At 38.0% G+C, this 72089-nt stretch overlaps 1 protein-coding gene across 1 annotated transcript; it reads right to left on the bottom strand.

Annotated features, from left to right (window-relative positions):
- Positions 1-22157: 22157 nt before the first annotated feature.
- Positions 22158-64795, bottom strand: LOC306911615 (general transcription factor II-I repeat domain-containing protein 2-like; the record flags this gene model as incomplete). The annotated part of the gene is made up of 2 exons (XM_079487079.1): positions 22158-23845; positions 64504-64795. The coding sequence occupies 2 exons, from the start codon at positions 64793-64795 to the stop codon at positions 22158-22160; spliced, it is 1980 nt and encodes a 659-aa protein (XP_079343205.1).
- Between the last annotated feature and the right edge of the window lie 7294 nt (positions 64796-72089).

Raw genomic sequence — 72089 nt, 5'->3', positions numbered from 1 at the left:
CAAGCTTTCTGAGCTGAGAACTGCATTTTGTGACAAAGTGAATCAGTGGATGATGAGAATGTCACTTTTGACAAAGAACACTGATCATTACTAAAATGCTCTAATTGAGCTGTTAGAATGTCAGAAACAAGCTTTCTGAGCTGAAAACTGCATTTTGTGACAAAAAGCATCAGTGGATGATGAGAATGTCAGTTTTGACAAAGAACACTGATCATTACTAAAATGCTCCAATTGAGCTGTTAGAATGTCAGAAACAAGCTTTCTGAGCTGAGAACTGCATTTTGTGACAAAGTGAATCAGTGGATGATGAGAATGTCAGTATTGACAAAGAACACTGATCATTACTAAAATGCTCCAATTGAGCTGTTAGAATGTCAGAAACAAGCTTTCTGAGCTGAAAACTGCATTTTTTTGACAAAGTGCATCAGTGGATGATGAGAATGTCAGTTTTGACAAAGAACAGTGTTCATTACTAAAATGCTCTAATTGAGCTCTTAGAATGTCAGAAACAAGCTTTCTGAGCTGAGAACTGCATTTTGTGACAAAGTGAATCAGTGGATGATGAGAATGTCACTTTTGACAAAGAACACTGATCATTACTAAAATGCTCTAATTGAGCTGTTAGAATGTCAGAAACAAGCTTTCTGAGCTGAAAATTGCATTTTGTGACAAAAAGCATCAGTGGATGATGAGAATGTCAGTTTTGACAAAGAACACTGATCATTACTAAAATGCTCCAATTGAGCTGTTAGAATGTCAGAAACAAGCTTTCTGAGCTGAGAACTGCATTTTGTGACATAGTTCATCAGTGGATGATGAGAATGTCAGTTTTGAAAAAGAACACAGTTCATTACTGAAATGCTCCAATTGAGCTGTTAGAATGTCAGAAACAAGCTTTCTGAGCTGAGAAATGCATTTTGTGACAAAGTGAATCAGTGGATGATGAGAATGTCAGTTTTGACAAAGAACACTGATCATCACTAAAATGCTCCAATTGAGCTGTTAGAATGTCAGAAACAAGCTTTCTGAGCTGAAAACTGCATTTTGTGACAAAAAGCATCAGTGGATGATGAGAATGTCAGTTTTGACGAAGAACACTGTTCATTACTGAAATGCTCCAATTGAGCTGTTAGAATGTCAGAAACAAGCTTTCTGAGCTGAAAACTGCATTTTGTGACAAAAAGCATCAGTGGATGATGAGAATGTCAGTTTTGACAAAGAACACTGATCATTACTAAAATGCTGTAATTGAGCTGTTAGAATGTCAGAAACAAGCTTTCTGAGCTGAGAAATGCATTTTGTGACAAAGTGAATCAGTGGATGATGAGAATGTCAGTTTTGACAAAGAACACTGATCATCACTAAAATGCTCCAATTGAGCTGTTAGAATGTCAGAAACAAGCTTTCTGAGCTGAGAACTGCATTTTGTGACAAAGTGAATCAGTGGATGATGAGAATGTCAGTTTTGACAAAGAACACTGATCATTACTAAAATGCTGTAATTGAGCTGTTAGAATGTCAGAAACAAGCTTTCTGAGCTGAGAAATGCATTTTGTGACAAAGTGAATCAGTGGATGATGAGAATGTCAGTTTTGACAAAGAACATTGATCATCACTAAAATGCTCCAATTGAGTTGTTAGAATGTCAGAAACAAGCTTTCTGAGCTGAGAACTGCATTTTGTGACAAAGTGAATCAGTGGATGATGAGAATGTCAGTTTTGACAAAGAACACTGATCATTACTAAAATGCTCCAATTGAGCTGTTAGAATGTCAGAAACAAGCTTTCTGAGCTGAAAACTGCATTTTTTTGACAAAGTGCATCAGTGGATGATGAGAATGTCAGTTTTGACAAAGAACACTGTTCATTACTAAAATGCTCTAATTGAGCTGTTAGAATGTCAGAAACAAGCTTTCTGAGCTGAGAACTGCATTTTGTGACAAAGTGAATCAGTGGATGATGAGAATGTCACTTATGACAAAGAACACTGATCATTACTAAAATGCTCCAATTGAGCTGTTAGAATGTCAGAAACAAGCTTTCTGAGCTGAAAACTGCATTTTTGTGACAAAGTGCATCAGTGGATGATGAGAATGTCAGTTTTGACAAAGAACACTGATCATTACTAAAATGCTCCAATTGAGTTGTTAGAATGTCAGAAACAAGCTTTCTGAGCTGAGAACTGCATTTTGTGACATAGTTCATCAGTGGATGATGAGAATGTCAGTTTTGACAAAGAACACTGTTCATTACTGAAATGCTCCAATTGAGCTGTTAGAATGTCAGAAACAAGCTTTCTGAGCTGAGAACTGCATTTTGTGACATAGTTCATCAGTGGATGACGAGAATGTCAGTTTTGACAAAGAACACTGTTCATTACTGAAATGCTCCAATTGAGCTGTAAGAATGTCAGAAACAAGCTTTCTGAGCTGAGAACTGCATTTTGTGACAAAGTGCATCAGTGGATGATGAGAATGTCAGTTTTGACAAAGAACACTGTTCATTACTAAAATGCTCTAATTGAGCTGTTAGAATGTCAGAAACAAGCTTTCTGAGCTGAGAACTGCATTTTGTGACAAAGTGAATCAGTGGATGATGAGAATGTCACTTTTGACAAAGAACACTGATCATTACTAAAATGCTCTAATTGAGCTGTTAGAATGTCAGAAACAAGCTTTCTGAGCTGAAAACTGCATTTTGTGACAAAAAGCATCAGTGGATGATGAGAATATCATTTTTGACAAAGAACACTGATCATTACTAAAATGGTCCAATTGAGCTGTTAGAATGTCAGAAACAAGCTTTCTGAGCTGAGAACTGCATTTTGTGACATAGTTCATCAGTGGATGATGAGAATGTCAGTTTTGACAAAGAACACTGTTCATTACTGAAATGCTCCAATTGAGCTGTTAGAATGTCAGAAACAAGCTTTCTGAGCTGAGAAATGCATTTTGTGACAAAGTGAATCAGTGGATGATGAGAATGTCACTTTTGACAAAGAACACTGATCATCATTAAAATGCTCCAATTGAGCTGTTAGAATGTCAGAAACAAAGCTTTCTGATCTGAAAACTGCATTTTGTGACAAAAAGCATCAGTGGATGATGAGAATGTCAGTTTTGACAAAGAACACTGATCATTAATAAAATGCTCCAATTAAGCTGTTAGAATGTCAGAAACAAGCTTTCTGAGCTGAGAACTGCATTTTGTGACATAGTTCATCAGTGGATGATGATAATGTCAGTTTTGACAAAGAACACTGTTCATTACTGAAATGCTCCAATTGAGCTGTTAGAATGTCAGAAACAATCTTTCTGAGCTGAGAAATGCATTTTGTGACAAAGTGAATCAGTGGATGATGAGAATGTCAGTTTTGACAAAGAACACTGATAATCACTAAAATGCTCCAATTGAGCTGTTAGAATGTCAGAAACAAGCTTTCTGAGCTGAGAACTGCATTTTGTGACAAAGTGAATCAGTGGATGATGAGAATGTCAGTATTGACAAAGAACACTGATCATTACTAAAATGCTCTAATTGAGCTCTTAGAATGTCAGAAACAAGCTTTCTGAGCTGAGAACTGCATTTTGTGACAAAGTGAATCAGTGGATGATGAGAATGTCACTTTTGACAAAGAACACTGATCATTACTAAAATGCTCTAATTGAGCTGTTAGAATGTCAGAAACAAGCTTTCTGAGCTGAAAACTGCATTTTGTGACAAAAAGCATCAGTGGATGATGAGAATGTCAGTTTTGACAAAGAACACTGATCATTACTAAAATGCTCCAATTGAGCTGTTAGAATGTCAGAAACAAGCTTTCTGAGCTGAGAACTGCATTTTGTGACAAAGTGAATCAGTGGATGATGAGAATGTCAGTATTGACAAAGAACACTGATCATTACTAAAATGCTCCAATTGAGCTGTTAGAATGTCAGAAACAAGCTTTCTGAGCTGAAAACTGCATTTTTTTGACAAAGTGCATCAGTGGATGATGAGAATGTCAGTTTTGACAAAGAACACTGTTCATTACTAAAATGCTCTAATTGAGCTCTTAGAATGTCAGAAACAAGCTTTCTGAGCTGAGAACTGCATTTTGTGACAAAGTGAATCAGTGGATGATGAGAATGTCAGTTTTGACAAAGAACACTGATCATTACTGAAATGCTCCAATTGAGCTGTTAGAATGTCAGAAACAATCTTTCTGAGCTGAGAAATGCATTTTGTGACAAAGTGAATCAGTGGATGATGAGAATGTCAGTTTTGACAAAGAACACTGATAATCACTAAAATGCTCCAATTGAGCTGTTAGAATGTCAGAAACAAGCTTTCTGAGCTGAGAACTGCATTTTGTGACAAAGTGAATCAGTGGATGATGAGAATGTCAGTATTGACAAAGAACACTGATCATTACTAAAATGCTCCAATTGAGCTGTTAGAATGTCAGAAACAAGCTTTCTGAGCTGAAAACTGCATTTTTTTGACAAAGTGCATCAGTGGATGATGAGAATGTCAGTTTTGACAAAGAACACTGTTCATTACTAAAATGCTCTAATTGAGCTCTTAGAATGTCAGAAACAAGCTTTCTGAGCTGAGAACTGCATTTTGTGACAAAGTTAATCAGTGGATGATGAGAATGTCACTTTTGACAAAGAACACTGATCATTACTAAAATGCTCTAATTGAGCTGTTAGAATGTCAGAAACAAGCTTTCTGAGCTGAAAACTGCATTTTGTGACAAAAAGCATCAGTGGATGATGAGAATGTCAGTTTTGACAAAGAACACTGATCATTACTAAAATGCTCCAATTGAGCTGTTAGAATGTCAGAAACAAGCTTTCTGAGCTGAGAACTGCATTTTGTGACAAAGTGAATCAGTGGATGATGAGAATGTCAGTATTGACAAAGAACACTGATCATTACTAAAATGCTCCAATTGAGCTGTTAGAATGTCAGAAACAAGCTTTCTGAGCTGAAAACTGCATTTTTTTGACAAAGTGCATCAGTGGATGATGAGAATGTCAGTTTTGACAAAGAACACTGTTCATTACTAAAATGCTCTAATTGAGCTCTTAGAATGTCAGAAACAAGCTTTCTGAGCTGAGAACTGCATTTTGTGACAAAGTGAATCAGTGGATGATGAGAATGTCACTTTTGACAAAGAACACTGATCATTACTAAAATGCTCTAATTGAGCTGTTAGAATGTCAGAAACAAGCTTTCTGAGCTGAAAACTGCATTTTGTGACAAAAAGCATCAGTGGATGATGAGAATGTCAGTTTTGACAAAGAACACTGATCATTACTAAAATGCTCCAATTGAGCTGTTAGAATGTCAGAAACAAGCTTTCTGAGCTGAGAACTGCATTTTGTGACATAGTTCATCAGTGGATGATGAGAATGTCAGTTTTGAAAAAGAACACAGTTCATTACTGAAATGCTCCAATTGAGCTGTTAGAATGTCAGAAACAAGCTTTCTGAGCTGAGAAATGCATTTTGTGACAAAGTGAATCAGTGGATGATGAGAATGTCAGTTTTGACAAAGAACACTGATCATCACTAAAATGCTCCAATTGAGCTGTTAGAATGTCAGAAACAAGCTTTCTGAGCTGAAAACTGCATTTTGTGACAAAAAGCATCAGTGGATGATGAGAATGTCAGTTTTGACGAAGAACACTGTTCATTACTGAAATGCTCCAATTGAGCTGTTAGAATGTCAGAAACAAGCTTTCTGAGCTGAAAACTGCATTTTGTGACAAAAAGCATCAGTGGATGATGAGAATGTCAGTTTTGACAAAGAACACTGATCATTACTAAAATGCTGTAATTGAGCTGTTAGAATGTCAGAAACAAGCTTTCTGAGCTGAGAAATGCATTTTGTGACAAAGTGAATCAGTGGATGATGAGAATGTCAGTTTTGACAAAGAACACTGATCATCACTAAAATGCTCCAATTGAGCTGTTAGAATGTCAGAAACAAGCTTTCTGAGCTGAGAACTGCATTTTGTGACAAAGTGAATCAGTGGATGATGAGAATGTCAGTTTTGACAAAGAACACTGATCATTACTAAAATGCTGTAATTGAGCTGTTAGAATGTCAGAAACAAGCTTTCTGAGCTGAGAAATGCATTTTGTGACAAAGTGAATCAGTGGATGATGAGAATGTCAGTTTTGACAAAGAACACTGATCATCACTAAAATGCTCCAATTGAGTTGTTAGAATGTCAGAAACAAGCTTTCTGAGCTGAGAACTGCATTTTGTGACAAAGTGAATCAGTGGATGATGAGAATGTCAGTTTTGACAAAGAACACTGATCATTACTAAAATGCTCCAATTGAGCTGTTAGAATGTCAGAAACAAGCTTTCTGAGCTGAGAACTGCATTTTGTGACATAGTTCATCAGTGGATGATGAGAATGTCAGTTTTGAAAAAGAACACAGTTCATTACTGAAATGCTCCAATTGAGCTGTTAGAATGTCAGAAACAAGCTTTCTGAGCTGAGAAATGCATTTTGTGACAAAGTGAATCAGTGGATGATGAGAATGTCAGTTTTGACAAAGAACACTGATCATCACTAAAATGCTCCAATTGAGCTGTTAGAATGTCAGAAACAAGCTTTCTGAGCTGAAAACTGCATTTTGTGACAAAAAGCATCAGTGGATGATGAGAATGTCAGTTTTGACGAAGAACACTGTTCATTACTGAAATGCTCCAATTGAGCTGTTAGAATGTCAGAAACAAGCTTTCTGAGCTGAAAACTGCATTTTGTGACAAAAAGCATCAGTGGATGATGAGAATGTCAGTTTTGACAAAGAACACTGATCATTACTAAAATGCTGTAATTGAGCTGTTAGAATGTCAGAAACAAGCTTTCTGAGCTGAGAAATGCATTTTGTGACAAAGTGAATCAGTGGATGATGAGAATGTCAGTTTTGACAAAGAACACTGATCATCACTAAAATGCTCCAATTGAGCTGTTAGAATGTCAGAAACAAGCTTTCTGAGCTGAGAACTGCATTTTGTGACAAAGTGAATCAGTGGATGATGAGAATGTCAGTTTTGACAAAGAACACTGATCATTACTAAAATGCTGTAATTGAGCTGTTAGAATGTCAGAAACAAGCTTTCTGAGCTGAGAAATGCATTTTGTGACAAAGTGAATCAGTGGATGATGAGAATGTCAGTTTTGACAAAGAACACTGATCATCACTAAAATGCTCCAATTGAGTTGTTAGAATGTCAGAAACAAGCTTTCTGAGCTGAGAACTGCATTTTGTGACAAAGTGAATCAGTGGATGATGAGAATGTCAGTTTTGACAAAGAACACTGATCATTACTAAAATGCTCCAATTGAGCTGTTAGAATGTCAGAAACAAGCTTTCTGAGCTGAAAACTGCATTTTTTTGACAAAGTGAATCAGTGGATGATGAGAATGTCACTTTTGACAAAGAACACTGATCATTACTAAAATGCTCCAATTGAGCTGTTAGAATGTCAGAAACAAGCTTTCTGAGCTGAAAACTGCATTTTTTTGACAAAGTGCATCAGTGGATGATGAGAATGTCAGTTTTGACAAAGAACACTGTTCATTAATAAAATGCTCTAATTGAGCTGTTAGAATGTCAGAAACAAGCTTTCTGAGCTGAGAACTGCATTTTGTGACAAAGTGAATCAGTGGATGATGAGAATGTCACTTTTGACAAAGAACACTGATCATTACTAAAATGCTCTAATTGAGCTGTTAGAATGTCAGAAACAAGCTTTCTGAGCTGAAAACTGCATTTTGTGACAAAGTGAATCAGTGGATGATGAGAATGTCAGTTTTGAAAAAGAACAGTGATCATTACTAAAATGCTCCAATTGAGCTGTTAGAATGTCAGAAACAAGCTTTCTGAGCTGAGAACTGCATTTTGTGACAAAGTGCATCAGTGGATGATGAGAATGTCAGTTTTGACAAAGAACACTGTTCATTACTGAAATGCTCCAATTGAGCTGTAAGAATGTCAGAAACAAGCTTTCTGAGATGAGAACTGCATTTTGTGACAAAGTGCATCAGTGGATGATGAGAATGTCAGTTTTGACAAAGAACACTGTTCATTACTAAAATGCTCTAATTGAGCTGTTAGAATGTCAGAAACAAGCTTTCTGAGCTGAGAACTGCATTTTGTGACAAAGTGAATCAGTGGATGATGAGAATGTCACTTTTGACAAAGAACACTGTTCATTACTAAAATGCTCTAATTGAGCTGTTAGAATGTCAGAAACAAGCTTTCTGAGCTGAAAACTGCATTTTGTGACAAAGTGAATCAGTGGATGATGAGAATGTCAGTTTTGACAAAGAACACTGATCATTACTAAAATGCTCTAATTGAGCTGTTAGAATGTCAGAAACAAGCTTTCTGAGCTGAGAACTGCATTTTGTGACAAAGTGAATCAGTGGATGATGAGAATGTCACTTATGACAAAGAACACTGATCATTACTAAAATGCTCCAATTGAGCTGTTAGAATGTCAGAAACAAGCTTTCTGAGCTGAAAACTGCATTTTTTTGACAAAGTGCATCAGTGGATGATGAGAATGTCAGTTTTGACAAAGAACACTGATCATTACTAAAATGCTCCAATTGAGCTGTTAGAATGTCAGAAACAAGCTTTCTGAGCTGAGAACTGCATTTTGTGACATAGTTCATCAGTGGATGACGAGAATGTCAGTTTTGACAAAGAACACTGTTCATTACTGAAATGCTCCAATTGAGCTGTAAGAATGTCAGAAACAAGCTTTCTGAGCTGAGAACTGCATTTTGTGACAAAGTGCATCAGTGGATGATGAGAATGTCAGTTTTGACAAAGAACACTGTTCATTACTAAAATGCTCTAATTGAGCTGTTAGAATGTCAGAAACAAGCTTTCTGAGCTGAGAACTGCATTTTGTGACAAAGTGAATCAGTGGATGATGAGAATGTCACTTTTGACAAAGAACACTGATCATTACTAAAATGCTCTAATTGAGCTGTTAGAATGTCAGAAACAAGCTTTCTGAGCTGAAAACTGCATTTTGTGACAAAAAGCATCAGTGGATGATGAGAATGTCAGTTTTGACAAAGAACACTGTTCATTACTAAAATGCTCTAATTGAGCTCTTAGAATGTCAGAAACAAGCTTTCTGAGCTGAGAACTGCATTTTGTGACAAAGTGAATCAGTGGATGATGAGAATGTCAGTATTGACAAAGAACACTGTTCATTACTAAAATGCTCCAATTGAGCTCTTAGAATGTCAGAAACAAGCTTTCTGAGCTGAAAACTGCATTTTTTTGACAAAGTGCATCAGTGGATGATGAGAATGTCAGTATTGACAAAGAACACTGTTCATTACTAAAATGCTCCAATTGAGCTGTTAGAATGTCAGAAACAAGCTTTCTGAGCTGAAAACTGCATTTTTTTGACAAAGTGCATCAGTGGATGATGAGAATGTCAGTTTTGACAAAGAACACTGTTCATTAATAAAATGCTCTAATTGAAATGTTAGAATGTCAGAAACAAGCTTTCTGAGCTGAGAACTGCATTTTGTGACAAAGTGAGTCAGTGGATGATGAGAATGTCACTTTTGACAAAGAACACTGATCATTACTAAAATGCTCTAATTGAGCTGTTAGAATGTCAGAAACAAGCTTTCTGAGCTGAAAACTGCATTTTTTGACAAAAAGCATCAGTGGATGATGAGAATGTCAGTTTTGACAAAGAACACGGATCATCACTAAAATGCTCCAATTGAGCTGTTAGAATGTCAGAAACAAGCTTTCTGAGCTGAGAACTGCATTTTGTGACATAGTTCATCAGTGGATGATGAGAATGTCAGTTTTGACAAAGAACACTGTTCATTACTGAAATGCTCCAATTGAGCTGTTAGAATGTCAGAAACAAGCTTTCTGAGCTGAGAACTGCATTTTGTGACATAGTTCATCAGTGGATGATGAGAATGTCAGTTTTGACAAAGAACACTGTTCATTACTGAAATGCTCCAATTGAGCTGTAAGAATGTCAGAAACAAGCTTTCTGAGCTGAGAACTGCATTTTGTGACAAAGTGCATCAGTGGATGATGAGAATGTCAGTTTTGACAAAGAACACTGTTCATTACTAAAATGCTCTAATTGAGCTGTTAGAATGTCAGAAACAAGCTTTCTGAGCTGAGAACTGCATTTTGTGACAAAGTGAATCAGTGGATGATGAGAATGTCACTTTTGACAAAGAACACTGATCATTACTAAAATGCTCTAATTGAGCTGTTAGAATGTCAGAAACAAGCTTTCTGAGCTGAAAACTGCATTTTGTGACAAAAAGCATCAGTGGATGATGAGAATATCATTTTTGACAAAGAACACTGATCATTACTAAAATGGTCCAATTGAGCTGTTAGAATGTCAGAAACAAGCTTTCTGAGCTGAGAACTGCATTTTTTGACAAAGTGCATCAGTGGATGATGAGAATGTCAGTTTTGACAAAGAACACTGTTCATTACTGAAATGCTCCAATTGAGCTGTTAGAATGTCAGAAACAAGCTTTCTGAGCTGAGAAATGCATTTTGTGACAAAGTGAATCAGTGGATGATGAGAATGTCACTTTTGACAAAGAACACTGATCATCATTAAAATGCTCCAATTGAGCTGTTAGAATGTCAGAAACAAGCTTTCTGATCTGAAAACTGCATTTTGTGACAAAAAGCATCAGTGGATGATGAGAATGTCAGTTTTGACAAAGAACACTGATCATTAATAAAATGCTCCAATTAAGCTGTTAGAATGTCAGAAACAAGCTTTCTGAGCTGAGAACTGCATTTTGTGACATAGTTCATCAGTGGATGATGAGAATGTCAGTTTTGACAAAGAACACTGTTCATTACTGAAATGCTCCAATTCAGCTGTTAGAATGTCAGAAACAATCTTTCTGAGCTGAGAAATGCATTTTGTGACAAAGTGAATCAGTGGATGATGAGAATGTCAGTTTTGACAAAGAACACTGATAATCACTAAAATGCTCCAATTGAGCTGTTAGAATGTCAGAAACAAGCTTTCTGAGCTGAGAACTGCATTTTGTGACAAAGTGAATCAGTGGATGATGAGAATGTCAGTATTGACAAAGAACACTGATCATTACTAAAATGCTCCAATTGAGCTGTTAGAATGTCAGAAACAAGCTTTCTGAGCTGAAAACTGCATTTTTTTGACAAAGTGCATCAGTGGATGATGAGAATGTCAGTTTTGACAAAGAACACTGTTCATTACTAAAATGCTCTAATTGAGCTCTTAGAATGTCAGAAACAAGCTTTCTGAGCTGAGAACTGCATTTTGTGACAAAGTGAATCAGTGGATGATGAGAATGTCACTTTTGACAAAGAACACTGATCATTACTAAAATGCTCTAATTGAGCTGTTAGAATGTCAGAAACAAGCTTTCTGAGCTGAAAACTGCATTTTGTGACAAAAAGCATCAGTGGATGATAAGAATGTCAGTTTTGACAAAGAACACTGATCATTACTAAAATGCTCCAATTGAGCTGTTAGAATGTCAGAAACAAGCTTTCTGAGCTGAGAACTGCATTTTGTGACAAAGTGAATCAGTGGATGATGAGAATGTCAGTATTGACAAAGAACACTGATCATTACTAAAATGCTCCAATTGAGCTGTTAGAATGTCAGAAACAAGCTTTCTGAGCTGAAAACTGCATTTTTTTGACAAAGTGCATCAGTGGATGATGAGAATGTCAGTTTTGACAAAGAACACTGTTCATTACTAAAATGCTCTAATTGAGCTCTTAGAATGTCAGAAACAAGCTTTCTGAGCTGAGAACTGCATTTTGTGACAAAGTGAATCAGTGGATGATGAGAATGTCACTTTTGACAAAGAACACTGATCATTACTAAAATGCTCTAATTGAGCTGTTAGAATGTCAGAAACAAGCTTTCTGAGCTGAAAACTGCATTTTGTGACAAAAAGCATCAGTGGATGATGAGAATGTCAGTTTTGACAAAGAACACTGATCATTACTAAAATGGTCCAATTGAGCTGTTAGAATGTCAGAAACAAGCTTTCTGAGCTGAGAACTGCATTTTGTGACATAGTTCATCAGTGGATGATGAGAATGTCAGTTTTGAAAAAGAACACAGTTCATTACTGAAATGCTCCAATTGAGCTGTTAGAATGTCAGAAACAAGCTTTCTGAGCTGAGAAATGCATTTTGTGACAAAGTGAATCAGTGGATGATGAGAATGTCAGTTTTGACAAAGAACACTGATCATCACTAAAATGCTCCAATTGAGCTGTTAGAATGTCAGAAACAAGCTTTCTGAGCTGAAAACTGCATTTTGTGACAAAAAGCATCAGTGGATGATGAGGATGTCAGTTTTGACGAAGAACACTGTTCATTACTGAAATGCTCCAATTGAGCTGCTAGAATGTCAGAAACAAGCTTTCTGAGCTGAAAACTGCATTTTGTGACAAAAAGCATCAGTGGATGATGAGAATGTCAGTTTTGACAAAGAACACTGATCATTACTAAAATGCTGTAATTGAGCTGTTAGAATGTCAGAAACAAGCTTTCTGAGCTGAGAACTGCATTTTGTGACAAAGTGAATCAGTGGATGATGAGAATGTCAGTTTTGACAAAGAACACTGATCATTACTAAAATGCTGTAATTGAGCTGTTAGAATGTCAGAAACAAGCTTTCTGAGCTGAGAAATGCATTTTGTGACAAAGTGAATCAGTGGATGATGAGAATGTCAGTTTTGACAAAGAACACTGATCATCACTAAAATGCTCCAATTGAGTTGTTAGAATGTCAGAAACAAGCTTTCTGAGCTGAGAACTGCATTTTGTGACAAAGTGAATCAGTGGATGATGAGAATGTCAGTTTTGACAAAGAACACTGATCATTACTAAAATGCTCCAATTGAGCTGTTAGAATGTCAGAAACAAGCTTTCTGAGCTGAAAACTGCATTTTTTTGACAAAGTGCATCAGTGGATGATGAGAATGTCAGTTTTGACAAAGAACACTGTTCATTACTAAAATGCTCTAATTGAGCTGTTAGAATGTCAGAAACAAGCTTTCTGAGCTGAAAACTGCATTTTGTGACAAAAAGCATCAGTGGATGATGAGAATGTCAGTTTTGACAAAGAACACTGATCATTACTAAAATGCTGTAATTGAGCTGTTAGAATGTCAGAAACAAGCTTTCTGAGCTGAGAAATGCATTTTGTGAAAAAATGAATCAGTGGATGATGAGAATGTCAGTTTTGACAAAGAACACTGTTCATTACTGAAATGCTCCAATTGAGCTGTTAGAATGTCAGAAACAAGCTTTCTGAGCTGAAAACTGCATTTTTTTGACAAAGTGCATCAGTGGATGATGAGAATGTCAGTTTTGACAAAGAACACTGTTCATTACTAAAATGCTCTAATTGAGCTGTTAGAATGTCAGAAACAAGCTTTCTGAGCTGAGAACTGCATTTTGTGACAAAGTGAATCAGTGGATGATGAGAATGTCACTTTTGACAAAGAACACTGATCATTACTAAAATGCTCTAATTGAGCTGTTAGAATGTCAGAAACAAGCTTTCTGAGCATAAAACTGCATTTTGTGACAAAGTGCATCAGTGGATGATGAGAATGTCAGTTTTGACAAAGAACACTGTTCATTACTAAAATGCTCTAATTGAGCTGTTAGAATGTCAGAAACAAGCTTTCTGAGCTGAAAACTGCATTTTGTGACAAAAAGCATCAGTGGATGATGAGAATGTCAGTTTTGACAAAGAACACTGTTCATTACTAAAATGCTCTAATTGAGCTGTAAGAATGTCAGAAACAAGCTTTCTGAGATGAGAACTGCATTTTGTGACAAAGTGAATCAGTGGATGATGAGAATGTCAGTATTGACAAAGAACACTGTTCATTACTAAAATGCTCCAATTGAGCTCTTAGAATGTCAGAAACAAGCTTTCTGAGCTGAAAACTGCATTTTTTTGACAAAGTGCATCAGTGGATGATGAGAATGTCAGTTTTGACAAAGAACACTGTGCATTACTAAAATGCTCTAATTGAGCTGTTAGAATGTCAGAAACAAGCTTCCTGAGCTGAGAACTGCATTTTGTGACAAAGTGAATCAGTGGATGATGAGAATGTCACTTTTGACAAAGAACACTGATCATTACTAAAATGCTCTAATTGAGCTGTTAGAATGTCAGAAACAAGCTTTCTGAGCATAAAACTGCATTTTGTGACAAAGTGCATCAGTGGATGATGAGAATGTCAGTTTTGACAAAGAACACTGATCATTACTAAAATGCTCTAATTGAGCTGTTAGAATGTCAGAAACAAGCTTTCTGAGCTGAGAACTGCATTTTGTGACAAAGTGAATCAGTGGATGATGAGAATGTCACTTTTGACAAAGAACACTGATCATTACTAAAATGCTCCAATTGAGCTGTTAGAATGTCAGAAACAAGCTTTCTGAGCTGAAAACTGCATTTTTTTGACAAAGTGCATCAGTGGATGATGAGAATGTCAGTTTTGACAAAGAACACTGTTCATTAATAAAATGCTCTAATTGAGCTGTTAGAATGTCAGAAACAAGCTTTCTGAGCTGAGAACTGCATTTTGTGACAAAGTGAATCAGTGGATGATGAGAATGTCACTTTTGACAAAGAACACTGATCATTACTAAAATGCTCTAATTGAGCTGTTAGAATGTCAGAAACAAGCTTTCTGAGCTGAAAACTGCATTTTGTGACAAAAAGCATCAGTGGATGATGAGAATGTCAGTTTTGACAAAGAACAGTAATCATTACTAAAATGCTCCAATTGAGCTGTTAGAATGTCAGAAACAAGCTTTCTGAGCTGAGAACTGCATTTTGTGACATAGTTCATCAGTGGATGATGAGTGTCAGTTTTGACAAAGAACACTGTTCATTACTGAAATGCTCCAATTGAGCTGTTAGAATGTCAGAAACAAGCTTTCTGAGCTGAGAACTGCATTTTGTGACAAAGTGCATCAGTGGATGATGAGAATGTCAGTTTTGACAAAGAACACTGTTCATTACTGAAATGCTCCAATTGAGCTGTAAGAATGTCAGAAACAAGCTTTCTGAGATGAGAACTGCATTTTGTGACAAAGTGCATCAGTGGATGATGAGAATGTCAGTTTTGACAAAGAACACTGTTCATTACTAAAATGCTCTAATTGAGCTGTTAGAATGTCAGAAACAAGCTTTCTGAGCTGAGAACTGCATTTTGTGACAAAGTGAATCAGTGGATGATGAGAATGTCACTTTTGACAAAGAACACTGTTCATTACTAAAATGCTCTAATTGAGCTGTTAGAATGTCAGAAACAAGCTTTCTGAGCTGAAAACTGCATTTTGTGACAAAGTGAATCAGTGGATGATGAGAATGTCAGTTTTGACAAAGAACACTGATCATTACTAAAATGCTCTAATTGAGCTGTTAGAATGTCAGAAACAAGCTTTCTGAGCTGAGAACTGCATTTTGTGACAAAGTGAATCAGTGGATGATGAGAATGTCACTTATGACAAAGAACACTGATCATTACTAAAATGCTCCAATTGAGCTGTTAGAATGTCAGAAACAAGCTTTCTGAGCTGAAAACTGCATTTTTTTGACAAAGTGCATCAGTGGATGATGAGAATGTCAGTTTTGACAAAGAACACTGATCATTACTAAAATGCTCCAATTGAGCTGTTAGAATGTCAGAAACAAGCTTTCTGAGCTGAGAACTGCATTTTGTGACATAGTTCATCAGTGGATGATGAGAATGTCAGTTTTGACAAAGAACACTGTTCATTACTGAAATGCTCCAATTGAGCTGTTAGAATGTCAGAAACAAGCTTTCTGAGCTGAGAACTGCATTTTGTGACATAGTTCATCAGTGGATGACGAGAATGTCAGTTTTGACAAAGAACACTGTTCATTACTGAAATGCTCCAATTGAGCTGTAAGAATGTCAGAAACAAGCTTTCTGAGCTGAGAACTGCATTTTGTGACAAAGTGCATCAGTGGATGATGAGAATGTCAGTTTTGACAAAGAACACTGTTCATTACTAAAATGCTCTAATTGAGCTGTTAGAATGTCAGAAACAAGCTTTCTGAGCTGAGAACTGCATTTTGTGACAAAGTGAATCAGTGGATGATGAGAATGTCACTTTTGACAAAGAACACTGATCATTACTAAAATGCTCTAATTGAGCTGTTAGAATGTCAGAAACAAGCTTTCTGAGCTGAAAACTGCATTTTGTGACAAAAAGCATCAGTGGATGATGAGAATATCATTTTTGACAAAGAACACTGATCATTACTAAAATGGTCCAATTGAGCTGTTAGAATGTCAGAAACAAGCTTTCTGAGCTGAGAACTGCATTTTGTGACATAGTTCATCAGTGGATGATGAGAATGTCAGTTTTGACAAAGAACACTGTTCATTACTGAAATGCTCCAATTGAGCTGTTAGAATGTCAGAAACAAGCTTTCTGAGCTGAGAAATGCATTTTGTGACAAAGTGAATCAGTGGATGATGAGAATGTCACTTTTGACAAAGAACACTGATCATCATTAAAATGCTCCAATTGAGCTGTTAGAATGTCAGAAACAAAGCTTTCTGATCTGAAAACTGCATTTTGTGACAAAAAGCATCAGTGGATGATGAGAATGTCAGTTTTGACAAAGAACACTGATCATTAATAAAATGCTCCAATTAAGCTGTTAGAATGTCAGAAACAAGCTTTCTGAGCTGAGAACTGCATTTTGTGACATAGTTCATCAGTGGATGATGAGAATGTCAGTTTTGACAAAGAACACTGTTCATTACTGAAATGCTCCAATTGAGCTGTTAGAATGTCAGAAACAATCTTTCTGAGCTGAGAAATGCATTTTGTGACAAAGTGAATCAGTGGATGATGAGAATGTCAGTTTTGACAAAGAACACTGATAATCACTAAAATGCTCCAATTCAGCTGTTAGAATGTCAGAAACAAGCTTTCTGAGCTGAGAACTGCATTTTGTGACAAAGTGAATCAGTGGATGATGAGAATGTCAGTATTGACAAAGAACACTGATCATTAATAAAATGCTCCAATTGAGCTGTTAGAATGTCAGAAACAAGCTTTCTGAGCTGAAAACTGCATTTTTTTGACAAAGTGCATCAGTGGATGATGAGAATGTCAGTTTTGACAAAGAACACTGTTCATTACTAAAATGCTCTAATTGAGCTCTTAGAATGTCAGAAACAAGCTTTCTGAGCTGAGAACTGCATTTTGTGACAAAGTGAATCAGTGGATGATGAGAATGTCACTTTTGACAAAGAACACTGATCATTACTAAAATGCTCTAATTGAGCTGTTAGAATGTCAGAAACAAGCTTTCTGAGCTGAAAACTGCATTTTGTGACAAAAAGCATCAGTGGATGATGAGAATGTCAGTTTTGACAAAGAACACTGATCATTACTAAAATGCTGTAATTGAGCTGTTAGAATGTCAGAAACAAGCTTTCTGAGCTGAGAAATGCATTTTGTGACAAAGTGAATCAGTGGATGATGAGAATGTCAGTTTTGACAAAGAACACTGATCATTACTAAAATGCTCCAATTGAGCTGTTAGAATGTCAGAAACAAGCTTTCTGAGCATAAAACTGCATTTTGTGACAAAGTGCATCAGTGGATGATGAGAATGTCAGTTTTGACAAAGAACACTGTTCATTACTAAAATGCTCTAATTGAGCTGTTAGAATGTCAGAAACAAGCTTTCTGAGCTGAAAACTGCATTTTGTGACAAAAAGCATCAGTGGATGATGAGAATGTCAGTTTTGACAAAGAACACTGTTCATTACTAAAATGCTCTAATTGAGCTCTTAGAATGTCAGAAACAAGCTTTCTGAGCTGAGAACTGCATTTTGTGACAAAGTGAATCAGTGGATGATGAGAATGTCAGTATTGACAAAGAACACTGTTCATTACTAAAATGCTCCAATTGAGCTCTTAGAATGTCAGAAACAAGCTTTCTGAGCTGAAAACTGCATTTTTTTGACAAAGTGCATCAGTGGATGATGAGAATGTCAGTATTGACAAAGAACACTGTTCATTACTAAAATGCTCCAATTGAGCTGTTAGAATGTCAGAAACAAGCTTTCTGAGCTGAAAACTGCATTTTTTTGACAAAGTGCATCAGTGGATGATGAGAATGTCAGTTTTGACAAAGAACACTGATCATTACTAAAATGCTCTAATTGAGCTGTTAGAATGTCAGAAACAAGCTTTCTGAGCTGAAAACTGCATTTTGTGACAAAAAGCATCAGTGGATGATGAGGATGTCAGTTTTGACGAAGAACACTGTTCATTACTGAAATGCTCCAATTGAGCTGCTAGAATGTCAGAAACAAGCTTTCTGAGCTGAAAACTGCATTTTGTGACAAAAAGCATCAGTGGATGATGAGAATGTCAGTTTTGACAAAGAACACTGATCATCACTAAAATGCTCCAATTGAGCTGTTAGAATGTCAGAAACAAGCTTTCTGAGCTGAGAACTGCATTTTGTGACATAGTTCATCAGTGGATGATGAGAATGTCAGTTTTGACAAAGAACACTGTTCATTACTGAAATGCTCCAATTGAGCTGTTAGAATGTCAGAAACAAGCTTTCTGAGCTGAGAACTGCATTTTGTGACATAGTTCATCAGTGGATGATGAGAATGTCAGTTTTGACAAAGAACACTGTTCATTACTGAAATGCTCCAATTGAGCTGTAAGAATGTCAGAAACAAGCTTTCTGAGCTGAGAACTGCATTTTGTGACAAAGTGCATCAGTGGATGATGAGAATGTCAGTTTTGACAAAGAACACTGTTCATTACTAAAATGCTCTAATTGAGCTGTTAGAATGTCAGAAACAAGCTTTCTGAGCTGAGAACTGCATTTTGTGACAAAGTGAATCAGTGGATGATGAGAATGTCACTTTTGACAAAGAACACTGATCATTACTAAAATGCTCTAATTGAGCTGTTAGAATGTCAGAAACAAGCTTTCTGAGCTGAAAACTGCATTTTGTGACAAAAAGCATCAGTGGATGATGAGAATATCATTTTTGACAAAGAACACTGATCATTACTAAAATGGTCCAATTGAGCTGTTAGAATGTCAGAAACAAGCTTTCTGAGCTGAGAACTGCATTTTGTGACATAGTTCATCAGTGGATGATGAGAATGTCAGTTTTGACAAAGAACACTGTTCATTACTGAAATGCTCCAATTGAGCTGTTAGAATGTCAGAAACAAGCTTTCTGAGCTGAGAAATGCATTTTGTGACAAAGTGAATCAGTGGATGATGAGAATGTCACTTTTGACAAAGAACACTGATCATCATTAAAATGCTCCAATTGAGCTGTTAGAATGTCAGAAACAAGCTTTCTGATCTGAAAACTGCATTTTTTTGACAAAAAGCATCAGTGGATGATGAGAATGTCAGTTTTGACAAAGAACACTGATCATTAATAAAATGCTCCAATTAAGCTGTTAGAATGTCAGAAACAAGCTTTCTGAGCTGAGAACTGCATTTTGTGACATAGTTCATCAGTGGATGATGAGAATGTCAGTTTTGACAAAGAACACTGTTCATTACTGAAATGCTCCAATTGAGCTGTTAGAATGTCAGAAACAATCTTTCTGAGCTGAGAAATGCATTTTGTGACAAAGTGAATCAGTGGATGATGAGAATGTCAGTTTTGACAAAGAACACTGATAATCACTAAAATGCTCCAATTGAGCTGTTAGAATGTCAGAAACAAGCTTTCTGAGCTGAGAACTGCATTTTGTGACAAAGTGAATCAGTGGATGATGAGAATGTCAGTATTGACAAAGAACACTGATCATTACTAAAATGCTCCAATTGAGCTGTTAGAATGTCAGAAACAAGCTTTCTGAGCTGAAAACTGCATTTTTTTGACAAAGTGCATCAGTGGATGATGAGAATGTCAGTTTTGACAAAGAACACTGTTCATTACTAAAATGCTCTAATTGAGCTCTTAGAATGTCAGAAACAAGCTTTCTGAGCTGAGAACTGCATTTTGTGACAAAGTGAATCAGTGGATGATGAGAATGTCACTTTTGACAAAGAACACTGATCATTACTAAAATGCTCTAATTGAGCTGTTAGAATGTCAGAAACAAGCTTTCTGAGCTGAAAACTGCATTTTGTGACAAAAAGCATCAGTGGATGATGAGAATGTCAGTTTTGACAAAGAACACTGATCATTACTAAAATGCTCCAATTGAGCTGTTAGAATGTCAGAAACAAGCTTTCTGAGCTGAGAACTGCATTTTGTGACAAAGTGAATCAGTGGATGATGAGAATGTCAGTATTGACAAAGAACACTGATCATTACTAAAATGCTCCAATTGAGCTGTTAGAATGTCAGAAACAAGCTTTCTGAGCTGAAAACTGCATTTTTTTGACAAAGTGCATCAGTGGATGATGAGAATGTCAGTTTTGACAAAGAACACTGTTCATTACTAAAATGCTCTAATTGAGCTCTTAGAATGTCAGAAACAAGCTTTCTGAGCTGAGAACTGCATTTTGTGACAAAGTGAATCAGTGGATGATGAGAATGTCACTTTTGACAAAGAACACTGATCATTACTAAAATGCTCTAATTGAGCTGTTAGAATGTCAGAAACAAGCTTTCTGAGCTGAAAACTGCATTTTGTGACAAAAAGCATCAGTGGATGATGAGAATGTCAGTTTTGACAAAGAACACTGATCATTACTAAAATGCTCCAATTGAGCTGTTAGAATGTCAGAAACAAGCTTTCTGAGCTGAGAACTGCATTTTGTGACATAGTTCATCAGTGGATGATGAGAATGTCAGTTTTGAAAAAGAACACAGTTCATTACTGAAATGCTCCAATTGAGCTGTTAGAATGTCAGAAACAAGCTTTCTGAGCTGAGAAATGCATTTTGTGACAAAGTGAATCAGTGGATGATGAGAATGTCAGTTTTGACAAAGAACACTGATCATCACTAAAATGCTCCAATTGAGCTGTTAGAATGTCAGAAACAAGCTTTCTGAGCTGAAAACTGCATTTTGTGACAAAAAGCATCAGTGGATGATGAGGATGTCAGTTTTGACGAAGAACACTGTTCATTACTGAAATGCTCCAATTGAGCTGCTAGAATGTCAGAAACAAGCTTTCTGAGCTGAAAACTGCATTTTGTGACAAAAAGCATCAGTGGATGATGAGAATGTCAGTTTTGACAAAGAACACTGATCATTACTAAAATGCTGTAATTGAGCTGTTAGAATGTCAGAAACAAGCTTTCTGAGCTGAGAAATGCATTTTGTGACAAAGTGAATCAGTGGATGATGAGAATGTCAGTTTTGACAAAGAACACTGATCATTACTGAAATGCTCCAATTGAGTTGTTAGAATGTCAGAAACAAGCTTTCTGAGCTGAGAACTGCATTTTGTGACAAAGTGCATCAGTGGATGATGAGAATGTCAGTTTTGACAAAGAACACTGATCATTACTAAAATGCTCCAATTGAGCTGTTAGAATGTCAGAAACAAGCTTTCTGAGCTGAAAACTGCATTTTTTTGACAAAGTGCATCAGTGGATGATGAGAATGTCAGTTTTGACAAAGAACACTGTTCATTACTAAAATGCTCTAATTGAGCTGTTAGAACAGGGGTGTCAAATTCAAATTTATTAAGGGCCATGCTGAGGGGTTAGTGATAAATTCAGGGGCCAGACATGCATTTTTAAAGTGTTCTTTTGTTTAATGAATTAATGTAGTGTACTAGTAACTGTACGAAACCTCCTATTAATTAAAATAACAAAGTTTTAATTAAATTTTTCAAGATACTTCAGAACTTCATAATGCAAAACTTTTTTGTCACATGCTGTATATTTTTTTCTCGAAACAAAACAAGAAATAAAGTCTTTGACAAGAAAAACTGATTTACAAAACAAAATGTCAACAAGACTTTGTTATGAAGAATATGAAAACAGTCAACAAGTTCTCGGATATTGTATTATTTTGCTTTCAAATTAAACACATTCATGGATTTATATTGATTATAATCTTAAGAAATTATACATGACACTTTTTAACTCTTACCAGACACTCTGCACCTTTTATTAGAAATTATTTTGTCTATTCTAGGGTTAATGTCTTTTGCCATGGCTACCTTTAATACAGAGACAAGATGCTTGTCTGTGAGGCGGGACCGGTGGGATGTTTTAGTCAGTTTCATTATGGAGAACATCTGCTCGCAGGAGTATGTGCTTCCGAACATAGACATGATGCGTGCAGCATGAAGGCGAAGGTGTGGCATCGATTCAGGGAGTAGGGGTGCAAATTCAGCTGCCCCAACTGACTGGTATTGGGCTTTTAGATGAGTATTACATTGCAATTCAATGAGTTCCAATTGCAAGTGCTCAGGTGCAGTGTCAACATCAACTGCAAATGGATTTGCAGACAGGTCAAAGTTGAACTTCTGAGATTCAAAATCAGAAAATCTTCTGCTGAATTCAGCTTTCAGGGTGTTCAGTTTGTCGGCATACAGTTCAGTCGGGAATTTGATGTTGACTGTGTCACTGACTGACTGGCAAACGGGAAAATGAGACAGGTTGGCTTGGCGCATCTGGCCCTCCCACAGGCGCAGTTTAATTTGAAACGCATTAACAGAGTCTCGCATTTGCGTGATTAGCTGCTTTCGACCCTGGAGTTTTACATTAAGATCGTTGAGGTGCTCCGTTATATCACACAAAAATGCCAAGTCGCTCAGCCATTTTTCATTCTCGAGCTCGGGGATGGACTTTTGTTTGCTTTCCATGAAATGTGCGATCTCAGTGCGAGTATCAAAAAATCTTCGCAACACTTTACCTCGACTTAACCAGCGCACTTCTGTGTGGTAGGGGACATCCTCATGCACGCAATGTTCCTCCTCTAAAAGTGCTCTGAATTGCCGGTGATTCAAACCCCGTGAACGAATAAAGTTTACTGTCTTGTTTACAACTGTCATTACATGTCCCATATCCAGCACCTTCCCACATAGTGCCTCCTGGTGAATGATGCAGTGGTAGGCTGTCAGGTTTTCACCTGTATGCCTCACCTTTTCTCGAACCAAACCCACCAAACCACGGTACTCACCGCACATCGCAGGTGCACCGTCCGTTGTAAGACCAACAAGTTTATTCCACTGCAATTCTGCGTCAGTGACACACTGCTCAACTTGTGAGAAAATGTCCTGTCCAGATGTTGTCCCGTGCATCGCTCTTATATCCAAAAGTTCCTCAGTGACAGAAAACTGTGCGTCTACCCCTCGAATGTATACAGAGAGCTGGGCAGTGTCTGTTTTGTCTGTACTCTCATCTACGGCCAGTGAATATGCAACAAAGTCCTTAGCTTTTTCTTTTAACTGGGCCTGCGTGTCAGAGGCCAGCTCATCCACCCGACTAGCCACAGTGTTTCGGGAAAGGCTGATGTTAGCAAAAGCTTGCTTTTTGTCCGGGCACACAACACCACATACCTTATCCATACAGACTTTAATAAATTCTCCCTCTGTAAACGGCTTGCATGCTCTTGCTATTTCCTCCGCAATAATGAAGCTTGCCTTCACAGCTCCCTCGCTCTGACTGTTCATACGAGTGAACATGTGTTGTTGTTGCTGAAGTTTGTGTTTTAGTTCTTTTACTTTTCGCTGCCGCATATCCATGTCCATGCTTCCATATTGGTCATGCTTCGTTTCGAAATGCCTCCTTAGATTATACTCTTTAAAAACTGCTAGTGACTCTTGACATATTAGACACGTTGGCTTGTTCTTGTACTCACAGAATAAATACTCTGTTTCCCATCTTTGTTGGAATTGTCGATATTCACTGTCAACTTTTCTTTTTTTAGCCATTGTGCTAGCCACCCTTTTAGCTTAATTTGCGTTGTATACAGTTATCATCACCTAGTAGTTATTCTCTGATACAATTAGTGTTGAGTAGAGCACGATAGCGCCCCCTGCGTTTCAATGTTGTCACTGGCCTAATTTTTCACAGCAAACGGGCCACATTAAAAGAATAACCAGAATTTGTTGGAGGGCCTGATTAAAAGTCGTGGCGGGCCGTCTATGGCCCGCGGGCCTTGTAATTGACACATGTGTGTTAGAATGTCAGAAACAAGCTTTCTGAGCATAAAACTGCATTTTGTGACAAAGTGCATCAGTGGATGATGAGAATGTCAGTTTTGACAAAGAACACTGTTCATTACTAAAATGCTCTAATTGAGCTGTTAGAATGTCAGAAACAAGCTTTCTGAGCTGAAAACTGCATTTTGTGACAAAAAGCATCAGTGGATGATGAGAATGTCAGTTTTGACAAAGAACACTGTTCATTACTAAAATGCTCTAATTGAGCTCTTAGAATGTCAGAAACAAGCTTTCTGAGCTGAGAACTGCATTTTGTGACAAAGTGAATCAGTGGATGATGAGAATGTCAGTATTGACAAAGAACACTGTTCATTACTAAAATGCTCCAATTGAGCTCTTAGAATGTCAGAAACAAGCTTTCTGAGCTGAAAACTGCATTTTTTTGACAAAGTGCATCAGTGGATGATGAGAATGTCAGTTTTGACAAAGAACACTGTTCATTACTAAAATGCTCTAATTGAGCTGTTAGAATGTCAGAAACAAGCTTTCTGAGCTGAGAACTGCATTTTGTGACAAAGTGAATCAGTGGATGATGAGAATGTCACTTTTGACAAAGAACACTGATCATTACTAAAATGCTCTAATTGAGCTGTTAGAATGTCAGAAACAAGCTTTCTGAGCATAAAACTGCATTTTGTGACAAAGTGCATCAGTGGATGATGAGAATGTCAGTTTTGACAAAGAACACTGATCATTACTAAAATGCTCTAATTGAGCTGTTAGAATGTCAGAAACAAGCTTTCTGAGCTGAGAACTGCATTTTGTGACAAAGTGAATCAGTGGATGATGAGAATGTCACTTTTGACAAAGAACACTGATCATTACTAAAATGCTCCAATTGAGCTGTTAGAATGTCAGAAACAAGCTTTCTGAGCTGAAAACTGCATTTTTTTGACAAAGTGCATCAGTGGATGATGAGAATGTCAGTTTTGACAAGGAACACTGTTCATTAATAAAATGCTCTAATTGAGCTGTTAGAATGTCAGAAACAAGCTTTCTGAGCTGAGAACTGCATTTTGTGACAAAGTGAGTCAGTGGATGATGAGAATGTCACTTTTGACAAAGAACACTGATCATTACTAAAATGCTCTAATTGAGCTGTTAGAATGTCAGAAACAAGCTTTCTGAGCTGAAAACTGCATTTTTTGACAAAAAGCATCAGTGGATGATGAGAATGTCAGTTTTGACAAAGAACACTGTTCATTAATAAAATGCTCTAATTGAGCTGTTAGAATGTCAGAAACAAGCTTTCTGAGCTGAGAACTGCATTTTGTGACAAAGTGAATCAGTGGATGATGAGAATGTCACTTTTGACAAAGAACACTGATCATTACTAAAATGCTCTAATTGAGCTGTTAGAATGTCAGAAACAAGCTTTCTGAGCTGAAAACTGCATTTTGTGACAAAAAGCATCAGTGGATGATGAGAATGTCAGTTTTGACAAAGAACAGTGATCATTACTAAAATGCTCCAATTGAGCTGTTAGAATGTCAGAAACAAGCTTTCTGAGCTGAGAACTGCATTTTGTGACATAGTTCATCAGTGGATGATGAGAATGTCAGTTTTGACAAAGAACACTGTTCATTACTGAAATGCTCCAATTGAGCTGTTAGAATGTCAGAAACAAGCTTTCTGAGCTGAGAACTGCATTTTGTGACAAAATGCATCAGTGGATGATGAGAATGTCAGTTTTGACAAAGAACACTGTTCATTACTGAAATGCTCCAATTGAGCTGTAAGAATGTCAGAAACAAGCTTTCTGAGATGAGAACTGCATTTTGTGACAAAGTGCATCAGTGGATGATGAGAATGTCAGTTTTGACAAAGAACACTGTTCATTACTAAAATGCTCTAATTGAGGTGTTAGAATGTCAGAAACAAGCTTTCTGAGCTGAGAACTGCATTTTGTGACAAAGTGAATCAGTGGATGATGAGAATGTCACTTTTGACAAAGAACACTGTTCATTACTAAAATGCTCTAATTGAGCTGTTAGAATGTCAGAAACAAGCTTTCTGAGCTGAAAACTGCATTTTGTGACAAAGTGAATCAGTGGATGATGAGAATGTCAGTTTTGACAAAGAACACTGATCATTACTAAAATGCTCTAATTGAGCTGTTAGAATGTCAGAAACAAGCTTTCTGAGCTGAGAACTGCATTTTGTGACAAAGTGAATCAGTGGATGATGAGAATGTCACTTATGACAAAGAACACTGATCATTACTAAAATGCTCCAATTGAGCTGTTAGAATGTCAGAAACAAGCTTTCTGAGCTGAAAACTGCATTTTTTTGACAAAGTGCATCAGTGGATGATGAGAATGTCAGTTTTGACAAAGAACACTGATCATTACTAAAATGCTCCAATTGAGCTGTTAGAATGTCAGAAACAAGCTTTCTGAGCTGAGAACTGCATTTTGTGACATAGTTCATCAGTGGATGATGAGAATGTCAGTTTTGACAAAGAACACTGTTCATTACTGAAATGCTCCAATTGAGCTGTTAGAATGTCAGAAACAAGCTTTCTGAGCTGAGAACTGCATTTTGTGACATAGTTCATCAGTGGATGACGAGAATGTCAGTTTTGACAAAGAACACTGTTCATTACTGAAATGCTCTAATTGAGCTGTTAGAATGTCAGAAACAAGCTTTCTGAGCTGAGAACTGCATTTTGTGACAAAGTGAATCAGTGGATGATGAGAATGTCACTTATGACAAAGAACACTGATCATTACTAAAATGCTCCAATTGAGCTGTTAGAATGTCAGAAACAAGCTTTCTGAGCTGAAAACTGCATTTTTTTGACAAAGTGCATCAGTGGATGATGAGAATGTCAGTTTTGACAAAGAACACTGATCATTACTAAAATGCTCCAATTGAGCTGTTAGAATGTCAGAAACAAGCTTTCTGAGCTGAGAACTGCATTTTGTGACATAGTTCATCAGTGGATGATGAGAATGTCAGTTTTGACAAAGAACACTGTTCATTACTGAAATGCTCCAATTGAGCTGTTAGAATGTCAGAAACAAGCTTTCTGAGCTGAGAACTGCATTTTGTGACATAGTTCATCAGTGGATGACGAGAATGTCAGTTTTGACAAAGAACACTGTTCATTACTGAAATGCTCCAATTGAGCTGTAAGAATGTCAGAAACAAGCTTTCTGAGCTGAGAACTGCATTTTGTGACAAAGTGCATCAGTGGATGATGAGAATGTCAGTTTTGACAAAGAACACTGTTCATTACTAAAATGCTCTAATTGAGCTGTTAGAATGTCAGAAACAAGCTTTCTGAGCTGAGAACTGCATTTTGTGACAAAGTGAATCAGTGGATGATGAGAATGTCACTTTTGACAAAGAACACTGATCATTACTAAAATGCTCTAATTGAGCTGTTAGAATGTCAGAAACAAGCTTTCTGAGCTGAAAACTGCATTTTGTGACAAAAAGCATCAGTGGATGATGAGAATGTCAGTTTTGACAAAGAACACTGTTCATTACTAAAATGCTCTAATTGAGCTCTTAGAATGTCAGAAACAAGCTTTCTGAGCTGAGAACTGCATTTTGTGACAAAGTGAATCAGTGGATGATGAGAATGTCAGTATTGACAAAGAACACTGTTCATTACTAAAATGCTCCAATTGAGCTCTTAGAATGTCAGAAACAAGCTTTCTGAGCTGAAAACTGCATTTTTTTGACAAAGTGCATCAGTGGATGATGAGAATGTCAGTATTGACAAAGAACACTGTTCATTACTAAAATGCTCCAATTGAGCTGTTAGAATGTCAGAAACAAGATTTCTGAGCTGAAAACTGCATTTTTTTGACAAAGTGCATCAGTGGATGATGAGAATGTCAGTTTTGACAAAGAACACTGTTCATTAATAAAATGCTCTAATTGAGCTGTTAGAATGTCAGAAACAAGCTTTCTGAGCTGAGAACTGCATTTTTTGACAAAAAGCATCAGTGGGTGATGAGAATGTCAGTTTTGACAAAGAACACTGATCATCACTAAAATGCTCCAATTGAGCTGTTAGAATGTCAGAAACAAGCTTTCTGAGCTGAGAACTGCATTTTGTGACATAGTTCATCAGTGGATGATGAGAATGTCAGTTTTGACAAAGAACACTGTTCATTACTGAAATGCTCCAATTGAGCTGTTAGAATGTCAGAAACAAGCTTTCTGAGCTGAGAACTGCATTTTGTGACATAGTTCATCAGTGGATGATGAGAATGTCAGTTTTGACAAAGAACACTGTTCATTACTGAAATGCTCCAATTGAGCTGTAAGAATGTCAGAAACAAGCTTTCTGAGCTGAGAACTGCATTTTGTGACAAAGTGCATCAGTGGATGATGAGAATGTCAGTTTTGACAAAGAACACTGTTCATTACTAAAATGCTCTAATTGAGCTGTTAGAATGTCAGAAACAAGCTTTCTGAGCTGAGAACTGCATTTTGTGACAAAGTGAATCAGTGGATGATGAGAATGTCACTTTTGACAAAGAACACTGATCATTACTAAAATGCTCTAATTGAGCTGTTAGAATGTCAGAAACAAGCTTTCTGAGCTGAAAACTGCATTTTGTGACAAAAAGCATCAGTGGATGATGAGAATATCATTTTTGACAAAGAACACTGATCATTACTAAAATGGTCCAATTGAGCTGTTAGAATGTCAGAAACAAGCTTTCTGAGCTGAGAACTGCATTTTGTGACATAGTTCATCAGTGGATGATGAGAATGTCAGTTTTGACAAAGAACACTGTTCATTACTGAAATGCTCCAATTGAGCTGTTAGAATGTCAGAAACAAGCTTTCTGAGCTGAGAAATGCATTTTGTGACAAAGTGAATCAGTGGATGATGAGAATGTCACTTTTGACAAAGAACACTGATCATCATTAAAATGCTCCAATTGAGCTGTTAGAATGTCAGAAACAAGCTTTCTGATCTGAAAACTGCATTTTGTGACAAAAAGCATCAGTGGGTGATGAGAATGTCAGTTTTGACAAAGAACACTGATCATCACTAAAATGCTCCAATTGAGCTGTTAGAATGTCAGAAACAAGCTTTCTGAGCTGAGAACTGCATTTTGTGACATAGTTCATCAGTGGATGATGAGAATGTCAGTTTTGACAAAGAACACTGTTCATTACTGAAATGCTCCAATTGAGCTGTTAGAATGTCAGAAACAAGCTTTCTGAGCTGAGAACTGCATTTTGTGACATAGTTCATCAGTGGATGATGAGAATGTCAGTTTTGACAAAGAACACTGTTCATTACTGAAATGCTCCAATTGAGCTGTAAGAATGTCAGAAACAAGCTTTCTGAGCTGAGAACTGCATTTTGTGACAAAGTGCATCAGTGGATGATGAGAATGTCAGTTTTGACAAAGAACACTGTTCATTACTAAAATGCTCTAATTGAGCTGTTAGAATGTCAGAAACAAGCTTTCTGAGCTGAGAACTGCATTTTGTGACAAAGTGAATCAGTGGATGATGAGAATGTCACTTTTGACAAAGAACACTGATCATTACTAAAATGCTCTAATTGAGCTGTTAGAATGTCAGAAACAAGCTTTCTGAGCTGAAAACTGCATTTTGTGACAAAAAGCATCAGTGGATGATGAGAATATCATTTTTGACAAAGAACACTGATCATTACTAAAATGGTCCAATTGAGCTGTTAGAATGTCAGAAACAAGCTTTCTGAGCTGAGAACTGCATTTTGTGACATAGTTCATCAGTGGATGATGAGAATGTCAGTTTTGACAAAGAACACTGTTCATTACTGAAATGCTCCAATTGAGCTGTTAGAATGTCAGAAACAAGCTTTCTGAGCTGAGAAATGCATTTTGTGACAAAGTGAATCAGTGGATGATGAGAATGTCACTTTTGACAAAGAACACTGATCATCATTAAAATGCTCCAATTGAGCTGTTAGAATGTCAGAAACAAGCTTTCTGATCTGAAAACTGCATTTTGTGACAAAAAGCATCAGTGGATGATGAGAATGTCAGTTTTGACAAAGAACACTGTTCATTACTAAAATGCTCTAATTGAGCTGTTAGAATGTCAGAAACAAGCTTTCTGAGCTGAGAACTGCATTTTGTGACAAAGTGAATCAGTGGATGATGAGAATGTCAGTATTGACAAAGAACACTGTTCATTACTAAAATGCTCCAATTGAGCTCTTAGAATGTCAGAAACAAGCTTTCTGAGCTGAAAACTGCATTTTTTTGACAAAGTGCATCAGTGGATGATGAGAATGTCAGTTTTGACAAAGAACACTGTTCATTACTAAAATGCTCTAATTGAGCTGTTAGAATGTCAGAAACAAGCTTTCTGAGCTGAGAACTGCATTTTGTGACAAAGTGCATCAGTGGATGATGAGAATGTCAGTTTTGACAAAGAACACTGTTCATTACTAAAATGCTCTAATTGAGCTGTTAGAATGTCAGAAACAAGCTTTCTGAGCTGAGAACTGCATTTTGTGACAAAGTGAATCAGTGGATGATGAGAATGTCAGTATTGACAAAGAACACTGTTCATTACTAAAATGCTCCAATTGAGCTCTTAGAATGTCAGAAACAAGCTTTCTGAGCTGAAAACTGCATTTTTTTGACAAAGTGCATCAGTGGATGATGAGAATGTCAGTTTTGACAAAGAACACTGTTCATTACTAAAATGCTCTAATTGAGCTGTTAGAATGTCAGAAACAAGCTTTCTGAGCTGAGAACTGCATTTTGTGACAAAGTGAATCAGTGGATGATGAGAATGTCACTTTTGACAAAGAACACTGATCATTACTAAAATGCTCCAATTGAGCTGTTAGAATGTCAGAAACAAGCTTTCTGAGCATAAACTGCATTTTGTGACAAAGTGCATCAGTGGATGATGAGAATGTCAGTTTTGACAAAGAACACTGATCATTACTAAAATGCTCTAATTGAGCTGTTAGAATGTCAGAAACAAGCTTTCTGAGCTGAGAACTGCATTTTGTGACAAAGTGAATCAGTGGATGATGAGAATGTCACTTTTGACAAAGAACACTGATCATTACTAAAATGCTCCAATTGAGCTGTTAGAATGTCAGAAACAAGCTTTCTGAGCTGAAAACTGCATTTTTTTGACAAAGTGCATCAGTGGATGATGAGAATGTCAGTTCTGACAAAGAACACTGTTCATTAATAAAATGCTCTAATTGAGCTGTTAGAATGTCAGAAACAAGCTTTCTGAGCTGAGAACTGCATTTTGTGACAAAGTGAATCAGTGGATGATGAGAATGTCACTTTTGACAAAGAACACTGATCATTACTAAAATGCTCTAATTGAGCTGTTAGAATGTCAGAAACAAGCTTTCTGAGCTGAAAACTGCATTTTGTGACAAAAAGCATCAGTGGATGATGAGAATGTCAGTTTTGACAAAGAACAGTGATCATTACTAAAATGCTCCAATTGAGCTGTTAGAATGTCAGAAACAAGCTTTCTGAGCTGAGAACTGCATTTTGTGACATAGTTCATCAGTGGATGATGAGAATGTCAGTTTTGACAAAGAACACTGTTCATTACTGAAATGCTCCAATTGAGCTGTTAGAATGTCAGAAACAAGCTTTCTGAGCTGAGAACTGCATTTTGTGACAAAGTGCATCAGTGGATGATGAGAATGTCAGTTTTGACAAAGAACACTGTTCATTACTGAAATGCTCCAATTGAGCTGTAAGAATGTCAGAAACAAGCTTTCTGAGATGAGAACTGCATTTTGTGACAAAGTGCATCAGTGGATGATGAGAATGTCAGTTTTGACAAAGAACACTGTTCATTACTAAAATGCTCTAATTGAGCTGTTAGAATGTCAGAAACAAGCTTTCTGAGCTGAGAACTGCATTTTGTGACAAAGTGAATCAGTGGATGATGAGAATGTCACTTTTGACAAAGAACACTGTTCATTACTAAAATGCTCTAATTGAGCTGTTAGAATGTCAGAAACAAGCTTTCTGAGCTGAAAACTGCATTTTGTGACAAAGTGAATCAGTGGATGATGAGAATGTCAGTTTTGACAAAGAACACTGATCATTACTAAAATGCTCTAATTGAGCTGTTAGAATGTCAGAAACAAGCTTTCTGAGCTGAGAACTGCATTTTGTGACAAAGTGAATCAGTGGATGATGAGAATGTCACTTATGACAAAGAACACTGATCATTACTAAAATGCTCCAATTGAGCTGTTAGAATGTCAGAAACAAGCTTTCTGAGCTGAAAATGCATTTTTTTGACAAAGTGCATCAGTGGATGATGAGAATGTCAGTTTTGACAAAGAACACTGATCATTACTAAAATGCTCCAATTGAGCTGTTAGAATGTCAGAAACAATCTTTCTGAGCTGAGAAATGCATTTTGTGACAAAGTGAATCAGTGGATGATGAGAATGTCAGTTTTGACAAAGAACACTGATAATCACTAAAATGCTCCAATTGAGCTGTTAGAATGTCAGAAACAAGCTTTCTGAGCTGAGAACTGCATTTTGTGACAAAGTGAATCAGTGGATGATGAGAATGTCAGTATTGACAAAGAACACTGATCATTACTAAAATGCTCCAATTGAGCTGTTAGAATGTCAGAAACAAGCTTTCTGAGCTGAAAACTGCATTTTTTTGACAAAGTGCATCAGTGGATGATGAGAATGTCAGTTTTGACAAAGAACACTGTTCATTACTAAAATGCTCCAATTGAGCTCTTAGAATGTCAGAAACAAGCTTTCTGAGCTGAAAACTGCATTTTTTTGACAAAGTGCATCAGTGGATGATGAGAATGTCAGTTTTGACAAAGAACACTGTTCATTACTAAAATGCTCTAATTGAGCTGTTAGAATGTCAGAAACAAGCTTTCTGAGCTGAGAACTGCATTTTGTGACAAAGTGAATCAGTGGATGATGAGAATGTCACTTTTGACAAAGAACACTGATCATTACTAAAATGCTCTAATTGAGCTGTTAGAATGTCAGAAACAAGCTTTCTGAGCATAAAACTGCATTTTGTGACAAAGTGCATCAGTGGATGATGAGAATGTCAGTTTTGACAAAGAACACTGATCATTACTAAAATGCTCTAATTGAGCTGTTAGAATGTCAGAAACAAGCTTTCTGAGCTGAGAACTGCATTTTGTGACAAAGTGAATCAGTGGATGATGAGAATGTCACTTTTGACAAAGAACACTGATCATTACTAAAATGCTCCAATTGAGCTGTTAGAATGTCAGAAACAAGCTTTCTGAGCTGAAAACTGCATTTTTTTGACAAAGTGCATCAGTGGATGATGAGAATGTCAGTTTTGACAAGGAACACTGTTCATTAATAAAATGCTCTAATTGAGCTGTTAGAATGTCAGAAACAAGCTTTCTGAGCTGAGAACTGCATTTTGTGACAAAGTGAGTCAGTGGATGATGAGAATGTCACTTTTGACAAAGAACACTGATCATTACTAAAATGCTCTAATTGAGCTGTTAGAATGTCAGAAACAAGCTTTCTGAGCTGAAAACTGCATTTTTTGACAAAAAGCATCAGTGGATGATGAGAATGTCAGTTTTGACAAAGAACACTGTTCATTAATAAAATGCTCTAATTGAGCTGTTAGAATGTCAGAAACAAGCTTTCTGAGCTGAGAACTGCATTTTGTGACAAAGTGAATCAGTGGATGATGAGAATGTCACTTTTGACAAAGAACACTGATCATTACTAAAATGCTCTAATTGAGCTGTTAGAATGTCAGAAACAAGCTTTCTGAGCTGAAAACTGCATTTTGTGACAAAAAGCATCAGTGGATGATGAGAATGTCAGTTTTGACAAAGAACAGTGATCATTACTAAAATGCTCCAATTGAGCTGTTAGAATGTCAGAAACAAGCTTTCTGAGCTGAGAACTGCATTTTGTGACATAGTTCATCAGTGGATGATGAGAATGTCAGTTTTGACAAAGAACACTGTTCATTACTGAAATGCTCCAATTGAGCTGTTAGAATGTCAGAAACAAGCTTTCTGAGCTGAGAACTGCATTTTGTGACAAAGTGCATCAGTGGATGATGAGAATGTCAGTTTTGACAAAGAACACTGTTCATTACTGAAATGCTCCAATTGAGCTGTAAGAATGTCAGAAACAAGCTTTCTGAGATGAGAACTGCATTTTGTGACAAAGTGCATCAGTGGATGATGAGAATGTCAGTTTTGACAAAGAACACTGTTCATTACTAAAATGCTCTAATTGAGGTGTTAGAATGTCAGAAACAAGCTTTCTGAGCTGAGAACTGCATTTTGTGACAAAGTGAATCAGTGGATGATGAGAATGTCACTTTTGACAAAGAACACTGTTCATTACTAAAATGCTCTAATTGAGCTGTTAGAATGTCAGAAACAAGCTTTCTGAGCTGAAAACTGCATTTTGTGACAAAGTGAATCAGTGGATGATGAGAATGTCAGTTTTGACAAAGAACACTGATCATTACTAAAATGCTCTAATTGAGCTGTTAGAATGTCAGAAACAAGCTTTCTGAGCTGAGAACTGCATTTTGTGACAAAGTGAATCAGTGGATGATGAGAATGTCACTTATGACAAAGAACACTGATCATTACTAAAATGCTCCAATTGAGCTGTTAGAATGTCAGAAACAAGCTTTCTGAGCTGAAAACTGCATTTTTTTGACAAAGTGCATCAGTGGATGATGAGAATGTCAGTTTTGACAAAGAACACTGATCATTACTAAAATGCTCCAATTGAGCTGTTAGAATGTCAGAAACAAGCTTTCTGAGCTGAGAACTGCATTTTGTGACATAGTTCATCAGTGGATGATGAGAATGTCAGTTTTGACAAAGAACACTGTTCATTACTGAAATGCTCCAATTGAGCTGTTAGAATGTCAGAAACAAGCTTTCTGAGCTGAGAACTGCATTTTGTGACATAGTTCATCAGTGGATGACGAGAATGTCAGTTTTGACAAAGAACACTGTTCATTACTGAAATGCTCTAATTGAGCTGTTAGAATGTCAGAAACAAGCTTTCTGAGCTGAGAACTGCATTTTGTGACAAAGTGAATCAGTGGATGATGAGAATGTCACTTATGACAAAGAACACTGATCATTACTAAAATGCTCCAATTGAGCTGTTAGAATGTCAGAAACAAGCTTTCTGAGCTGAAAACTGCATTTTTTTGACAAAGTGCATCAGTGGATGATGAGAATGTCAGTTTTGACAAAGAACACTGATCATTACTAAAATGCTCCAATTGAGCTGTTAGAATGTCAGAAACAAGCTTTCTGAGCTGAGAACTGCATTTTGTGACATAGTTCATCAGTGGATGATGAGAATGTCAGTTTTGACAAAGAACACTGTTCATTACTGAAATGCTCCAATTGAGCTGTTAGAATGTCAGAAACAAGCTTTCTGAGCTGAGAACTGCATTTTGTGACATAGTTCATCAGTGGATGACGAGAATGTCAGTTTTGACAAAGAACACTGTTCATTACTGAAATGCTCCAATTGAGCTGTAAGAATGTCAGAAACAAGCTTTCTGAGCTGAGAACTGCATTTTGTGACAAAGTGCATCAGTGGATGATGAGAATGTCAGTTTTGACAAAGAACACTGTTCATTACTAAAATGCTCTAATTGAGCTGTTAGAATGTCAGAAACAAGCTTTCTGAGCTGAGAACTGCATTTTGTGACAAAGTGAATCAGTGGATGATGAGAATGTCACTTTTGACAAAGAACACTGATCATTACTAAAATGCTCTAATTGAGCTGTTAGAATGTCAGAAACAAGCTTTCTGAGCTGAAAACTGCATTTTGTGACAAAAAGCATCAGTGGATGATGAGAATGTCAGTTTTGACAAAGAACACTGTTCATTACTAAAATGCTCTAATTGAGCTCTTAGAATTACAGAAACAAGCTTTCTGAGCTGAGAACTGCATTTTGTGACAAAGTGAATCAGTGGATGATGAGAATGTCAGTATTGACAAAGAACACTGTTCATTACTAAAATGCTCCAATTGAGCTCTTAGAATGTCAGAAACAAGCTTTCTGAGCTGAAAACTGCATTTTTTTGACAAAGTGCATCAGTGGATGATGAGAATGTCAGTATTGACAAAGAACACTGTTCATTACTAAAATGCTCCAATTGAGCTGTTAGAATGTCAGAAACAAGCTTTCTGAGCTGAAAACTGCATTTTTTTGACAAAGTGCATCAGTGGATGATGAGAATGTCAGTTTTGACAAAGAACACTGTTCATTAATAAAATGCTCTAATTGAGCTGTTAGAATGTCAGAAACAAGCTTTCTGAGCTGAGAACTGCATTTTTTGACAAAAAGCATCAGTGGGTGATGAGAATGTCAGTTTTGACAAAGAACACTGATCATCACTAAAATGCTCCAATTGAGCTGTTAGAATGTCAGAAACAAGCTTTCTGAGCTGAGAACTGCATTTTTTTGACAAAGTGCATCAGTGGATGATGAGAATGTCAGTTTTGACAAAGAACACTGATCATTACTAAAATGCTCCAATTGAGCTGTTAGAATGTCAGAAACAAGCTTTCTGAGCTGAGAACTGCATTTTGTGACATAGTTCATCAGTGGATGATGAGAATGTCAGTTTTGACAAAGAACACTGTTCATTACTGAAATGCTCCAATTGAGCTGTTAGAATGTCAGAAACAAGCTTTCTGAGCTGAGAACTGCATTTTGTGACATAGTTCATCAGTGGATGACGAGAATGTCAGTTTTGACAAAGAACACTGTTCATTACTGAAATGCTCTAATTGAGCTGTTAGAATGTCAGAAACAAGCTTTCTGAGCTGAGAACTGCATTTTGTGACAAAGTGAATCAGTGGATGATGAGAATGTCACTTATGACAAAGAACACTGATCATTACTAAAATGCTCCAATTGAGCTGTTAGAATGTCAGAAACAAGCTTTCTGAGCTGAAAACTGCATTTTTTTGACAAAGTGCATCAGTGGATGATGAGAATGTCAGTTTTGACAAAGAACACTGATCATTACTAAAATGCTCCAATTGAGCTGTTAGAATGTCAGAAACAAGCTTTCTGAGCTGAGAACTGCATTTTGTGACATAGTTCATCAGTGGATGATGAGAATGTCAGTTTTGACAAAGAACACTGTTCATTACTGAAATGCTCCAATTGAGCTGTTAGAATGTCAGAAACAAGCTTTCTGAGCTGAGAACTGCATTTTGTGACATAGTTCATCAGTGGATGACGAGAATGTCAGTTTTGACAAAGAACACTGTTCATTACTGAAATGCTCCAATTGAGCTGTAAGAATGTCAGAAACAAGCTTTCTGAGCTGAGAACTGCATTTTGTGACAAAGTGCATCAGTGGATGATGAGAATGTCAGTTTTGACAAAGAACACTGTTCATTACTAAAATGCTCTAATTGAGCTGTTAGAATGTCAGAAACAAGCTTTCTGAGCTGAGAACTGCATTTTGTGACAAAGTGAATCAGTGGATGATGAGAATGTCACTTTTGACAAAGAACACTGATCATTACTAAAATGCTCTAATTGAGCTGTTAGAATGTCAGAAACAAGCTTTCTGAGCTGAAAACTGCATTTTGTGACAAAAAGCATCAGTGGATGATGAGAATGTCAGTTTTGACAAAGAACACTGTTCATTACTAAAATGCTCTAATTGAGCTCTTAGAATGTCAGAAACAAGCTTTCTGAGCTGAGAACTGCATTTTGTGACAAAGTGAATCAGTGGATGATGAGAATGTCAGTATTGACAAAGAACACTGTTCATTACTAAAATGCTCCAATTGAGCTCTTAGAATGTCAGAAACAAGCTTTCTGAGCTGAAAACTGCATTTTTTTGACAAAGTGCATCAGTGGATGATGAGAATGTCAGTATTGACAAAGAACACTGTTCATTACTAAAATGCTCCAATTGAGCTGTTAGAATGTCAGAAACAAGCTTTCTGAGCTGAAAACTGCATTTTTTTGACAAAGTGCATCAGTGGATGATGAGAATGTCAGTTTTGACAAAGAACACTGTTCATTAATAAAATGCTCTAATTGAGCTGTTAGAATGTCAGAAACAAGCTTTCTGAGCTGAGAACTGCATTTTTTGACAAAAAGCATCAGTGGGTGATGAGAATGTCAGTTTTGACAAAGAACACTGATCATCACTAAAATGCTCCAATTGAGCTGTTAGAATGTCAGAAACAAGCTTTCTGAGCTGAGAACTGCATTTTGTGACATAGTTCATCAGTGGATGATGAGAATGTCAGTTTTGACAAAGAACACTGTTCATTACTGAAATGCTCCAATTGAGCTGTTAGAATGTCAGAAACAAGCTTTCTGAGCTGAGAACTGCATTTTGTGACATAGTTCATCAGTGGATGATGAGAATGTCAGTTTTGACAAAGAACACTGTTCATTACTGAAATGCTCCAATTGAGCTGTAAGAATGTCAGAAACAAGCTTTCTGAGCTGAGAACTGCATTTTGTGACAAAGTGCATCAGTGGATGATGAGAATGTCAGTTTTGACAAAGAACACTGTTCATTACTAAAATGCTCTAATTGAGCTGTTAGAATGTCAGAAACAAGCTTTCTGAGCTGAGAACTGCATTTTGTGACAAAGTGAATCAGTGGATGATGAGAATGTCACTTTTGAGAAAGAACACTGATCATTACTAAAATGCTCTAATTGAGCTGTTAGAATGTCAGAAACAAGCTTTCTGAGCTGAAAACTGCATTTTGTGACAAAAAGCATCAGTGGATGATGAGAATATCATTTTTGACAAAGAACACTGATCATTACTAAAATGGTCCAATTGAGCTGTTAGAATGTCAGAAACAAGCTTTCTGAGCTGAGAACTGCATTTTGTGACATAGTTCATCAGTGGATGATGAGAATGTCAGTTTTGACAAAGAACACTGTTCATTACTGAAATGCTCCAATTGAGCTGTTAGAATGTCAGAAACAAGCTTTCTGAGCTGAGAAATGCATTTTGTGACAAAGTGAATCAGTGGATGATGAGAATGTCACTTTTGACAAAGAACACTGATCATCATTAAAATGCTCCAATTGAGCTGTTAGAATGTCAGAAACAAGCTTTCTGATCTGAAAACTGCATTTTGTGACAAAAAGCATCAGTGGATGATGAGAATGTCAGTTTTGACAAAGAACACTGTTCATTACTAAAATGCTCTAATTGAGCTGTTAGAATGTCAGAAACAAGCTTTCTGAGCTGAGAACTGCATTTTGTGACAAAGTGAATCAGTGGATGATGAGAATGTCAGTATTGACAAAGAACACTGTTCATTACTAAAATGCTCCAATTGAGCTCTTAGAATGTCAGAAACAAGCTTTCTGAGCTGAAAACTGCATTTTTTTGACAAAGTGCATCAGTGGATGATGAGAATGTCAGTTTTGACAAAGAACACTGTTCATTACTAAAATGCTCTAATTGAGCTGTTAGAATGTCAGAAACAAGCTTTCTGAGCTGAGAACTGCATTTTGTGACAAAGTGCATCAGTGGATGATGAGAATGTCAGTTTTGACAAAGAACACTGTTCATTACTAAAATGCTCTAATTGAGCTGTTAGAATGTCAGAAACAAGCTTTCTGAGCTGAGAACTGCATTTTGTGACAAAGTGAATCAGTGGATGATGAGAATGTCAGTATTGACAAAGAACACTGTTCATTACTAAAATGCTCCAATTGAGCTCTTAGAATGTCAGAAACAAGCTTTCTGAGCTGAAAACTGCATTTTTTTGACAAAGTGCATCAGTGGATGATGAGAATGTCAGTTTTGACAAAGAACACTGTTCATTACTAAAATGCTCTAATTGAGCTGTTAGAATGTCAGAAACAAGCTTTCTGAGCTGAGAACTGCATTTTGTGACAAAGTGAATCAGTGGATGATGAGAATGTCAGTATTGACAAAGAACACTGTTCATTACTAAAATGCTCTAATTGAGCTGTTAGAATGTCAGAAACAAGCTTTCTGAGCTGAGAACTGCATTTTGTGACAAAGTGAATCAGTGGATGATGAGAATGTCACTTTTGACAAAGAACACTGATCATTACTAAAATGCTCTAATTGAGCTGTTAGAATGTCAGAAACAAGCTTTCTGAGCATAAAACTGCATTTTGTGACAAAGTGCATCAGTGGATGATGAGAATGTCAGTTTTGACAAAGAACACTGATCATTACTAAAATGCTCTAATTGAGCTGTTAGAATGTCAGAAACAAGCTTTCTGAGCTGAGAACTGCATTTTGTGACACAGTGAATCAGTGGATGATGAGAATGTCACTTTTGACAAAGAACACTGATCATTACTAAAATGCTCCAATTGAGCTGTTAGAATGTCAGAAACAAGCTTTCTGAGCTGAAAACTGCATTTTTTTGACAAAGTGCATCAGTGGATGATGAGAATGTCAGTTTTGACAAAGAACACTGTTCATTAATAAAATGCTCTAATTGAGCTGTTAGAATGTCAGAAACAAGCTTTCTGAGCTGAGAACTGCATTTTGTGACAAAGTGAATCAGTGGATGATGAGAATGTCACTTTTGACAAAGAACACTGATCATTACTAAAATGCTCTAATTAAGCTGTTAGAATGTCAGAAACAAGCTTTCTGAGCTGAAAACTGCATTTTGTGACAAAGTGAATCAGTGGATGATGAGAATGTCACTTTTGACAAAGAACACTGATCATCATTAAAATGCTCCAATTGAGCTGTTAGAATGTCAGAAACAAGCTTTCTGATCTGAAAACTGCATTTTGTGACAAAAAGCATCAGTGGATGATGAGAATGTCAGTTTTGACAAAGAACACTGTTCATTACTAAAATGCTCTAATTGAGCTGTTAGAATGTCAGAAACAAGCTTTCTGAGCTGAGAACTGCATTTTGTGACAAAGTGAATCAGTGGATGATGAGAATGTCAGTATTGACAAAGAACACTGTTCATTACTAAAATGCTCCAATTGAGCTCTTAGAATGTCAGAAACAAGCTTTCTGAGCTGAAAACTGCATTTTTTTGACAAAGTGCATCAGTGGATGATGAGAATGTCAGTTTTGACAAAGAACACTGTTCATTACTAAAATGCTCTAATTGAGCTGTTAGAATGTCAGAAACAAGCTTTCTGAGCTGAGAACTGCATTTTGTGACAAAGTGCATCAGTGGATGATGAGAATGTCAGTTTTGACAAAGAACACTGTTCATTACTAAAATGCTCTAATTGAGCTGTTAGAATGTCAGAAACAAGCTTTCTGAGCTGAGAACTGCATTTTGTGACAAAGTGAATCAGTGGATGATGAGAATGTCAGTATTGACAAAGAACACTGTTCATTACTAAAATGCTCCAATTGAGCTCTTAGAATGTCAGAAACAAGCTTTCTGAGCTGAAAACTGCATTTTTTTGACAAAGTGCATCAGTGGATGATGAGAATGTCAGTTTTGACAAAGAACACTGTTCATTACTAAAATGCTCTAATTGAGCTGTTAGAATGTCAGAAACAAGCTTTCTGAGCTGAGAACTGCATTTTGTGACAAAGTGAATCAGTGGATGATGAGAATGTCAGTATTGACAAAGAACACTGTTCATTACTAAAATGCTCTAATTGAGCTGTTAGAATGTCAGAAACAAGCTTTCTGAGCTGAGAACTGCATTTTGTGACAAAGTGAATCAGTGGATGATGAGAATGTCACTTTTGACAAAGAACACTGATCATTACTAAAATGCTCTAATTGAGCTGTTAGAATGTCAGAAACAAGCTTTCTGAGCATAAAACTGCATTTTGTGACAAAGTGCATCAGTGGATGATGAGAATGTCAGTTTTGACAAAGAACACTGATCATTACTAAAATGCTCTAATTGAGCTGTTAGAATGTCAGAAACAAGCTTTCTGAGCTGAGAACTGCATTTTGTGACACAGTGAATCAGTGGATGATGAGAATGTCACTTTTGACAAAGAACACTGATCATTACTAAAATGCTCCAATTGAGCTGTTAGAATGTCAGAAACAAGCTTTCTGAGCTGAAAACTGCATTTTTTTGACAAAGTGCATCAGTGGATGATGAGAATGTCAGTTTTGACAAAGAACACTGTTCATTAATAAAATGCTCTAATTGAGCTGTTAGAATGTCAGAAACAAGCTTTCTGAGCTGAGAACTGCATTTTGTGACAAAGTGAATCAGTGGATGATGAGAATGTCACTTTTGACAAAGAACACTGATCATTACTAAAATGCTCTAATTAAGCTGTTAGAATGTCAGAAACAAGCTTTCTGAGCTGAAAACTGCATTTTGTGACAAAAAGCATCAGTGGATGATGAGAATGTCAGTTTTGACAAAGAACAGTGATCATTACTAAAATGCTCCAATTGAGCTGTTAGAATGTCAGAAACAAGCTTTCTGAGCTGAGAACTGCATTTTGTGACATAGTTCATCAGTGGATGATGAGAATGTCAGTTTTGACAAAGAACACTGTTCATTACTGAAATGCTCCAATTGAGCTGTTAGAATGTCAGAAACAAGCTTTCTGAGCTGAGAACTGCATTTTGTGACAAAGTGCATCAGTGGATGATGAGAATGTCAGTTTTGACAATGAACACTGTTCATTACTGAAATGCTCCAATTGAGCTGTAAGAATGTCAGAAACAAGCTTTCTGAGATGAGAACTGCATTTTGTGACAAAGTGCATCAGTGGATGATGAGAATGTCAGTTTTGACAAAGAACACTGTTCATTACTAAAATGCTCTAATTGAGCTGTTAGAATGTCAGAAACAAGCTTTCTGAGCTGAGAACTGCATTTTGTGACAAAGTGAATCAGTGGATGATGAGAATGTCACTTTTGACAAAGAACACTGTTCATTACTAAAATGCTCTAATTGAGCTGTTAGAATGTCAGAAACAAGCTTTCTGAGCTGAAAACTGCATTTTGTGACAAAGTGAATCAGTGGATGATGAGAATGTCAGTTTTGACAAAGAACACTGATCATTACTAAAATGCTCTAATTGAGCTGTTAGAATGTCAGAAACAAGCTTTCTGAGCTGAGAACTGCATTTTGTGACAAAGTGAATCAGTGGATGATGAGAATGTCACTTATGACAAAGAACACTGATCATTACTAAAATGCTCCAATTGAGCTGTTAGAATGTCAGAAACAAGCTTTCTGAGCTGAAAATGCATTTTTTTGACAAAGTGCATCAGTGGATGATGAGAATGTCAGTTTTGACAAAGAACACTGATCATTACTAAAATGCTCCAATTGAGCTGTTAGAATGTCAGAAACAAGCTTTCTGAGCTGAGAACTGCATTTTGTGACATAGTTCATCAGTGGATGATGAGAATGTCAGTTTTGACAAAGAACACTGTTCATTACTGAAATGCTCCAATTGAGCTGTTAGAATGTCAGAAACAAGCTTTCTGAGCTGAGAACTGCATTTTGTGACATAGTTCATCAGTGGATGACGAGAATGTCAGTTTTGACAAAGAACACTGTTCATTACTGAAATGCTCCAATTGAGCTGTAAGAATGTCAGAAACAAGCTTTCTGAGCTGAGAACTGCATTTTGTGACAAAGTGCATCAGTGGATGATGAGAATGTCAGTTTTGACAAAGAACACTGTTCATTACTAAAATGCTCTAATTGAGCTGTTAGAATGTCAGAAACAAGCTTTCTGAGCTGAGAACTGCATTTTGTGACAAAGTGAATCAGTGGATGATGAGAATGTCACTTTTGACAAAGAACACTGATCATTACTAAAATGCTCTAATTGAGCTGTTAGAATGTCAGAAACAAGCTTTCTGAGCTGAAAACTGCATTTTGTGACAAAAAGCATCAGTGGATGATGAGAATGTCAGTTTTGACAAAGAACACTGTTCATTACTAAAATGCTCTAATTGAGCTCTTAGAATGTCAGAAACAAGCTTTCTGAGCTGAGAACTGCATTTTGTGACAAAGTGAATCAGTGGATGATGAGAATGTCAGTATTGACAAAGAACACTGTTCATTACTAAAATGCTCCAATTGAGCTCTTAGAATGTCAGAAACAAGCTTTCTGAGCTGAAAACTGCATTTTTTTGACAAAGTGCATCAGTGGATGATGAGAATGTCAGTATTGACAAAGAACACTGTTCATTACTAAAATGCTCCAATTGAGCTGTTAGAATGTCAGAAACAAGCTTTCTGAGCTGAAAACTGCATTTTTTTGACAAAGTGCATCAGTGGATGATGAGAATGTCAGTTTTGACAAAGAACACTGTTCATTAATAAAATGCTCTAATTGAGCTGTTAGAATGTCAGAAACAAGCTTTCTGAGCTGAGAACTGCATTTTTTGACAAAAAGCATCAGTGGATGATGAGAATGTCAGTTTTGACAAAGAACACTGATCATCACTAAAATGCTCCAATTGAGCTGTTAGAATGTCAGAAACAAGCTTTCTGAGCTGAGAACTGCATTTTGTGACATAGTTCATCAGTGGATGATGAGAATGTCAGTTTTGACAAAGAACACTGTTCATTACTGAAATGCTCCAATTGAGCTGTTAGAATGTCAGAAACAAGCTTTCTGAGCTGAGAACTGCATTTTGTGACATAGTTCATCAGTGGATGATGAGAATGTCAGTTTTGACAAAGAACACTGTTCATTACTGAAATGCTCCAATTGAGCTGTAAGAATGTCAGAAACAAGCTTTCTGAGCTGAGAACTGCATTTTGTGACAAAGTGCATCAGTGGATGATGAGAATGTCAGTTTTGACAAAGAACACTGTTCATTACTAAAATGCTCTAATTGAGCTGTTAGAATGTCAGAAACAAGCTTTCTGAGCTGAGAACTGCATTTTGTGACAAAGTGAATCAGTGGATGATGAGAATGTCACTTTTGACAAAGAACACTGATCATTACTAAAATGCTCTAATTGAGCTGTTAGAATGTCAGAAACAAGCTTTCTGAGCTGAAAACTGCATTTTGTGACAAAAAGCATCAGTGGATGATGAGAATATCATTTTTGACAAAAAACACTGATCGTTACTAAAATGGTCCAATTGAGCTGTTAGAATGTCAGAAACAAGCTTTCTGAGCTGAGAACTGCATTTTGTGACATAGTTCATCAGTGGATGATGAGAATGTCAGTTTTGACAAAGAACACTGTTCATTACTGAAATGCTCCAATTGAGCTGTTAGAATGTCAGAAACAAGCTTTCTGAGCTGAGAAATGCATTTTGTGACAAAGTGAATCAGTGGATGATGAGAATGTCACTTTTGACAAAGAACACTGATCATCATTAAAATGCTCCAATTGAGCTGTTAGAATGTCAGAAACAAGCTTTCTGATCTGAAAACTGCATTTTGTGACAAAAAGCATCAGTGGATGATGAGAATGTCAGTTTTGACAAAGAACACTGTTCATTACTAAAATGCTCTAATTGAGCTGTTAGAATGTCAGAAACAAGCTTTCTGAGCTGAGAACTGCATTTTGTGACAAAGTGAATCAGTGGATGATGAGAATGTCAGTATTGACAAAGAACACTGTTCATTACTAAAATGCTCCAATTGAGCTCTTAGAATGTCAGAAACAAGCTTTCTGAGCTGAAAACTGCATTTTTTTGACAAAGTGCATCAGTGGATGATGAGAATGTCAGTATTGACAAAGAACACTGTTCATTACTAAAATGCTCCAATTGAGCTCTTAGAATGTCAGAAACAAGCTTTCTGAGCTGAAAACTGCATTTTTTTGACAAAGTGCATCAGTGGATGATGAGAATGTCAGTTTTGACAAAGAACACTGTTCATTACTAAAATGCTCTAATTGAGCTGTTAGAATGTCAGAAACAAGCTTTCTGAGCTGAGAACTGCATTTTGTGACAAAGTGCATCAGTGGATGATGAGAATGTCAGTTTTGACAAAGAACACTGTTCATTAGTAAAATGCTCTAATTGAGCTGTTAGAATGTCAGAAACAAGCTTTCTGAGGTGAGAACTGCATTTTGTGACAAAGTGAATCAGTGGATGATGAGAATGTCAGTATTGACAAAGAACACTGTTCATTACTAAAATGCTCCAATTGAGCTCTTAGAATGTCAGAAACAAGCTTTCTGAGCTGAAAACTGCATTTTTTTGACAAAGTGCATCAGTGGATGATGAGAATGTCAGTTTTGACAAAGAACACTGTTCATTACTAAAATGCTCTAATTGAGCTGTTAGAATGTCAGAAACAAGCTTTCTGAGCTGAGAACTGCATTTTGTGACAAAGTGAATCAGTGGATGATGAGAATGTCACTTTTGACAAAGAACACTGATCATTACTAAAATGCTCTAATTGAGCTGTTAGAATGTCAGAAACAAGCTTTCTGAGCATAAAACTGCATTTTGTGACAAAGTGCATCAGTGGATGATGAGAATGTCAGTTTTGACAAAGAACACTGATCATTACTAAAATGCTCTAATTGAGCTGTTAGAATGTCAGAAACAAGCTTTCTGAGCTGAGAACTGCATTTTGTGACACAGTGAATCAGTGGATGATGAGAATGTCACTTTTGACAAAGAACACTGATCATTACTAAAATGCTCCAATTGAGCTGTTAGAATGTCAGAAACAAGCTTTCTGAGCTGAAAACTGCATTTTTTTGACAAAGTGCATCAGTGGATGATGAGAATGTCAGTTTTGACAAAGAACACTGTTCATTAATAAAATGCTCTAATTGAGCTGTTAGAATGTCAGAAACAAGCTTTCTGAGCTGAGAACTGCATTTTGTGACAAAGTGAATCAGTGGATGATGAGAATGTCACTTTTGACAAAGAACACTGATCATTACTAAAATGCTCTAATTGAGCTGTTAGAATGTCAGAAACAAGCTTTCTGAGCTGAAAACTGCATTTTGTGACAAAAAGCATCAGTGGATGATGAGAATGTCAGTTTTGACAAAGAACAGTGATCATTACTAAAATGCTCCAATTGAGCTGTTAGAATGTCAGAAACAAGCTTTCTGAGCTGAGAACTGCATTTTGTGACATAGTTCATCAGTGGATGATGAGAATGTCAGTTTTGACAAAGAACACTGTTCATTACTGAAATGCTCCAATTGAGCTGTTAGAATGTCAGAAACAAGCTTTCTGAGCTGAGAACTGCATTTTGTGACAAAGTGCATCAGTGGATGATGAGAATGTCAGTTTTGACAAAGAACACTGTTCATTACTGAAATGCTCCAATTGAGCTGTAAGAATGTCAGAAACAAGCTTTCTGAGATGAGAACTGCATTTTGTGACAAAGTGCATCAGTGGATGATGAGAATGTCAGTTTTGACAAAGAACACTGTTCATTACTAAAATGCTCTAATTGAGCTGTTAGAATGTCAGAAACAAGCTTTCTGAGCTGAGAACTGCATTTTGTGACAAAGTGAATCAGTGGATGATGAGAATGTCACTTTTGACAAAGAACACTGTTCATTACTAAAATGCTCTAATTGAGCTGTTAGAATGTCAGAAACAAGCTTTCTGAGCTGAAAACTGCATTTTGTGACAAAGTGAATCAGTGGATGATGAGAATGTCAGTTTTGACAAAGAACACTGATCATTACTAAAATGCTCTAATTGAGCTGTTAGAATGTCAGAAACAAGCTTTCTGAGCTGAGAACTGCATTTTGTGACAAAGTGAATCAGTGGATGATGAGAATGTCACTTATGACAAAGAACACTGATCATTACTAAAATGCTCCAATTGAGCTGTTAGAATGTCAGAAACAAGCTTTCTGAGCTGAAAACTGCATTTTTTTGACAAAGTGCATCAGTGGATGATGAGAATGTCAGTTTTGACAAAGAACACTGATCATTACTAAAATGCTCCAATTGAGCTGTTAGAATGTCAGAAACAAGCTTTCTGAGCTGAGAACTGCATTTTGTGACATAGTTCATCAGTGGATGACGAGAATGTCAGTTTTGACAAAGAACACTGTTCATTACTGAAATGCTCCAATTGAGCTGTTAGAATGTCAGAAACAAGCTTTCTGAGCTGAGAACTGCATTTTGTGACATAGTTCATCAGTGGATGACGAGAATGTCAGTTTTGACAAAGAACACTGTTCATTACTGAAATGCTCCAATTGAGCTGTAAGAATGTCAGAAACAAGCTTTCTGAGCTGAGAACTGCATTTTGTGACAAAGTGAATCAGTGGATGATGAGAATGTCACTTTTGACAAAGAACACTGATCATTACTAAAATGCTCTAATTGAGCTGTTAGAATGTCAGAAACAAGCTTTCTGAGCTGAAAACTGCATTTTGTGACAAAAAGCATCAGTGGATGATGAGAATATCATTTTTGACAAAGAACACTGATCATTACTAAAATGGTCCAATTGAGCTGTTAGAATGTCAGAAACAAGCTTTCTGAGCTGAGAACTGCATTTTGTGACATAGTTCATCAGTGGATGATGAGAATGTCAGTTTTGACAAAGAACACTGTTCATTACTGAAATGATCCAATTGAGCTGTTAGAATGTCAGAAACAAGCTTTCTGAGCTGAGAAATGCATTTTGTGACAAAGTGAATCAGTGGATGATGAGAATGTCACTTTTGACAAAGAACACTGATCATCATTAAAATGCTCCAATTGAGCTGTTAGAATGTCAGAAACAAAGCTTTCTGATCTGAAAACTGCATTTTGTGACAAAAAGCATCAGTGGATGATGAGAATGTCAGTTTTGACAAAGAACACTGATCATTAATAAAATGCTCCAATTAAGCTGTTAGAATGTCAGAAACAAGCTTTCTGAGCTGAGAACTGCATTTTGTGACATAGTTCATCAGTGGATGATGAGAATGTCAGTTTTGACAAAGAACACTGTTCATTACTGAAATGCTCCAATTGAGCTGTTAGAATGTCAGAAACAATCTTTCTGAGCTGAGAAATGCATTTTGTGACAAAGTGAATCAGTGGATGATGAGAATGTCAGTTTTGACAAAGAACACTGATAATCACTAAAATGCTCCAATTGAGCTGTTAGAATGTCAGAAACAAGCTTTCTGAGCTGAGAACTGCATTTTGTGACAAAGTGAATCAGTGGATGATGAGAATGTCAGTATTGACAAAGAACACTGATCATTACTAAAATGCTCCAATTGAGCTGTTAGAATGTCAGAAACAAGCTTTCTGAGCTGAAAACTGCATTTTTTTGACAAAGTGCATCAGTGGATGATGAGAATGTCAGTTTTGACAAAGAACACTGTTCATTACTAAAATGCTCTAATTGAGCTCTTAGAATGTCAGAAACAAGCTTTCTGAGCTGAGAACTGCATTTTGTGACAAAGTGAATCAGTGGATGATGAGAATGTCACTTTTGACAAAGAACACTGATCATTACTAAAATGCTCTAATTGAGCTGTTAGAATGTCAGAAACAAGCTTTCTGAGCTGAAAACTGCATTTTGTGACAAAAAGCATCAGTGGATGATGAGAATGTCAGTTTTGACAAAGAACACTGATCATTACTAAAATGCTCCAATTGAGCTGTTAGAATGTCAGAAACAAGCTTTCTGAGCTGAGAACTGCATTTTGTGACAAAGTGAATCAGTGGATGATGAGAATGTCAGTATTGACAAAGAACACTGATCATTACTAAAATGCTCCAATTGAGCTGTTAGAATGTCAGAAACAAGCTTTCTGAGCTGAAAACTGCATTTTTTTGACAAAGTGCATCAGTGGATGATGAGAATGTCAGTTTTGACAAAGAACACTGTTCATTACTAAAATGCTCTAATTGAGCTCTTAGAATGTCAGAAACAAGCTTTCTGAGCTGAGAACTGCATTTTGTGACAAAGTTCATCAGTGGATGATGAGAATGTCAGTTTTGACAAAGAACACTGTTCATTACTGAAATGCTCCAATTGAGCTGTTAGAATGTCAGAAACAAGCTTTCTGAGCTGAGAACTGCATTTTGTGACATAGTTCATCAGTGGATGACGAGAATGTCAGTTTTGACAAAGAACACTGTTCATTACTGAAATGCTCCAATTGAGCTGTAAGAATGTCAGAAACAAGCTTTCTGAGCTGAGAACTGCATTTTGTGACAAAGTGCATCAGTGGATGATGAGAATGTCAGTTTTGACAAAGAACACTGTTCATTACTAAAATGCTCTAATTGAGCTGTTAGAATGTCAGAAACAAGCTTTCTGAGCTGAGAACTGCATTTTGTGACAAAGTGAATCAGTGGATGATGAGAATGTCACTTTTGACAAAGAACACTGATCATTACTAAAATGCTCTAATTGAGCTGTTAGAATGTCAGAAACAAGCTTTCTGAGCTGAAAACTGCATTTTGTGACAAAAAGCATCAGTGGATGATGAGAATATCATTTTTGACAAAGAACACTGATCATTACTAAAATGGTCCAATTGAGCTGTTAGAATGTCAGAAACAAGCTTTCTGAGCTGAGAACTGCATTTTGTGACAAAGTGAATCAGTGGATGATGAGAATGTCACTTATGACAAAGAACACTGATCATTACTAAAATGCTCCAATTGAGCTGTTAGAATGTCAGAAACAAGCTTTCTGAGCTGAAAACTGCATTTTTTTGACAAAGTGCATCAGTGGATGATGAGAATGTCAGTTTTGACAAAGAACACTGATCATTACTAAAATGCTCCAATTGAGCTGTTAGAATGTCAGAAACAAGCTTTCTGAGCTGAGAACTGCATTTTGTGACATAGTTCATCAGTGGATGACGAGAATGTCAGTTTTGACAAAGAACACTGTTCATTACTGAAATGCTCCAATTGAGCTGTAACAATGTCAGAAACAAGCTTTCTGAGCTGAGAACTGCATTTTGTGACAAAGTGCATCAGTGGATGATGAGAATGTCAGTTTTGACAAAGAACACTGTTCATTACTAAAATGCTCTAATTGAGCTGTTAGAATGTCAGAAACAAGCTTTCTGAGCTGAGAACTGCATTTTGTGACAAAGTGAATCAGTGGATGATGAGAATGTCACTTTTGACAAAGAACACTGATCATTACTAAAATGCTCTAATTGAGCTGTTAGAATGTCAGAAACAAGCTTTCTGAGCTGAAAACTGCATTTTGTGACAAAAAGCATCAGTGGATGATGAGAATGTCAGTTTTGACAAAGAACACTGTTCATTACTAAAATGCTCTAATTGAGCTGTTAGAATGTCAGAAACAAGCTTTCTGAGCTGAGAACTGCATTTTGTGACAAAGTGAATCAGTGGATGATGAGAATGTCAGTATTGACAAAGAACACTGTTCATTACTAAAATGCTCCAATTGAGCTCTTAGAATGTCAGAAACAAGCTTTCTGAGCTGAAAACTGCATTTTTTTGACAAAGTGCATCAGTGGATGATGAGAATGTCAGTATTGACAAAGAACACTGTTCATTACTAAAATGCTCCAATTGAGCTGTTAGAATGTCAGAAACAAGCTTTCTGAGCTGAAAACTGCATTTTTTTGACAAAGTGCATCAGTGGATGATGAGAATGTCAGTTTTGACAAAGAACACTGTTCATTAATAAAATGCTCTAATTGAAATGTTAGAATGTCAGAAACAAGCTTTCTGAGCTGAGAACTGCATTTTGTGACAAAGTGAGTCAGTGGATGATGAGAATGTCACTTTTGACAAAGAACACTGATCATTACTAAAATGCTCTAATTGAGCTGTTAGAATGTCAGAAACAAGCTTTCTGAGCTGAAAACTGCATTTTTTGACAAAAAGCATCAGTGGATGATGAGAATGTCAGTTTTGACAAAGAACACTGATCATCACTAAAATGCTCCAATTGAGCTGTTAGAATGTCAGAAACAAGCTTTCTGAGCTGAGAACTGCATTTTGTGACATAGTTCATCAGTGGATGATGAGAATGTCAGTTTTGACAAAGAACACTGTTCATTACTGAAATGCTCCAATTGAGCTGTTAGAATGTCAGAAACAAGCTTTCTGAGCTGAGAACTGCATTTTGTGACATAGTTCATCAGTGGATGATGAGAATGTCAGTTTTGACAAAGAACACTGTTCATTACTGAAATGCTCCAATTGAGCTGTAAGAATGTCAGAAACAAGCTTTCTTAGCTGAGAACTGCATTTTGTGACAAAGTGCATCAGTGGATGATGAGAATGTCAGTTTTGACAAAGAACACTGTTCATTACTAAAATGCTCTAATTGAGCTGTTAGAATGTCAGAAACAAGCTTTCTGAGCTGAGAACTGCATTTTGTGACAAAGTGAATCAGTGGATGATGAGAATGTCACTTTTGACAAAGAACACTGATCATTACTAAAATGCTCTAATTGAGCTGTTAGAATGTCAGAAACAAGCTTTCTGAGCTGAAAACTGCATTTTGTGACAAAAAGCATCAGTGGATGATGAGAATATCATTTTTGACAAAGAACACTGATCATTACTAAAATGGTCCAATTGAGCTGTTAGAATGTCAGAAACAAGCTTTCTGAGCTGAGAACTGCATTTTTTGACAAAGTGCATCAGTGGATGATGAGAATGTCAGTTTTGACAAAGAACACTGTTCATTACTGAAATGCTCCAATTGAGCTGTTAGAATGTCAGAAACAAGCTTTCTGAGCTGAGAAATGCATTTTGTGACAAAGTGAATCAGTGGATGATGAGAATGTCACTTTTGACAAAGAACACTGATCATCATTAAAATGCTCCAATTGAGCTGTTAGAATGTCAGAAACAAGCTTTCTGATCTGAAAACTGCATTTTGTGACAAAAAGCATCAGTGGATGATGAGAATGTCAGTTTTGACAAAGAACACTGATCATTAATAAAATGCTCCAATTAAGCTGTTAGAATGTCAGAAACAAGCTTTCTGAGCTGAGAACTGCATTTTGTGACATAGTTCATCAGTGGATGATGAGAATGTCACTTTGACAAAGAACACTGTTCATTACTGAAATGCTCCAATTCAGCTGTTAGAATGTCAGAAACAATCTTTCTGAGCTGAGAAATGCATTTTGTGACAAAGTGAATCAGTGGATGATGAGAATGTCAGTTTTGACAAAGAACACTGATAATCACTAAAATGCTCCAATTGAGCTGTTAGAATGTCAGAAACAAGCTTTCTGAGCTGAGAACTGCATTTTGTGACAAAGTGAATCAGTGGATGATGAGAATGTCAGTATTGACAAAGAACACTGATCATTACTAAAATGCTCCAATTGAGCTGTTAGAATGTCAGAAACAAGCTTTCTGAGCTGAAAACTGCATTTTTTTGACAAAGTGCATCAGTGGATGATGAGAATGTCAGTTTTGACAAAGAACACTGTTCATTACTAAAATGCTCTAATTGAGCTCTTAGAATGTCAGAAACAAGCTTTCTGAGCTGAGAACTGCATTTTGTGACAAAGTGAATCAGTGGATGATGAGAATGTCAGTTTTGACAAAGAACACTGATCATTACTAAAATGCTCCAATTGAGCTGTTAGAATGTCAGAAACAAGCTTTCTGAGCTGAAAACTGCATTTTTTTGACAAAGTGAATCAGTGGATGATGAGAATGTCACTTTTGACAAAGAACACTGATCATTACTAAAATGCTCCAATTGAGCTGTTAGAATGTCAGAAACAAGCTTTCTGAGCTGAAAACTGCATTTTTTTGACAAAGTGCATCAGTGGATGATGAGAATGTCAGTTTTGACAAAGAACACTGTTCATTAATAAAATGCTCTAATTGAGCTGTTAGAATGTCAGAAACAAGCTTTCTGAGCTGAGAACTGCATTTTGTGACAAAGTGAATCAGTGGATGATGAGAATGTCACTTTTGACAAAGAACACTGATCATTACTAAAATGCTCTAATTGAGCTGTTAGAATGTCAGAAACAAGCTTTCTGAGCTGAAAACTGCATTTTGTGACAAAAAACATCAGTGGATGATGAGAATGTCAGTTTTGACAAAGAACAGTGATCATTACTAAAATGCTCCAATTGAGCTGTTAGAATGTCAGAAACAAGCTTTCTGAGCTGAGAACTGCATTTTGTGACATAGTTCATCAGTGGATGATGAGAATGTCAGTTTTGACAAAGAACACTGATCATTACTGAAATGCTCCAATTGAGCTGTTAGAATGTCAGAAACAAGCTTTCTGAGCTGAGAACTGCATTTTGTGACAAAGTGCATCAGTGGATGATGAGAATGTCAGTTTTGACAAAGAACACTGTTCATTACTGAAATGCTCCAATTGAGCTGTAAGAATGTCAGAAACAAGCTTTCTGAGATGAGAACTGCATTTTGTGACAAAGTGCATCAGTGGATGATGAGAATGTCAGTTTTGACAAAGAACACTGTTCATTACTAAAATGCTCTAATTGAGCTGTTAGAATGTCAGAAACAAGCTTTCTGAGCTGAGAACTGCATTTTGTGACAAAGTGAATCAGTGGATGATGAGAATGTCACTTTTGACAAAGAACACTGATCATTACTAAAATGCTCTAATTGAGCTGTTAGAATGTCAGAAACAAGCTTTCTGAGCTGAAAACTGCATTTTGTGACAAAAAGCATCAGTGGATGATGAGAATATCATTTTTGACAAAGAACACTGATCATTACTAAAATGGTCCAATTGAGCTGTTAGAATGTCAGAAACAAGCTTTCTGAGCTGAGAACTGCATTTTGTGACAAAGTGAATCAGTGGATGATGAGAATGTCACTTATGACAAAGAACACTGATCATTACTAAAATGCTCCAATTGAGCTGTTAGAATGTCAGAAACAAGCTTTCTGAGCTGAAAACTGCATTTTTTTGACAAAGTGCATCAGTGGATGATGAGAATGTCAGTTTTGACAAAGAACACTGATCATTACTAAAATGCTCCAATTGAGCTGTTAGAATGTCAGAAACAAGCTTTCTGAGCTGAGAACTGCATTTTGTGACATAGTTCATCAGTGGATGACGAGAATGTCAGTTTTGACAAAGAACACTGTTCATTACTGAAATGCTCCAATTGAGCTGTAAGAATGTCAGAAACAAGCTTTCTGAGCTGAGAACTGCATTTTGTGACAAAGTGCATCAGTGGATGATGAGAATGTCAGTTTTGACAAAGAACACTGTTCATTACTAAAATGCTCTAATTGAGCTGTTAGAATGTCAGAAACAAGCTTTCTGAGCTGAGAACTGCATTTTGTGACAAAGTGAATCAGTGGATGATGAGAATGTCACTTTTGACAAAGAACACTGATCATTACTAAAATGCTCTAATTGAGCTGTTAGAATGTCAGAAACAAGCTTTCTGAGCTGAAAACTGCATTTTGTGACAAAAAGCATCAGTGGATGATGAGAATGTCAGTTTTGACAAAGAACACTGTTCATTACTAAAATGCTCTAATTGAGCTCTTAGAATGTCAGAAACAAGCTTTCTGAGCTGAGAACTGCATTTTGTGACAAAGTGAATCAGTGGATGATGAGAATGTCAGTATTGACAAAGAACACTGTTCATTACTAAAATGCTCCAATTGAGCTCTTAGAATGTCAGAAACAAGCTTTCTGAGCTGAAAACTGCATTTTTTTGACAAAGTGCATCAGTGGATGATGAGAATGTCAGTATTGACAAAGAACACTGTTCATTACTAAAATGCTCCAATTGAGCTGTTAGAATGTCAGAAACAAGCTTTCTGAGCTGAAAACTGCATTTTTTTGACAAAGTGCATCAGTGGATGATGAGAATGTCAGTTTTGACAAAGAACACTGTTCATTAATAAAATGCTCTAATTGAAATGTTAGAATGTCAGAAACAAGCTTTCTGAGCTGAGAACTGCATTTTGTGACAAAGTGAGTCAGTGGATGATGAGAATGTCACTTTTGACAAAGAACACTGATCATTACTAAAATGCTCTAATTGAGCTGTTAGAATGTCAGAAACAAGCTTTCTGAGCTGAAAACTGCATTTTTTGACAAAAAGCATCAGTGGATGATGAGAATGTCAGTTTTGACAAAGAACACTGATCATCACTAAAATGCTCCAATTGAGCTGTTAGAATGTCAGAAACAAGCTTTCTGAGCTGAGAACTGCATTTTGTGACATAGTTCATCAGTGGATGATGAGAATGTCAGTTTTGACAAAGAACACTGTTCATTACTGAAATGCTCCAATTGAGCTGTTAGAATGTCAGAAACAAGCTTTCTGAGCTGAGAACTGCATTTTGTGACATAGTTCATCAGTGGATGATGAGAATGTCAGTTTTGACAAAGAACACTGTTCATTACTGAAATGCTCCAATTGAGCTGTAAGAATGTCAGAAACAAGCTTTCTGAGCTGAGAACTGCATTTTGTGACAAAGTGCATCAGTGGATGATGAGAATGTCAGTTTTGACAAAGAACACTGTTCATTACTAAAATGCTCTAATTGAGCTGTTAGAATGTCAGAAACAAGCTTTCTGAGCTGAGAACTGCATTTTGTGACATAGTTCATCAGTGGATGATGAGAATGTCACTTTTGACAAAGAACACTGATCATTACTGAAATGCTCCAATTCAGCTGTTAGAATGTCAGAAACAATCTTTCTGAGCTGAGAAATGCATTTTGTGACAAAGTGAATCAGTGGATGATGAGAATGTCAGTTTTGACAAAGAACACTGATAATCACTAAAATGCTCCAATTGAGCTGTTAGAATGTCAGAAACAAGCTTTCTGAGCTGAGAACTGCATTTTGTGACAAAGTGAATCAGTGGATGATGAGAATGTCAGTATTGACAAAGAACACTGATCATTACTAAAATGCTCCAATTGAGCTGTTAGAATGTCAGAAACAAGCTTTCTGAGCTGAGAAATGCATTTTGTGACAAAGTGAATCAGTGGATGATGAGAATGTCACTTTTGACAAAGAACACTGATCATCATTAAAATGCTCCAATTGAGCTGTTAGAATGTCAGAAACAAGCTTTCTGATCTGAAAACTGCATTTTGTGACAAAAAGCATCAGTGGATGATGAGAATGTCAGTTTTGACAAAGAACACTGATCATTAATAAAATGCTCCAATTAAGCTGTTAGAATGTCAGAAACAAGCTTTCTGAGCTGAGAACTGCATTTTGTGACATAGTTCATCAGTGGATGATGAGAATGTCAGTTTTGACAAAGAACACTGTTCATTACTGAAATGCTCCAATTCAGCTGTTAGAATGTCAGAAACAATCTTTCTGAGCTGAGAAATGCATTTTGTGACAAAGTGAATCAGTGGATGATGAGAATGTCAGTTTTGACAAAGAACACTGATAATCACTAAAATGCTCCAATTGAGCTGTTAGAATGTCAGAAACAAGCTTTCTGAGCTGAGAACTGCATTTTGTGACAAAGTGAATCAGTGGATGATGAGAATGTCAGTATTGACAAAGAACACTGATCATTACTAAAATGCTCCAATTGAGCTGTTAGAATGTCAGAAACAAGCTTTCTGAGCTGAAAACTGCATTTTTTTGACAAAGTGCATCAGTGGATGATGAGAATGTCAGTTTTGACAAAGAACACTGTTCATTAATAAAATGCTCTAATTGAAATGTTAGAATGTCAGAAACAAGCTTTCTGAGCTGAGAACTGCATTTTGTGACAAAGTGAGTCAGTGGATGATGAGAATGTCACTTTTGACAAAGAACACTGATCATTACTAAAATGCTCTAATTGAGCTGTTAGAATGTCAGAAACAAGCTTTCTGAGCTGAAAACTGCATTTTTTGACAAAAAGCATCAGTGGATGATGAGAATGTCAGTTTTGACAAAGAACACTGATCATCACTAAAATGCTCCAATTGAGCTGTTAGAATGTCAGAAACAAGCTTTCTGAGCTGAGAACTGCATTTTGTGACATAGTTCATCAGTGGATGATGAGAATGTCAGTTTTGACAAAGAACACTGTTCATTACTGAAATGCTCCAATTGAGCTGTTAGAATGTCAGAAACAAGCTTTCTGAGCTGAGAACTGCATTTTGTGACATAGTTCATCAGTGGATGATGAGAATGTCAGTTTTGACAAAGAACACTGTTCATTACTGAAATGCTCCAATTCAGCTGTTAGAATGTCAGAAACAAGCTTTCTGAGCTGAAAACTGCATTTTTTTGACAAAGTGCATCAGTGGATGATGAGAATGTCAGTTTTGACAAAGAACACTGTTCATTACTAAAATGCTCTAATTGAGCTCTTAGAATGTCAGAAACAAGCTTTCTGAGCTGAGAACTGCATTTTGTGACAAAGTGAATCAGTGGATGATGAGAATGTCAGTTTTGACAAAGAACACTGATCATTACTAAAATGCTCCAATTGAGCTGTTAGAATGTCAGAAACAAGCTTTCTGAGCTGAAAACTGCATTTTTTTGACAAAGTGAATCAGTGGATGATGAGAATGTCACTTTTGACAAAGAACACTGATCATTACTAAAATGCTCCAATTGAGCTGTTAGAATGTCAGAAACAAGCTTTCTGAGCTGAAAACTGCATTTTGTGACAAAGTGAATCAGTGGATGATGAGAATGTCACTTTTGACAAAGAACACTGATCATTACTAAAATGCTCTAATTGAGCTGTTAGAATGTCAGAAACAAGCTTTCTGAGCTGAAAACTGCATTTTGTGACAAAAAACATCAGTGGATGATGAGAATGTCAGTTTTGACAAAGAACAGTGATCATTACTAAAATGCTCCAATTGAGCTGTTAGAATGTCAGAAACAAGCTTTCTGAGCTGAGAACTGCATTTTGTGACATAGTTCATCAGTGGATGATGAGAATGTCAGTTTTGACAAAGAACACTGTTCATTACTGAAATGCTCCAATTGAGCTGTTAGAATGTCAGAAACAAGCTTTCTGAGCTGAGAACTGCATTTTGTGACAAAGTGCATCAGTGGATGATGAGAATGTCAGTTTTGACAAAGAACACTGTTCATTACTGAAATGCTCCAATTGAGCTGTAAGAATGTCAGAAACAAGCTTTCTGAGATGAGAACTGCATTTTGTGACAAAGTGCATCAGTGGATGATGAGAATGTCAGTTTTGACAAAGAACACTGTTCATTACTAAAATGCTCTAATTGAGCTGTTAGAATGTCAGAAACAAGCTTTCTGAGCTGAGAACTGCATTTTGTGACAAAGTGAATCAGTGGATGATGAGAATGTCACTTTTGACAAAGAACACTGTTCATTACTAAAATGCTCTAATTGAGCTGTTAGAATGTCAGAAACAAGCTTTCTGAGCTGAAAACTGCATTTTGTGACAAAGTGAATCAGTGGATGATGAGAATGTCAGTTTTGACAAAGAACACTGATCATTACTAAAATGCTCTAATTGAGCTGTTAGAATGTCAGAAACAAGCTTTCTGAGCTGAGAACTGCATTTTGTGACAAAGTGAATCAGTGGATGATGAGAATGTCACTTATGACAAAGAACACTGATCATTACTAAAATGCTCCAATTGAGCTGTTAGAATGTCAGAAACAAGCTTTCTGAGCTGAAAACTGCATTTTTTTGACAAAGTGCATCAGTGGATGATGAGAATGTCAGTTTTGACAAAGAACACTGATCATTACTAAAATGCTCCAATTGAGCTGTTAGAATGTCAGAAACAAGCTTTCTGAGCTGAGAACTGCATTTTGTGACATAGTTCATCAGTGGATGACGAGAATGTCAGTTTTGACAAAGAACACTGTTCATTACTGAAATGCTCCAATTGAGCTGTAAGAATGTCAGAAACAAGCTTTCTGAGCTGAGAACTGCATTTTGTGACAAAGTGCATCAGTGGATGATGAGAATGTCAGTTTTGACAAAGAACACTGTTCATTACTAAAATGCTCTAATTGAGCTGTTAGAATGTCAGAAACAAGCTTTCTGAGCTGAGAACTGCATTTTGTGACAAAGTGAATCAGTGGATGATGAGAATGTCACTTTTGACAAAGAACACTGATCATTACTAAAATGCTCTAATTGAGCTGTTAGAATGTCAGAAACAAGCTTTCTGAGCTGAAAACTGCATTTTGTGACAAAAAGCATCAGTGGATGATGAGAATGTCAGTTTTGACAAAGAACACTGTTCATTACTAAAATGCTCTAATTGAGCTCTTAGAATGTCAGAAACAAGCTTTCTGAGCTGAGAACTGCATTTTGTGACAAAGTGAATCAGTGGATGATGAGAATGTCAGTATTGACAAAGAACACTGTTCATTACTAAAATGCTCCAATTGAGCTCTTAGAATGTCAGAAACAAGCTTTCTGAGCTGAAAACTGCATTTTTTTGACAAAGTGCATCAGTGGATGATGAGAATGTCAGTATTGACAAAGAACACTGTTCATTACTAAAATGCTCCAATTGAGCTGTTAGAATGTCAGAAACAAGCTTTCTGAGCTGAAAACTGCATTTTTTTGACAAAGTGCATCAGTGGATGATGAGAATGTCAGTTTTGACAAAGAACACTGTTCATTAATAAAATGCTCTAATTGAAATGTTAGAATGTCAGAAACAAGCTTTCTGAGCTGAGAACTGCATTTTGTGACAAAGTGAGTCAGTGGATGATGAGAATGTCACTTTTGACAAAGAACACTGATCATTACTAAAATGCTCTAATTGAGCTGTTAGAATGTCAGAAACAAGCTTTCTGAGCTGAAAACTGCATTTTTTGACAAAAAGCATCAGTGGATGATGAGAATGTCAGTTTTGACAAAGAACACTGATCATCACTAAAATGCTCCAATTGAGCTGTTAGAATGTCAGAAACAAGCTTTCTGAGCTGAGAACTGCATTTTGTGACATAGTTCATCAGTGGATGATGAGAATGTCAGTTTTGACAAAGAACACTGTTCATTACTGAAATGCTCCAATTGAGCTGTTAGAATGTCAGAAACAAGCTTTCTGAGCTGAGAACTGCATTTTGTGACATAGTTCATCAGTGGATGATGAGAATGTCAGTTTTGACAAAGAACACTGTTCATTACTGAAATGCTCCAATTGAGCTGTAAGAATGTCAGAAACAAGCTTTCTGAGCTGAGAACTGCATTTTGTGACAAAGTGCATCAGTGGATGATGAGAATGTCAGTTTTGACAAAGAACACTGTTCATTACTAAAATGCTCTAATTGAGCTGTTAGAATGTCAGAAACGTCTCGGGTTACTTGCTGTAACCCTGTTCCCTGAAAAAGCGGGAACGAGATGCTGCGTTTCAAACGCTATGGGAGAACGTCTTTGTTCGACCGGTTGTGAAGCACGTGTGTCAAACACGCCAAAAATTATTTTGGCTTTAAATAACCTCGGCAGGTAATTTGGTTAATTACACCAACACCTGCAGGTTATAAATACGCGTGGCGCGAACGCGTCTTCAGGTTCCAATTTTGTCTGAAAGGACGTCCGGCACGCCTACAGTGCGGCATTGAGGCGCAGCATCTCGTTCCCGCTTTTTCAGGGAACAGGGTTACAGCAAGTAACCCGAGACGTTCCCTATCAAAAGCTACACTTGATGCTGCGTTTCAAACGCTATGGGAACGAGAATACCAACGCCGCCGCACTGGAAGTGTCTGGACCCCCCAAGGTGTGGTATGTGTGCACAAGCCAAGAGAAGGCATCAGACGTGACTCTGGGATGTAGACTCCAGGACTTGTGAGCCTGGAGTAGCGTGGACATCCAGACTATAAAATCTGACAAATGTGTGCGGAGAGGACCAGCCCGCCGCATCACACACTTGCTGCAAGGGGACACCTCTTGCTAAGGCCATAGATGATGAAACCCCCCTTGTTGAATGGGCTCTGATACCCAGAGGTGAAGTTTGGCCTCGCGCCTCATAGGCCAGAGCAATAGCATCCCTTACCCAATGTGACATTGTTTGCCTGGTGGCAGCCGCCCCTTTGTTGCGGCTCCCATAACATATGAAAAGCTGCTCCGATTTACGCCACTGGCTAGTGCGGTGGATATAATTCTGAAGAGCACGTACTGGACACAGTAAGTGTAATCGTTCCTGCTCCGACGTCGTGAACGGCGGAGGACAGAAGGCCTCAAGAACAACCGGATGCACGGTGGAGAACGGAACTTTAGGCAGATAACTCGGGTGAGGATGCAGAATAGCTTTGACCATCCCAGGGGCAAATATTAAGCAGGACGGTGAGGTCGAGAGCGCCTGCAAATCTCCAATTCTCTTAAGAGAGGTGATTGCCATTAGAAAAACCATCTTAAAGGTCAGAAGCCTAATAGGTGCTGACTCCATAGGTTCAAAAGGGGCGCTAACCAGACCCTCGAGCACTATTGCTAAGTCCCATGATGGAACAGTCCGTCTAGAAGGAGGCATTAGCCGCCTCGCTCCACGAATAAAGCGGGCGACTAAAGGGTGTTTTCCCACAGAAACCCCATCAATCGGGGCATGGCAAGCCGAAATAGCGGCCACATAAACCCTGAGAGTACCGGGGCTTGTCCCTGCGGACAGTTTCTCTTGCAGAAACTCCAGCACTGAAACAATCTGGCAGTGAATTGGGTCTGTATGGTGTACCATGCACCATCTTTCAAAAACGCTCCATCTAAGGGCGTAGCTCCTTCTAGTGGAGGGAGCCCTAGCACTTAAAATAGTCTCTATTACATCAGGCGGAAGCCCTGAACCTCTCAGCTGGTGCCCTTCAGGGGCCAGACATGGAGGTTCCACAGCTCGGGATGGGGATGAAACACCGTCCCTTGTGCCTGAGACAAAAGATCTCTCCTGACTGGGATCGCCCATGGCGTGTCGTCGAGGAGGGATATTAGGTCCGAAAACCAAATTCTGGTTGGCCAACGGGGAGCTATCAATAAGAGGCGACACCCCTGTTGACGGACCTTCGCTAGGACTCCCGGGAGCAGAGCTATCGGAGGATATGCGTAAAGACGCAGTCTGGGCCACGTGTGGGCCATCGCGTCCAGACCCAGGGGAGCTGGATGACTCAGAGAGAAGAAGAGGGGACATTGTGCTGTCTCCTGTGTAGCAAAGAGGTCCACCTCTGCTTCGTAAAATCTTTCCCAGATTTGTCTCACCATCTCGGGGTGGAGTTTCCATTCCCCGTTCGTCACAGCTTGTCTGGACAGAAAGTCTGCTCCCACATTCATATGCCCCGGGATGTGAATCGCTCTGAGGGACAGGAATTTGCCCTCTGCCCAGGGCAGGATCTGCTGGGCCAATTTGTTCAGGTGGCGCGACCGCAGCCCACCCTGGTGATTTATGTACGAGACTACTGAAGTGTTGTCCACCCGCACTAGGACATGGTAGCCTCGTAACTGCCGGAGGAAGTATTTCAGGGCCAGAAACACAGCCATCATTTCTAGGCAATTTATGTGCCAATCGAGAAGATGACCTCTCCAGATCCCTTGGGCTGGGCGGCCATCTAAAACCGCACCCCAACCCATGAGGGAAGCGTCTGTCGTTAACATCCTGCGACGACAACACGGACCGAGAGTGGGACCTAGAGTCAGAAACCGAGGTCTGAACCACATAGAAAGGGTGCGAAGCCCCTGGCGCGTCACCCTTATTTGCCTCTGGGGGTTGGCCCTTGGATGAAACCCCCTGGCTCTGAGCCACAACTGAAACGGTCTCATATGCAGGAGGCCCAGAGGTATTACTGTGGAAGCCGCCGCCATGAGACCTAGAACTCTTTGAAAGTGATGATTTGTCACTCTCTGGCCTAACCTGATGCTCCTCAGGGTGTTCTGAATGGATTCGACACGTGCAGGTGACAGTTGTGCCTGCATTGCAATCGAGTCCCATATAACCCCCAGATACGTTGTATTCTGTGTAGGGGAAAGAACGCTCTTCTTGACGTTGAGTCTTAACCCGAGAGTCTCGAGATGAACTAGGACGACATCCCGATGTCGAAGCGCTAGCTCCCGAGACTGAGCTAAAATCAGCCAGTCGTCTATGTAATTCAAAATGCGGATGCCCTGGAGTCGCAGAGGAGCCAGAGCTGCATCCATGCACTTTGTGTATGTGCGGGGTGACAAGGCTAGGCCGAATGGAAGAACCCGATACTGGTAAGCTTCGCCCCCGAAAGCGAACCTCAGGAATTTCCTGTGTTGTGGCAAGATCTCTATGTGAAAGTATGCGTCTTTGAGATCGATCGTCACGAACCAGTCGTGACACTGAATTTGAGACACAATCATCTTGATTGTCAACATCTTGAACTTGTGTGTCTTTAGGTAGCGGTTCATTCCGCGAAGATCTAGAATTGGACGCAACCCCCCATCCTTCTTGGGAACTAGAAAATACCGGCTGTAATAGCCTGACATTCTGTCTGATAGGGGAACACGTTCTATGGCCCCTTTGTCCAGCAGAGCTTGTAACTCTTGTGTCAACAGATGTGCTCGCTCCGGTTGGACGGAAGTGGAGACCACTCCGTTGAAACGCGGAGGACGATATGCAAATTGAATTCTGTAGCCTTTGGCAATAGTTCTTTCCACCCATGGAGAGATACCTGGCAGTAGTTTCCACGCTGCCAGCTTCTCTGAAAGGGGTATAAGTGTTGACACTTCCTCTAATTGGGGGGATGCCAGACGCTCGGCGTCCTGAATCATGGCAGGAGACGACCGAACATCTAGCATTTTTGAGACCGCCAATCCCCGAAACGCCGGTGGCGGCGGAGATTGCACAGCGGCCCTGTGAGGGTGCCGAAGAGGAGCCTCTAATTTCTCTTGGAATTGTAAGCACCCCTCCCTGGGGGGGCACACCCCCACAGTCCCGAGCACACTCATCTCAGGGTCTCTTCTTCTTCGAGGAGATGGACTGCCTCAAGTCCGGCCTCCCCGAGGTGGCCTGAGGGGCACGGTGGGCCGCTCCCCTCCCTTTGAGGGGGGGCGCGATTCGCCACACTCTGCCTGACGACCTCACGTCTCAGGTAGACCGGACCCACCCGAGACTGTGTGCCTGGCCGGGACTGGGGAACTGGTCCAGAGTGGGTGGCCGACACTCCAGACGCTTGAGCACGACGGGGGAGATACCTCACGAAAGCCTCCTCGTGTTTTCTCGCCTCCCTGAACCTGGTGACTACGGTATTAACCGCATCACCAAACAGTCCAGAAGGCGAGATCGGGGCATCAAGGAGGAACGCACGGTCCCGGTCCCTGATGCCCGTGAGGTTCAACCACAGGTGTCTCTCCGTGGTTACCAACGCAGCCATAGACCGGCCGATGGCACGGGCCGTCTGCTTGGTCGCACGGAGAGACAAATCTGTGGCCCGGCGTAGTTCTGAGAACGCCGTTTCATCGATCACCCCGTCCGTGCTCACGTCATGCAGCAGGTCAGCCTGATATGCCTGCAGAACCGCCATGGTGTGCAGGGCAGCACCAGCCTGACCGGCTGCCTGAAAAGCCTTCCCCACCAGCGCAGATGTAACCCTGCAAGGCTTGGTAGGGAGAGAAGGCTTTTTCAAGGATGATGATGTCCCAGTGGAGAGATAACTTGCCAGTGTCTCTTCCACACGGGGCACCATCGTGTACCCTCGTGGTCTCGCGCCGACAATAGTCGAATAAATCGACGTTGACGGCACGAAAACACGGGAGGAATGAGGTCTCTGCCATGACCGAGAAATCTCGGCGTGGAGATCCTCAAAAAATGGGAGAGCCCGACTTTTGGGCTCCTCCCCTTGGCCACCCGACAGATATCTGTCGTCTAATTTTGAGTGTCTGGGGATATCTTGTTCCTGCGGCCAGTCGAGCTTTAGACGGTCGACTGCATTTGTCACCGCCCCGAGCAGCTCATCTAACGCTTTTGCGTCACGAGAGGAGCGCCCCGAGGCGGCGCTCTCCAAGCCCGCAGAAACAAGAGATGCCTCGTCCTCAGCCCGATCCGAAGAAGTGCTGAGGCACGCTTCGGAAGCGGACGCGAGGACGTTGCGACTCGGCGAGTGCACGGGAGAAACGGCTTCCGTCTCCCGTGCCTCTGCTAGATTGAACCGCGAACCCCAGCTCGGGGGAGAGACGGCTCGATCGCTCTTAAAGAATGAGCGCCGAGCACGGAGAACCTTAATGTCGAACACATCACAGAGTTCGCACAGTCCCTCCAGTCCCATGGTGGCATGATCAACCCCCAAACACTCAAAACAGAATTCATGTCTATCCAGTTCGTCAAGCTGTCTCTGACACGGAGGCACACATCTCCGTTCTGGAGTAGACATGATTCTTTATTTTTATTCTTAACTTAAGAAAACTTTGCTTTCGCTTTGCTTTCACTTCAGTTTCTCTTAGGCCTGTGACACACTGGATGCGTGGCGTGAGCGTCTCAGAAGCGTGGCGTGTCCGTTTTTAAATCGGCTCCCATGTTAACAGGTTAGAGCTTGCACACTGCCTGCGTGAGACGCGCGTCTCAGGCGCGGCTCGAGCCGCGCGGAAAACGCGTGCATGCTAGGAATAGAACCGACGCCTATTTTTCACGCGACACGCAAGCGTGTTGGAAGCGTTTCCAGGCAAAATAGAATAGGAAAAGATGTTTATATGTCATTTTGTACACGAATACATATTAATAAATGCCATTTTGATGTTTGAAGATCAAGGTTGATATAAATTCAGATAAAAATTTAATTTAAAAAAATATATATATAATAATAATTATCGATTTTCAAATATTTCACCTCTCAAACAAAGTCTATTTTGCCGTCAATAATGTTGACGGTGTCCTTTATCAGTAGGCTTTATACTGCTTAACATGAAGTATAGTCTTCCACAACGCTCTCCCCATATGTGAGCAAGGATGATCCAAATCACGTGACTTGACACTTTCAAGTAGGCTACACTTCGATTTTCAACGATGGACGACGGCAGGTTAATTGAAGAGGTGGAGAAACACAGACAACTGTACGATCCACAGGATCCTTGCTATAAAGATCCACGAAAGAAGGAGAAGGCATGGGACTCTGTTTCTACAGCTATTGGTCAAAATGGTAGGTTTACTATATTGCCTATAGACAACTTAGCGATAGCCTACATGAGGTCCAATCGAAGTTTGGGTGTACATAAAAAGTCTATAACCTCCTAATCTTTTCAGGTCGGTTATCTATCCCTCCATTATTATGTTTCAACCAGCACACAGTTTACTTCATGTCTCCAGCTTGCACTTGCCTTTTATAAATTTAGAAATCCATTCAGAACATAATTTATTACATAATTGACCTACAATTCTTTTTAATATATATTTTAACGTCCATTTGTTAATTATTTGTCAGTATTACATTGTCCTAACAATATATTTAGCATTTGAAAATTAAGTTTGCAGTGATGTGTTTATCTGCCACATACTGTACCACAGAAAAACCTTTCAAAACAAGTCACCAAACAGACTACAAAACAGAGCTTTTTTTAATGTAGGCCTATTGACTGTGATAATATAAATGAAATAAGTCATTTTGTAGAGATTAACATGTCAGTCTTTATTTAAGATCATGATTATAATTATGAACATAAAAAGTATATTATTTTTTGTCATTAATTGAGATACCACACTGAACATTTCAAATTACAAACAAACATTACAAACTATATACAGGAATAGAAAATAAAGTTGTTAAATTATTTACAATGAATGAATGATGTGATGTGATCACATGCTCCCTTCTAGAGAATTGAAGAAAGCGCTGAATTTCTCACGCACTCCATAGGCATCCTTGGTGCCCCTGTTTCCTCCCATGTTCCTTACATTAGGCAACATGTTTCCTGTATGCTCGGCTTCATCCTGCCATCTCCGGTTTTGCGCTGGGTTGATGAGAAAGTTGTGCAGGATGCACGAAGCCATAACGACACTGTCCGCAAAGTGTGGTGCCATCTGCAGCCTTGAAAGCAGCACTCTCCATCTCGCACTGAGGATGCCGAAGGCACACTCAACGACCATTCTTGCTGAGGACAAGCGGTAGTTGAAATTTTCTCGCCATCTTGGGAGACGTTGACCCGGGAAAGGCCTCATGAGGTAAGTTTTTAACGGAAATGCCGCATCTCCAAAAATGACATAGGGCATGGGACCATGCACACCTGAACCTGGTAGTGGGCTGTCTTCAGGCACATTCAATGTTTTGGCCTCCATGCCCCTGCCAAGCCGCGAAGAGCCGTACACCCCCCCGTCACTGGCCCGGCCAAAGTCTCCTACCTGGATGTAAGTGAATCGGTAATCTGCATCCACAAGTGCCAGAAGAACAATGGAGAAAGTTTTCTTATAATTAAAAAACAGACTTCCGGAATTGGGAGGTGCTTTAATGGAGATGTGCTTCCCATCGATTGCACCCAAGCAGTTTGGGAATTTCCACTTCTCCCAAAATTTTGAAGCAATGGTTTTCCACTGGTCCTCAGTTGGTGGAGGAATGTGTGTTGACATCATCCGGTTTTCAATGGCACTGCATGTCATGTGCACAGATGAGCACACAGTAATTGCCCCCAAACGATACTGATAGGCCAGGCTAGCAAAGCTTTCTCCTGCTGCAAGGTATCTGTGTCAAAAAGAAAAATATGTCATTGTCAATATGAGTGTTTACAATATAGTAGTTAAAATATTACAACAAAGTGATAGTAGCATTGATGAAATTATATTTTCTCCTCATAGGTGATGATTGCAAAAAAAGGTGGAAGGTGCTGAGAGATGCTTTTGTAAAACATAAAAAACAAAAGCATCCTCCCAGTGGCTCTGCAGGTGGGACAGTCAAGGAATGGAAATATGCAGTTGAAATGTCATTTCTACTTCCTCATTTAAATCCAAGAAGGTTAGTATGTACTTTAATTTCCATGTTTAGGTTATAGATATATGCAATTAAATTGTTTACATTATACACAAAGGTTGTTTACTAATTGTATAAAGTTAAGTGTTACTTAATTATCACAAGGACCACTGTTACTCTATTTTAGCTCAAGATGTTCACTGGATCCAATACAACAACTGGAAGACACACAGGACCCCATTGATTTGAGTGCAATAGAGGAGGATGTGGAGCGCACAGCAACTCCAACATCACAGAGGTGTAACACCCCAACCCCACCATCTGGGCCAAACGCATCAACATCTCACTCCCGAGCTAGTCCCACTCCAGTCCACCCCCGCATTCAAGCAATTCTGTCAGAGACTAGACAAAGCATCCAATCTCAAACAAGACCTGCACGTGAAAGGAGAAGACAGGGAGTAAGTGAAGCTGAGCAACAGCTACTGGACATCATCTCCATTCCGACTTCAAATGTCCCCCCTCATGTCCCTACTGGGAAAGAGGAGATGTACTATTTTGCTTTAAGTTTGGTGCCTAGGTTAAATAGGCTATCACGTGAGGCGCAGACCCAAGCCCAAACTCATTTTTTGACATTTCTCACTGAACTGGAGGACAGACAGCTGGCACAGATGAACACCCCAGGCCCTATAAGAGGAAGCCACTCTTCCGCCTCCACTGCATTTCACCCTTATATCCCCACACTCCAACCCCGGTCACAATATCATCCTGTTTCTCCCCAAGATGACCCTCCCATGACATATTCAGAGAATCTGTCTGACCCTTTACCCCACAGCTACCATAATTTTTAAATAAGGTCATTAAATGTAAATAGTTTAGTTTTGAAAATTAACATTATGTAGAATAATGTATCTGTTTTAGTGTAAAGAATAGTGTTCTGTTATTTAAACATTTATAATGTTCAATTGTTTAATTAAAAAAAGTCTTCTTGTTGAATAGTCTTTTGTTCTTTTATTATAAAGAGAATAAAAAGCTTACCTGAGTGTAACGGCAAGCCTCTGCTTGGGCTCGATAGGATCACGAAAATTGGTTGTCTGCCTCGTCAGGTCCGGTCCGACAATAGACAGAATCTCCTCCATTTGTTCCGCTGACATCCGAAAGTAATTCAGATGTTTTTCTGAATCAAGTTGCAACTCTGCAACGAGGTGATAATAAGCTCCAAAAGTTTTTCTTCTTTGATTCAGGGGGTGAACCCACCATCGTCTGTTTCTCCTCCTTCGAATTCTTAACAGAAGAAGGGCCGCAATGGCTTTTCTTCTGTCAACCACTCGTACTGTAAAAAAACAAATAGTATTGGAAATTTTATGTAATTTATCTGATAACATGTCACAATCTGGTGTCCGGTAAATACCACATTCAGGGGTTTTCAGAGACACCAAATCTTTTGAGGTTTAACTCTGACATTTATATAGCCTAGTGATCAAATTTAGCACTTTTGAAATGTATCATATTTTCATATTTATGTAAATAATATGATAATAGATTCTAAGCTAATCATCTTTTATTTGAACTTCTTTTCAAATTGAATTTCACACGTTATGGTGTTTTCTCCACAGGACAGGGCATTGATTTCATACATGTCCACTGTAGAAAACATCAGGACTTAAATCATGGTTATAATGCATTTTTGGAGAAACAACAAGTGAATAGTGAAATAAATTTTACATTAATATTCCTATTAAGTTTGAGATATTATTACTAAATTTGCACATTAATACTCCAATTACACTACTTTTTTTCCATTAAATCTTCCTCCAAGAAAATGCTTATTATATCCAATGAAAAGATCCATTGCATTGAATGGGAATATTAATTTATGTCCATCTTAAACTCATATTGCATAAAGTAAAATCGTGCATCAATTAAATACGTTACATCTTTAATAACATATCTGAGAATCATATCATCTTAATAAGAATTGTGGTTCGTATTAAACCCCAAAATGTATTGGTGACTGAATTATTTTACTTTTTTATGCTCTTAAAAAATGACACACTACAATAACAACGTAGTCTAGTGTGTCATCTGAGTGACGGTCCAACATCAGGTAATAAAGCTACAAAACATTTGGAAATGTTATTTAAATAAACAGACAGCCCACTCACCCATTTTTCGGATTTTGGAAGGTGTAGGTTATGTCAAAAAAGTTGAAACTTGTCGTGAATACAAGACCCTTGTCTGTCGGCGGCCTCCCTCTACGTCACCTATAGCAGCAGCAGCGCGCCAGCGCCGCGTCAGGCACGGTGCTGTGCAAAGACACAGAAAACGCGACGCAGCCGCCACGCAGCTGACACGCAACAGAAACGCCACGCTCACGCCACGCATCCAGTGTGTCACAGGCCTTAGAATGTCAGAAACAAGCTTTCTGAGCAGAGAACTGCATTTTGTGACAAAGTGAATCAGTGGATGATGAGAATGTCAGTTTTGACAAAGAACACTGATCATCACTAAAATGCTCCAATTGAGCTGTTAGAATGTCAGAAACAAGCTTTCTGAGCTGAGAACTGCATTTTGTGACAAAGTGAATCAGTGGATGATGAGAATGTCACTTTTGACAAAGAACACTGTTCATTACTAAAATGCTCTAATTGAGCTGTTAGAATGTCAGAAACAAGCTTTCTGAGCTGAGAACTGCATTTTGTGACAAAGTGAATCAGTGGATGATGAGAATGTCACTTTTGACAAAGAACACTGATCATTACTAAAATGCTCTAATTGAGCTGTTAGAATGTCAGAAACAAGCTTTCTGAGCATAAAACTGCATTTTGTGACAAAGTGCATCAGTGGATGATGAGAATGTCAGTTTTGACAAAGAACACTGTTCATTACTAAAATGCTCTAATTGAGCTGTTAGAATGTCAGAAACAAGCTTTCTGAGCTGAAAACTGCATTTTGTGACAAAGTGAATCAGTGGATGATGAGAATGTCAGTTTTGACAAAGAACACTGATCATTACTAAAATGCTGTAATTGAGCTGTTAGAATGTCAGAAACAAGCTTTCTGAGCTGAGAAATGCATTTTGTGACAAAGTGAATCAGTGGATGATGAGAATGTCACTTTTGACAAAGAACACTGATCATTACTAAAATGCTGTAATTGAGCTGTTAGAATGTCAGAAACAAGCTTTCTGAGCTGAGAAATGCATT

Source organism: Barbatula barbatula (assembly GCF_947034865.1).
Source record: "Barbatula barbatula genome assembly, chromosome: 22".
NCBI classification, from domain to species: Eukaryota; Metazoa; Chordata; class Actinopteri; order Cypriniformes; family Nemacheilidae; genus Barbatula; species Barbatula barbatula.
The sequence above is the reverse complement of the archived record's forward strand: the minus strand, read 5'-3'. Positions and strand labels throughout refer to the sequence as shown.